Here is a 68,473-nt window from a genome sequence, read left to right as displayed (position 1 = left end):
GGACCAGCCAGGGATGCAAGAAGTCCCCTGCCGTGCCTCTCTCAACAAAGTGAAGATTAGAGACAATGAAGACCAACAAAGCTGTTGCAAGGCTAGTAGCTATGCCAGCACCCCCTCAGTCACTGTCTGTTGAGTCCTATTCATACTCTCTCCAAACATCACATGTCCTCCTACAGGTCTTGCCTCAGCAAAACACCATGTGAGTCTGTATCAGCAAAACACCACATGAGTCTGTATCACCTGACATATCCAGAAACTTCCACTTCACTGCAGTGGTCACCAGTTCACCTGACCCATCACAGGACTGGATGTAGCTGAGCCGGAAGTTCCAGTTAACACAGAAGAAATGTCTAGCAACAGGGATCACATATTCTGCTGTGTAGATCGCATGGGCTCAGAGAGAGAGGGTGCCTGTATTTCCACAGACCCACGCATCTGGGTAGAAAGGAGCTGATGGTGCTTGGTGTATTTATGGTTGCTTTTTCTGGCCATCCATTTCTCAGACATTGGCTGCCCACCAGTGACCTTGTGCATTTGCAATCACAACCTCGATGGTGTGGCTGATGCCAGCATCAACCAGAGACAGTTCATATACAGGATCCCCACTGCAACCCTGCTGACAGCAGATAGGTGGAAAGCAAGGCTACCACTAAAAAAAGCACATGCTAAAACAACAGTGTGCCCTCAAGAATACCCCACTCCTGTGTGTCCAATGTTCTGCCCCTGTGGCAGCCACCGTAGCTGTGAGCTTCTCACAGGGAATCTCAATCCGGACTTCTCAAACTCGATAGATTCTGTGTGGGTAACCAACAGCCCTGCTGCTTTATATAAAAGAAATGGTTTGTGTGTTAATCATGTATCAGTAAAACTGGCTTAAATCTCTTTATCCTGGTGATTTTGTTACTTAGGGGTTTCTCTAAGCAACAAGAAGTCCCTCTAGATTTCTTTTTGTGTAAATACTAGTGCATGTCCTTCATGCCCACTTTCGAACAGGCTCAAATGTTAAGTACTACATTGAAGAAGGCATGTGTTCGTCTGTCCGCTTTACCATTGCAAAGAAGCAGCATTGGACAGGATCGCTGACAAGATATTTGTAGATTTGTTTCTCTCCTATTTTCAAGTAAATGTGGGCTATCAACAAATACTTCTTCAAATATAAAAATCATGTGTCCTGGTCTGGAGGGATGGCTTGACAGATAACTGTAACGGGATATTTTTTCCCCTGAAAATTGGGAGGAGCTAAGGTAGGAGGAGTAAGGAGAGGAAGAGGAGAAGGAAGAGGAGGAGCTAGGCGAGAAAGGGTGAGAGAGAGCGGGGAACGTGGAAGCGGACGTGCGTCTGTCTCTAGCGGTCAAAGGCAGCTGATATATCTAGGTTGGGTATTGGGTTACACCTCTGATTGTGTGGGCATCTTGTTATTGAGCATTACCAAACATATAAAGCCTTTGGATAATCTAAGCATTAGAGTCTCATTCCTTCCGGGCCCACATGGATGGCCGGGTGGTCTGGGCTAAGCCCAGCCTTGTGAAGACACTGTGGAAGATCGGCAGAGCCATCTCCCACACTGGCGTCTCATGGGTGGCAGGGCTGGTGTCTCTGGCTGCCTGAGCTGGTGGTTTGGGTGGATGTGGACGGCCCGAGCTGAGCAGCGGCAGTACATGGCCGCTGCTCGTGGCCACAGGCTTAGGCTAGTCAGGAACATGGCGGCTGATTAAGAAAAGCAAGATTAAATGACACTGTTTTAAATATCTCCCGCAACAGATAACAGCACATGCTGCTCTTCCAGAGGACCAGAGTTCAGTTCCCAGCCCCGGTGTTAGGCAGCTCCCTTTAGCTTCAGAGGATCTGATGCCCTCTTATGGCCTCTATAAGCACTGTAATTACAGGCTGGAAGGTGTGTGTGTGTGTGTGTGTGTGTGTGTGTGTGTGTGTGTGTGTGTAAATAAATATTTTTTGAAAAATTACAATCTTTCAATCTGTCTATACACATTCTTATATTAATTTATTTTCTCTCCTTGACTCAATTTGTATTCCTAAAATAAACCCAGCTTGCTCCTTGAAGAAGCTATTTCCCATATTTTTGTTTGTTTTGTGTGCATGTGTGTGTATACATGTGTGTATGTGTGTGTGTGCATGTGTGTATATGCATGTATATGTATGTGTGTGTGCACACATTAAAAATAATTTTTATAAAATGACAATCTTTCAATCTGTCTATACACATTCTTATATTGATTTATTTTCTCTTCTTGGCTTAATTTTTATTCTTAAAATAAACCCAGCTTGCTCCTTGAGGAGCTATTTTCTAGTTTTGTGTGTGTGTGAGTGTGTGTGATTGTGTGTGTGTATACAGTTGCTGCCTGTTATCATCGCTTGGCCTGTGATACCTGGCCATTAGCAAATGTCTCCCTTCATATCATCTCTAACACTTGGGGATTGTGGTATCCTGGTTAGAATCTGATGCCTTCTTGAGATCAAGACTTCTTACCATTGGCTCCACCTTTCAAATGTTTTTAAAAATAATCATGATTTTCAGTCATCTTTGGAAATGACCTCACAAGTTTCCATGTGCATTCCCTGATCTTCCGGGACAATTATTTCTTTGAACCAAGAGAGATTTCAAACTTTTCATAATTTCTAAACACAAACATCTGTTCTTGACTTGTTAGCTTTCAAGTATCCAAAGAGAGAAAGCTGAGCGCACAGCTGTGGAGGAAGGACTTTAACCATCCCTTCTCAGGTACTGACTCTCAGTTCTCCTGCTCCACATGAAATGTTGTGGCGCCTTGGCAGGAGGATGTGTACTAAGCAAATTTATGCTTGATAATAATATCTGTGGGGACATCCTTTCAATGCTCTAAGCTGGTGTGTGCTAGTCACGCTGCTGGGTCAGTAAGCAAAGCCATGTGACTCCTGCCTTGCTCCAGAAAGAATATAGCAGCAGACCAGGTTCCTCCCTGACATGCCAGCTGAGGCAGGGCTGAGGTCTCTAGTGCTGTCACAGATCACAGCCTGCTTCCTTCATACACAATCTCTGAGCTCTTACTAAACACCTGTACATCATCTGTCTGCCATCTGCCTTCCCCTTCGTCATATCAATTTTGAATTTGAGCAGTTGCCTCCCTTGCTTCTTCCTAGCCTGAACATCTAGCCCTGTCCCAGCTGCTGCAGGTGTGCTAAGGAATGAAGTGGGGAGAGATCAACATACTCACCTATTTCTTCTGCTGCCTAACAAACGGTGTTCACATCAAGAAAGCATCCAAACGCGTATGTTATGATAATAACCGCAAATGGGATCTCGGATCCACAGCAGGAACTGCCATAAAGACATGGGTATGTTTTTCTCATTTTGTAACATTTCTTTTAGATGTTTCTGATTATAGATGAGGAAATCGGAGACAGTGAGACTCTGGATCTCGCCAAGGTCACAGAGCCCAGACTGAGATCCAGAGACACTTCCCTTTGTCACATTTTGATAGTCTTTCCAGGAGGGTAAATTAAAGCTGAATAAATAAGAATACAAAAAGGAGGGTGGTCACAAAGTCAGTGACAAGGTCGTTTTACACAACAGATTGGGGGCCAGTTCTAATTGGGTTTGTAGGGAATGCTATGTGTACACCCTCAATAGCCTCTAAGAACAAAACCCAGGGCCAGAAAGTCTGTCTGCTTAAAAGAGACAATGCAATCGGCCATCATGTGTTCAGCAGACCATATTCTAGATCATTCTAGATCATTCTAGATCATGCGCTAAAGCTGTCTATGGGCCACAGTGATCAAGGGATGGCTTCATCCAGTGAAACGTCTGCCTTGGAAAGTGAGCTCCATAAGCAGAGAAATCCTGTGTTATTTTAGGATTGACAAGGAAAGCTAATGGCCCCAGAAGCAGTGACTCTTGCCCTTTGCCACCCATTCCAGCTGGTCTCCTGTACTGTGAAATGATGAATTTGTTTGAACCCACCCACTTTGTGACAACAACAACAGAAGCATAAAGCACTCCATAACTTTATCTGCAACCAAAGTTCTAACATCTGCACGTATGGCAACCTCTGCTCGATCCTCTGAGGGATAACTTTGTGTTTTAAGTTTTCACTGCTGTGCTTAGGAGACCTGTAAAACGAGAATGCCTCTAACATGTAAACCCTACCTGTAAGCCCCACTTGCCCAAGGACTTCCTGGAATGATGAGGACTGTTTATAAAAGATAACAAATCATGTATTTTCACTTCAGTAAACAAGGTTGGTTGCACTTAATCACACCGAGATCCACAGCAAAACAGTAGGACCGAGCTCAGGGAGTCTCATGGGAGAGTTGGGGAAAGAATTGAACCTGGAGAGGATAGGGACTCCACAGGGAGAGCAACAGAGTCAACTAACCTGGCCGTTTGGGGCCTCCCAGAGACTGAACCACTGACCAAAGAGCATACAAGGGCTGGACCTAGGCCTCCCATACATGTAACAGATGTGCAGCTTGGTCTTCATGTGCTCCCCCAACAACTGGAGTGGGAGCTTACCCTGACTCTGTTGCCTGCCTGTGGATCCTGCTCCTGTAACTGGGCTGGCTTGTCTGGGCTCAGTGGGAGAGGATGTATCAAATCCTGTAGTGACTTGAGGTGCCATGGTGGGTTGGTTCCTGGGAGAAACTTCCCCCTTCACAGAGGGGGAAGGGGAGGCAGAATAGGGGAAGAGGCTGTGTGAGGGGGGAGCTGGGAGGAGATGGAGACTGAGATCAGAATGTAAAGTGAATAAATAAATAAATAAAATAAAATATTTTTAAAAAGAAAAAAAAAGATGTAAACCTTATCTTAAAATTTATAAGGCCATTGAATGAATTATGTATACTTTCTATACCCTCAAGATTTGTAAACTTTAGTGGATATGATTTTTTAAAAACTGTAATATCTGTGGTAACAAAGTTAACTTAAAACTCATAACACAGGGTCTTAGTAGCTAAAAATATATACATAAGTAATCTTAAAGGAACCACATGGCATGACACCATCTTGGGATGTAAGCAGCAGGTGGTATGCCACCATCTTAGCTTCTGTCCTTTGTCAGGAGGGAGGCAGCCAAGCGGCTGGTAACCACCTTTGCTAGGGTTAGAGAAGATGAATGTCATGTGACTTCACTGCTATTTTGATTAAAGGTGACTACATGGTATAATATAAACCATCCAAGGAGTCAGCAACAAGTCTCCAAGATATTTTGGATCAGGATGGATTTTTGTATGATAATTCCTATCCTAAAACCAAAATCATGAAAAGGTTTATGGAAGATAGAATTCTAAAAGCAATGCTTGTTTGATAAGTCATTAAAGCTGAACTTCCATGTATTCATATTTAAAGATGTGCCTCAAGCGTCACCTAGGAGGGATTGGTTTTAGAGGCATGTTTGAAAGGGATGCAGAGAGAAGCTAAGACTTGCACTATGTGGCAAGCCAGAGCTCCTAAAAAGCCCAGCTGCAACAGAGACCCTAGAAGTTTTGAAGATGCCAGTGCCATGTGACAGTCACCAAAACCCACCAGCTGCAGTAGAATATAGCTGGGGCCTAGAGGATAGACTGTGTGTGTCTGCTGAGGTCAGGGCCAGAGAGGTGACCTAAGCCCCTTGAGGGGGAGCCCAGGGGGTTATAACTGAATCCCATCACTGAGTTGTTTGACTGTTGAAGTTTCATTTTTACCTAGTCCAGATTGTGGTTGTGCTCTGTTTCTTCCCTCTTGAAGTTAAAAAAGGTACTTTATTTATTTTTGACATTGCAGGACATTGCCCACAGTTGAGAGATTTTAAACTTCTTTAAAAGAAAGTTTTGAAGTTTTACAGAAATTTAAAAAAAAAAAAACCTGGATTTTTTAAGGAATGACTTCTAAAAATATTTGAATGTATAAGGCTATAGGGCATTTTAAGTTTATAAAATGTTTTACAGTATATGTTTATTAAGATATGTGGATGGATAGATAGATAGATAGATAGATAGATAGATAGATAGTGAATGAGTTAGGGCCGCAGCTGTGAGCACCAAACACTGAACACCAGACATGGGGATATTCCTCTCTTTTGATGCAGCCATTTATTGATACCTGTTAGCTGGTTCTTCTATAATGTGGATTTCAGTTCAGATTGCATACAGTGTCATGCTAATATAGTTAAAACTTTTATCTCTTTTGTAAACTAAAAAATCATTTAAGCTTCTGGGAGTTGTAAGACTGGGATCCAGTTCTCAAAGGTCAAATGGACTCCAGGTAAGAACATTCTAAGTCTCCCCTCTACCCCCCTCCACCCCCACCCCCACCTATTCCTGAAGGTGTGATCTCTCTCTTTCCCCTGGCCTTGAGACTTCTTTCCTTCCCCCAACTACCAGAAGAATGAAGATTCCAAATGTAAGATTTCCCTTTAGGCTCTTAAACTTTAACTTCTGCCCCTAGTCTATATCTATCTCCGGAGATTTCTACTTGGCTGGCATACACTGTCCAGGAATCATCTCTAGACTACAAACTGCTCCAGACAGCTGAGAGCCCTGGACTTCCTAAAAGCTGATGTGAACCAGTTCAGCTGATGTGATTGCACTCTGTCTCTTTAGCTGGGTCAGCTAACCACATGCTTCTGATGAATGCCCCATTGCCTGAATTCCTCCTAGACTTTGACTAGCATTCCAGCTTTCCTGAGCCCTGACCGTGATGTCCTAATTTCAGTGGGAAGTAATTACAGATGAGAGTATATCATCCCCTATCCTCACAGGCTGGACTGTTAATCAGAAGGAAACTCCCTGGCCTGGGGGACAAAATGGCCGCCTATAGTACCCATTGGCATACAAGTGTGGGTGTCTACTAAAGCCAAACAGACTCAGACCTTTTAACAGGTAGATTCATCAACTGAAGTTCTACAGTATGAGAGGTCACTTGACCTGATGTATACAGAACAAGGAGGTTATTCGATGGCTTTAAGAGAAAATTGTTGTTTCTATACAGAGCCACTTGGGAATCGTTAGAGATAATATGATTGTATTCAAAAAGCATGGCAGGAAAAAAGGGACCCGAGAAGAAATAAAAGACCAGTTCCCACTCTCATAGTATCCCTGATGTTGGCCATCACAGGGCTGTTGGCCGTTCTGTCCTGCTAATTACTGTTGCCCTTGCACCATTAATGCCTTAAGCAGGTAAATGAATTTCCATATGGGCACCATTAAGCTTATGGGTATTAGATCCCAACATAAATAGGTACCACAGAGTCAAGGATTTGATTCAGAATGCATCTCAAGGTGGGGAATTCGAGGTGTAAAGTTATGTCTTAGGTTTAAAATTACTGTGCTTAAGAGATCATTAAGATAAAAGTACTTCTAACCTGTAAGTTCCACTTGCCCAAGGACAGATAACTTTTCTGGAATGATGGGGTTTTTTACATAAGATAACAAGTCATATATTTTTGCTTCAGTAAATAAGGTTGGTTGCCCAATTGCACAGGATATACTTAATCACACATAGGCGGGAGGTACACAGGCAGGAAGTCTGTCAGGATGGATGTATGCTTGCCCCCAATTGGACAAAGGTAAGAAATACATAACCTTGTGGGGTTTGCCTTTGTAAGCACCAGACTAATGTAATCCATGGCCAGTCGACGGGAATCTTGGGTATGGACAATATTTAATAAAAATAAAAACTTGCTTCAAGTTTGGCTCAAGAAGTTGTGGCAGTGGTTTTAGTCTTCCCTGGTGGTTTTAGCACTTCAAACAGGGGCCAAACACATATAATGGAAACTTACAGTCCTTACACGAAGCTAGGTCAAGCTCCAGCTTTGGCTTGATTGGCATGGGATAACAAGTTAGCAACCATAAAACATGAGTACCACAAGGCCAGCAGCATGTCTGCAGAGATGATAGGTTTGTAATACTCTTTTTTTACGAGAGAGAGAGAGAGAGAGAGAGAGAGAGAGAGAGAGAGAGAGAGAGAGAGCTCTTACTGAACCTGCTTGGGTCATTTTAACATAAACCATTTGTCTGATAGACAGTGTTAGAAAACCTTTGTCTTGTGTCTTCTTTGCCTACCCAGACCCATCACCCCCCAGCCCTATCTTGATATCTACTGACCTCTAGGAAAACCCTGGCTCCTTCAGTGAAAGCCACCACAATCCTGGCCAAAACAGTTAACCTTGTGTTGCCTTCATTCCATCTTCTATAAAATGGAAATGACAAGTATGAGCAAGCTACAAAGTTGCTGTAGCGGGTTACACGAGACAATTGATGTAAGGTAAACTACCAGGAGGCACCCAGGAAGCCCCCACCATGAGTTATTATTTTCATTAATCATCTTTATCATGCTATTCAAATCAATGGCCTGCATGGCTGTCCCTCCCTCCATGATAGTTCTCCATCAGTCAACCTTATCATAAAAACACCTCCAAATAACCTCATGTGCCCTGGGTATATGCAGAGCCTTTCTGCTGTTATTCTCTAAGTGACACAGTGCAATTACTTACATAGCACTTGATCTTTGAAAGTATCCAGAGGATGAAAGTGGTTATATACAAATACTGTACCATTTGTGTGAAAGACTTGAGCGGATACAGACACTGGAACCCTTGTTGCGGTGAGTATAATATGCTACCTAAAAGAATAAGCAAATCCTAGAGCAGAGAGAGTGGAGCCATAGGAAAAGCTAACCTTAATGATTACACCAGAGTTCCTGAACACACCTGGGGTTTCGGAGACAATGGATATATTCTCTTCATGCAAGGAGTTTAGGGCCTGTGGGCATCATAGATCCTTCCTTCCATACTACAGTGGGGCAGAATTAATGCTTCACACATAGAAGCAGCACCTGGCAGGGCCAGAAACCCACTTAGGGAAAAAGAAGAAAGAGACTTGGGATGGTGAGGTTGTACATCAGGATGACTGAGATGACACAATTCAGGAAGTACCAGCTTGCTGGTGGTTTGAGTAGGAACGGCCCCCGTAGACTTCTGCGTTTGCATGCTTGGCCCATAGGGAGTGACACTATTTAGAGGTGTGGCCTTGGAGAAAGTATGTCACAGCAGGCACTGGCTTTGTAGTCTCAGATGTTCAAGCTAGGTCTAGCGTGGCTCACTTGCTTTTCCTCTGTCTGTGGATCCAGATGTAGAGCTCTCGGCTCCTTCTCCAGCACCATGTCTGTCTGCGTGCCACCATGTTTTCTGCACTTTGACAATGATGAACTGAACCTCTGAACTGTAAGCCAGCCCCAACTGAATGTTCTCCTTTATAAGAGTTGTTGTGGTCATGGTGTCTGTTCACAGAAATAAAATCCTAATGATAACACCAGGGAACGAGGGTATACAGGAAGCCAGTGGTATACTTAATAGAGGGCTGATACTGAACACAATTCAAGAAGTAGGGGGGAGCCAGGGCGGGAGGCAGAGTGAGACAGACCAACAGCCCTCTTAATGGGCACCTTCAGCCAAGCCAGCAGCAGGCAGTGTTCACCCCGCAAGTCCTCTGTCCCAACCCCCTCTGCACTGAACAATACCCAGGGCTTCAGGATCCCTGGGTCAAGAGCAGTAGGCGATTGCTTATTCACACGTTCATAGCAAAATGAACAAAAACGTGGTTCAGGCAGAATCAAGATATGGGGTCTTGGTTGTTGATGTTTTCTGTTTGGTTGGTTTTGTTTGTGTGTTTGTTGTTGATGGAATTAGTTACAGCCTGTCTCCTTTATCCCCATATTCCTGGTAACTCCAGGGCTAGGATGGGGGGGGGGGGGGCGGGAGCCACAAAAGTCCCCGTTATAAATCCTAGGGCCCATCCCCAACAGTCACGGCTCAGATACGAATCGTTTTTCATTTGGTCTCAAGTCATTTTTTAAAGGCCTGTTTTTCATTAGGAAGGTAACTTGAGAGTCCCTGGGGGGAAGGAGGGGGTGCACGCCAGGCAGAAGAGAGTTGATTTCCCTTCTGACTCAGGCTTGCTCTTTCCCTGGCTCTCCTTGGTCTAAGTGCGGCCAAGCCTTTTGCAATTTATTGAGACAAAAGAAGGGGGGGGGGAGGGAGAAAGAGGGAGGGGAGGGAGAAATCACACATAAATCTTAGATTCCACGGCAATTTTACCGATGTATTTGTGTGTTTGCTTGCATATTTTCATAAAACAGGCACATTCAAAAGGCACTAGTTTTTTTTTTTTTTTTTTTTTTGGCCACACGGGTGTCTGTCACGGGTTGAATATGTCCCAGGTGTGGCTCCTTCAGCATTCCGTGTACACATGGTTCTCATTACAGCATCCCCAAGGGCTTGGAAGCATTCGCTTGTACCTCCCCCACACAGCCACAACTGAGAACTGGCAGATGCCAACTGGAAGGGCAGTGTTAGAAAACCAGTGCTGGAGATTGAAGCCTGCACAGGCTTGGAACCTACAAGCCATCTCCTACCCCACTGGGCCACTTGGGCTTTCTCTAAAAGCCCAGCCCTGGATCTACTGATGAGTGGACACAGAAATCTAGGGCACAAGAGAAAAAAGGCCCATGGAGGCCACATTATATGTATCTTCTGGTGGCCACATCATTGTCTGTTTGCAGGTCCATGCATAAACACACACTGCTGTGATGAGATTATTTGGACTTTAGAATGCTTTCATTTGACAGTCTCTTCACTAAAGGGCTATTTATAGCAAGCACAGGGTTGAGGTTAGAGAGAGAGAGATCAGTGCTTAAGAGTGCTTTCTGCTCTGCCAGAGGACTTGGGTTTGGGTGTCAGCACCCAAATCTCACAACTTGTGCCCCAGGGGACCCAGCACCCTCTTCTGGCATGCAGGTACTTGTGCACCTGCACAAACCCACACACACAAATGCACAAGCACACACATAATTAGAAGTAAAAAATAGACACTAGTGATTCTCTTTCCTACGGTGATAGTAAGAGGAAGAGACACAGCCTGGAGACTGAGCGAGCAGGCAGCCATGAGAAAGAACCTTAATGAAAGATGCTGTGGGGCGACCTGGGGAAGTTTCTTTACCTCCTGCTATTATGGCTTCCACATCTGGAAAACTAAAGATTAAACCACAGGATCCCTTGGCAGCCTCCACCATCGAAATACTGAGATTCTCCTTATTGAACATGGGTCCCTAAAAAGAGAAAAGTAAAACTCTGACCCTTATCCAAATACAGCATCCAAAGTCCAAATATTTCAGACTACATGACAGTGTTGGTACTGGGATATTTTAGGGGATTGGAGCTGATTGATTTCAGATCTTCCGATCAGGGCTGTTCGGCTTTAGCATCGCAGTTACTACAAAGAGAAGCTGCATTTGTCATCAAGAAAGGTACTTAGGGTGGGAGTCGCCATTAGGTGGGAATGTTTTAACCAGGTGCAGCACAAGGAAGACAGAATGGAACTGTTTTCCTTTTGGGCCCTTCTCAAAGACTCAGTCATGATAAAGCAATCTTACAAAACACAAGCTTGTGTCGACTGTGGACTTTGAGACCAGGCCTAGCAGTAGACGCAAGGCTGAGGAGGAAGATCTTTGCATCTGTGATCAGAGGCCTGGCCCAGCTGTCCCCTGCGCCATCACATCTCCTGAGAACTTCACAAGAGGCTTCCGGTAGAGCCACCAGCTCCAGGGGAACCCTTAGTGACTCCCATAACCCTCAGCATCCTCTATCAGTGATATCTTCAAAGACAAGAAAGTGGCTACGACGTGGGGCTGGCGTGGACATCTGTAGTGGGAGATTTTCCCCGAAAGTTGGGAGGAGCTAAGGTGGGAGGTGTAAGGAGAGGAAGAGGAGGAGTAAGGAGAGGAAGAGAAGAAGGAAGAGGAGGAGCTAAGGGGGAGAGATGTTGGAGCCATGAATGACCACAAATGTATCAAATGTATTGAGAGCAGTCCTGGGTAACAACTTATATCTAGGTTAGTTATTTGGGTAACACCTCTATTTTGTGAGCATCTTATTATTGAGCATTACCAAACATATAAAGCCTTTGGTTAATCTAAGCATTAGAGTCTCATTTCTACTATGTACCGCATGGATGGCAGGATGGTTTGGGCTCAGCCCAGCCTTGTGGAGACAGCATGGAAGACTGGCAGGGGAAGCAGCATCTCCCACGCTGGCATCTCGTGAGTGCCAGGGCTGGTGTTCTGGCCCATCTGAGCCGGAGGCCTGAGCCGAGGCAGCAAGGAGAACACACCGCTGCTTGTGACCTCAGGCCTAACCTAGTCGGGAACATGGCGGCTCCATAACACAAGACAGATCGGGTGCCGCTGTTTTAAATATTACTTCAACAGACATCCAATCATGTCAGCTCATAAACAAGCCCATTATCTGAATTTTTTTCTGAACAAGTATGAATAATATATTCACAGTATACAATGTGATGTTTTGGCTTATGTACACATTGTGGTATGATTAAATCAAGACAACTAACATATCATTGTGCTATATACTTACAATGAGAACATTTTAAATCTATGTACCAATTTCCATGTATATTAAAAATTATTAGCAGCCGTTGTCACTGTGTGGTACAGTAGACCATTAGAATGTATTACTAAGAGAGGGACTTCCGGTCTGGGCCCGAGCACTGAGCGGGATCACCAGCGGCAGCTCTGCACCCAACCTCACAAAACCTAGATGAAGTGGGGCTACCAGGAGCTCGAACCCGGGCAGTATCTATGGTAAGGATAATTGCATAATTTTCCCCTTTCTCTCATTCCTCCCACTTTTCCCAACTGCCCATACTTTTTAAATACATCTTATTATTTAATCATTGTTTATATATGTATACGTGTATAAGTATATATGTTTATACAAATATTGATAAATAAAGTGTTTTAAAAAAAATTATTAGCAGCCGTTGTCACTGTGTGGTACAGTAGACCATTAGAATGTATTACTAATAGAAACATTATACCCTTTAACACACACCACACCCATCCCTAGCCTAGCCTGAAGTAACCACTTTGCTTCTGTTTGCTTCTCTGGGCTTGATAACGTTAGATAAATCCACAAGAGTCACACAAGGAAGTGTCTGCTCATGCCTATTGTATTAGTTATGTCTCTGTTGCCATAGTAACACACCACCACCAAGGCAACTGATAGAAGGAGAGTTTGGCTGATAGTTGCAGAGGAATAAGAGTGTGTCACAGCAGGGAGAACTGGAAACAAATGGCAGTCATGGAAGCAGAAGCAGGAAGCTGAGGCTCACGTCTTGAACAGCAAGCAAACAGAAGAGCAGACTGGAACACCATAAGTCTTTAAACTCTCCAAACCTGCCTCCAGTGACAACTTCTTCTAGCAAGGCTGTCTTAGGGTTTGACTGCTGGGAACAGACACCATGACCAAGGCAACTCTTATAAGGACAACATTTAATTGGGGTTGGTTTACAGGTTCAGAGGTTCAGTCCATTGTCATCAAGGTGGGAACATGGCAGCATCCAGTCAGGCATGGTGTAGGAGGAGCTGAGAGTTCTACATCTTCATCTGAAGGCATCTAGGAGAAGACTGGCTTCCAGGCAGCTAGGATGAGGGTCTTAAAGCCCACAGCCACAATGATACACCTACTCCAACAAGGCCACACCCACTCCATCAAGGCCACGCCTACTCCAACAGGGCCACACCTTCTAACAGTGCCACTCCCTTGGCCAACCATATACAAAAAGGCCATCAGAAAGGCCATACCTCCGAAACCTTCCTACATAGTGCCACCAACTGCAGATCATGTGTTCGAGCATCAGACAGAGCTCACAGTGGATAGCCTCACTCAAGCCACATCTGTCCTAGTTCACTAAGCCTCTAAGGCTCGAACGTGCAGTAACAAATGGCAGGATTCCCTCTTTTCGAGGCTGGGTATTTCCAGGGTATGCATGGTTCATTTTTCCTTGATAGGTTGATGCACACTTAGGCTGGTCCATGTCTTAGCTGTTGCGGACAGTGTTGACATGAATTCAAAGTATAAATGTTTCAGCACATGGATTTCATTTCCTCTGAGAACCGAGTTTAATCTTCTCTGGGGTGGCTTGATTCACGCAGAAGGCTAGAGAAGATGACAAGGACCTAGAAGACACCAGGTTATATGTCGCAGTGAAGTTATAAAAAAGCAACTCTTGGGCCTCAGGTGCCTTGAGGGTAGGCAGTGTGGAGATGGGATCCAATAACTGGATATGATGCTGGAGTCCCAGTTCCAGTAAAACCCAGATTGCTAACTTCAGAGTCTACCTACTTCCCACTAGGAGATGGAACAAGCCCTCCATCAAAGCTTCTGGGGCACATGGAGCTACTAAAAAAGACTGAGGGGGAAGAACTCTGACCCAGCTGTGTTCACTCCTCCAAGTCTGTGTTGTATTCCTGTTAGACCCTCAGCTTGCTTTCCTGCTGGTTGGTTTATTTCCACCTGGGGACTTGGATTCTTGTCTAGTGCCTGTGCTTAGCTCTCCCATTCCCATCATATCACAGAACTAAAAATGTGCTAAAGAGTCCTTGTCATCTCTTGAGCTGGAGCCTTGCCTCCAGCTTCCAGTCCCTGTCAGTCATATAACAAATCCTATTTGGTCTAGCCAGGGTGGAATCGTCTCACACTGTGCCAACTCCAGGATTACTATTTTTAGTCAGTTGCTAAACACATTGGACATTATGAGTAGAGACGTGGGACCACTTCAAACACTGTTTCCATCAGGTATACCCCAATGAAGGTGTAACAGGGTATTGGTAAATGTTTCACACTCTGAGGAAGCCCTTGGCCAACCATCAGATTCAAAGCAACCATCGGGATGAACACACACAGGCACAGTCACACACACACACCAGGACAGACCAACTTCTGACTCCAGCTTCTGACTCCAAATTTTAATACCATATCAGCTCTGCCTCTGAGTTAGAAAGAGTCTCATCTTCAAGTAGCTCAGACAAGTCAAGAGTTTAGAACTTTCCAGGCAGATTCATGTTCTGCGACTTCACAATCACTGGAAGAAGTGAAGAAAAAGAAAAAAGAAGAAGAGGAGGAGGAATATCAAAATAAGCTAAAAACTTAGGATAAGGGGCTAGAGATATGGCTTAGGTGTTAAAAAACATTAGAACTAGGTTCAGTTCCCAGCACCTACATAGTAACTGACAGCCATCTGTAATTTCAGCTCCAGGGGACCCAATGGCCTGGCTTCCTTCAACACACGGTGTTAGTCTTCAGATTGAGAAATTAACAATGCACATTTATAAGGTCATAGCTTGAAAATGAAATACAAGTTTTAAATTGAACAACAATTTGCAACAGATACTCTTTTTCAATCCTGTAGCCTGATACTTTGATACGACTTCACTTTGATACAAACTGGAGAGTTCTGTGGGAGGGTGTTTGAGACTTAGAGTGGCCCCTGACCTCATCTGAGGCAGAGTTTACAATCTTTTGTGCTCACCGCTTTATAAACAATACCATCCCCATAAGGCTGTAGACACATAAACACACCACAAGCTCAGTGACACAGATCTATAACAGAAACAATACAACATGTCTCCATACCATTTCCCTCCCTCCTGTGATCGTCAGAGCCCAGGAAATGAAGCTCATTTGAGCTGCTAAGTGAACCAAGGAGACCCACCCATGTTTCCTTTCTTATTATTTTTGTAATGCTGGGGATAGAATCTAGAGCCTCAACATGCTAGGTGAGCCCTCTACCACTGAGCTACACCCTTACTCTTCTCCCTCCGTTTCCAAATCCCTCTGGGCAGTTTGTTGAAGGCAACATGTTAAAAACTGAATTAAGAAGCTTAACTCAGGCTGGAGAGGTAGCTCAGAGGTTAAGAGCACAGGCTGCTCTTCCAGAGGTCATGAGTTCAATTCCCAGCAACCACACGGTAGCTCACAACCATCTGTAATGAGATCTGGTGCCCTAAGAAAAAGCTTAACTCAAAGCAAAGCTAACCAATACGGCTGGCCGCCCTTCCACTCAGCTTCCTCGTAACATGCTTGAACATCACAGAAAGAGAAGTCCTTGGTTACTTTATTTTTCATTTTTTTAAAAAATATTTTTATTATTTTAATTATGTGTGTGGTAGTTGGGGAGAGGCATGTATACACATTAATGTGTCATATCCCTCTGGAGCTGGGGTTATAGGCAGTTAGAAGCCACCTGACCTGGGTGCTGGGAATCAAACTCAGGTTCTCGGGAAGAGCAATATGTGTTCTTAACTACTCGGCCATCTCTGCAGCCCTCTGTTTTTGTGATTTTGTTTTAGGGTTTGTTTTTGTCTTGTCCAGCTCAGTGGGAGACCGATACTGACTCTCTCAGCTTGGCAGCAGTGCTCAGCAGGGCTATGTGGATGGGGTCTCTAACATGTATGTCTTTAGGGGAGCTGAGCCCCCTGCCGCTACCAAAGTTGAAGAATTCTTGATCATTTTCCCAGCCTCCGAGCAGCAGACATGGCCACATGACTTACAAGTGGTCAGTCATCAGACCTCACCCCACCCAGTACTTTAGATCACAGGAGAGGGATACACAGACCAAAGTTCCATTATAGTTACTTAAAGTGATTTCAGAGAGACATATAGACCAAGGGACAGAGGTTCACAATCACAGAGACCAGTGGCGCAATGGGAACATGAACCCTCTGGAGCCTTGGTCTTCATCCTTTGCATGGTTACCTGTCTTTGTGTAAACCTTTCCAGTTTCAGTGAAGTAGTGTCTGCTTCTATTGTTGCAGCAAAGAATGCATAAGAGCATCCATAGTTCCAAGTGTGCTTTTGCAGACATCAAGAATGGCCATGTGCAGAAAATATGAGCTGAAGCCATAGGAATCCCCTCTGAGCAGCAGTTCTAAAAACCACCCTGTAGTCACTCTGCTATCCTAGTTTGGACAGCCAGATGTCAGCTAAGATGCTGTATAAAGAGCAGAGAGGAAAAATATCATCAGTGCTCTGGGCTGCACAGTCTCTGTTCCAGACGCCTGATTCTACTCTTGTAGACAAAGTCATGAGTCATCAAGCCTGCCTGTCAATAAAACTTTATTGACAAAAACAGATGCCCTGACACATTTGGCCAATTGTTTCCCGCCCCTTCAGAAAAAGATAGCTCTATACACCACAGTCCTGCCTTCAGGGGATAATGACAGAAACACCGCACTTTAAAAACCAGCATGTGTCGTGAGAGACATTAAACAATTTCTTTTTTGAATTAAAAAAATTATTTTATGATTATTTGTATTTTGCTTGCTGCATGTCTATGTGCCATATGTGTGTGCTGCCTATGGGGCCAGAATCTCTGAAGCTGGAGTTAATTAAATACGGTTGTGAGTTATCACGTGGGTTCTGAAAACAGAACTGTGGTCCTCTGGAAGGGCAGCCAGTGCTCTTAACTGCTGAGCCGTCCCTAAAGCTCTAAAACCTTGTGTTTCTGAGCCGTTAAACTTTGGAGTTGCTTGTTACTGCATCATAACTCATTCCGTGCAGACTATAAGCAGATGATCCCAATGTAAGTACACCAAAGTTGATTTCGTATGATTCAATAAGGTTGGATAAACAAAATGAGGCTAAAACTCTTTATATCTCAGTGTCAAAGAAAAACAACAAATTCTATCCGTGACTCGGTGTTCAATCAAGAACTGGTAACCACAAGCTCCCCCAGGCCACCAGTACTCCCAAGACTGAATTAGAAGGGAAAAGATCTCTAAACCTTTCTCCTTGCCTTGGATGCTGGGCTCTAGAGTGCACAGCTCACTGTCTGGGTCCCAAGCTTTCCACATGAAACCCAAAACAACCATGGAACCAAGAGGTATCTCCCCTATTTTTGAGAGCACCGAAACCCACAGGAGGTTCCAGAACAAAAAAGGGTGAACTGCAAGTTCCCTGTGAAATCGATCCTGCCTGTGACCTGGGTAGATGGAGCGAGGACATGGCTCTTAGGAAAGCTGGGGTAATTTTCCAAGCTTTGGGACACAGCTGGCCAGAGCCAGCAGAAAATGCCGGGGGCTGAAATGTGAGTGTTGGACTCTCTCTGCCCTGCACCCCTACTGAAGCCCAGACTGAAGCCCAGAGCTGAGCCGTTCCGTTCTGTCAGTCTTGGCCTTGGGAGTAGATTCCTTCTTGATCCTTGACTGTTTCCAAATTATTCTCCCATCTCAGATTTAGATATGAATATACGAGATACAAAATATAAGAAAATGAGCCCAAAAGCAGAAAATGGGGGCCTGGAGTTTCTTTTTTGACTCCCGTGCCCACAGCATGCGGAAACCTCTGAGACAGCCACACAGAAACCCGGCTCAGCCCAGAGCCTGGTGCGAGCGGGATCCGTAGATGTGAAATTCCAGTTTAATCCCCTAGCCAGAGGCTTAATCCCTGAGCTCTGAATCAGGCCTTGGCAGAGAGCAATCTTTCCGCTCTCTTGTAAATTTCCATCCCTCCAGCCCTGGAACCAATCAGCACGGCAGCCTCCAGGGCTCCCTGGCTGGAGCCACACAGCCTGGCCGGAGGAGCTGCGGTGGAGCGAGCAGTCAGACCCCAAAGGTCAGGGCACCTAAAGTTCAGCTACTCTGAAATTCTGTCCTGGTCACCTGCCACAGGGCTGAGATCCCACCGCCATCCTCATCCTTGTGATTGTGGCTAAGGTTGACAAATGATACACTGGAAAAGGAGCTCACTGGAAACCACAGGCCCTTCTTGGACAAAGCTGCTCATGTCCATTCGCCCACACCCCCAATACCATTCTGTTGTAACCACAGCCGGGCTGGCTCACTTCTGAAGTGTCCCTAAGATCTTTTGTGTCACAGGTGGAGTCGCTATAGTGGAAACCTGGAGACCCTCCAAGCTTAAGATGTTAACAAACTGGTCCCTTCACGTAAAGCTGGGGTGAAGGGGGGCTGGGTTCACACCTTGCCCACCCAAATATGACCCTACGTCACAGCTCTAGAAATATGGTCAGCCTGCTCCCCAGCCCCCCAGATAGCCAAGGGGAACAAGACTCTAAAGATGATGAGAGATATGTCTGTGTGTGGTGTGGGGGTTATGACCACATTTATATGAGCATGGAAACGTATGTGTGGTGTGTGTACACATATGGTCTGTGATGCACATGCTTGTGTGTATACACACTGTGTAGTATGTGTCTATATCTTTGTGTCTATATGTACATGGCAGCTTATATACTGTGAAAAATCAAAAACTGAAAAACATAAACGGACATTTACAGATTTAAGCAAAAACACTTCAAAGAAACACTCCAGAAATACAATACGCAACAGCCGGACTCAGAGCACCAGGGAATAAAAGAAACTCTATCATTGCCATCACTGATATTGCCTCTAGAGTTGCCAAATGTCCCCATACACATCACCCATCTCTTCCCTCTGAGCCACATATGGTTTGAGGATATGAACCCCCGTTGAAGGAACACACGCTGAAAGAGATACCCATGGTGGCCCTGTGCTGGGAACTAGTCATTCTCCTGAGTGCGACAAAAGACATATCGACCTACCTTGCTTTTGCCCTGGAAGTGGGTGTGGCTGTTGACATGGGGCAACCCTAGACAGTAGCTGATGGTTAACCCAGCAGCATGTTGTGGATGGAGGCAGAGGAAGGGGCATACGGTCTATCACACCACCCCAAGTCTCAATAAGCTCTGAACACAGCGTGTCCTCCGTATTCATTACATCTAATTGTGAAGCAATATTCGAGATTTAAAGAAATAATTAAAACACAGCAAATGTCTGTTGTGGGCAGACTGATGTAGATCCAGTGCACTTGGGCTGTGTGCACTTGGGGTGAGTCTAGAATTCTGTGAGGCTGACATCACTTCCTGTTTCTAAAAGACCACTCAGACTCAGGCCGAGCAGCTTGCATGAGGGACACACAGCTGATAGGATGAGAAGTCCAACGCAGAGCAGTCAGATCAGCTCTGCTCAGCACGCAGCATAGCCACACAGAGACACCCTAGGGACAAGTGCAGCATGGTCTCAAGTGTCTCAGAAAAAAGGAAGATAAAGCTGGACACTTTTGCTTTTCTCTTATCGCACAGTCTGTCTTCAGTAACAGTGGAATTCTAATTATTTACATAAACTATATGGACCATGGTACAACAAATGGGTTTGTACTGACTATGTTTACGAAAAAAGGAAGCAAACAAGGATGTAAGAGTCAATTATCAAAATCCAACAACAGGAAAGAAGGTCCTAAAAGACGTCATTTCCACAAGTTTCTCCTGTTGCTTACATTGTACGTCTGCGCGCATGTGCAGGCAGGTGCGCGCATGCGCAGGCAGGTGCGCACATGCGCAGGCATGTGTGCATATGGCTGTGCGTGCCTGCGTGCGCTAATGTGTTTGTGTGTGTGTGTGTGTGTGTGTGTGTGTGTGTGTGTGTGTGTGTGTGTGTGTGTGTGTATGTGTGTGTGTGTGTGTGTGCGCGCGCGCTCAAAAGACCACACACAGGTGTCCTCTATCATGCTTTACCTTATCCAATGAACCCAGAGCTCTCTGATTTGTCTAGACAGAAACCCCCAGCAGTCCCGTCTTCCTCTCTTCACTGCAGGATCAAAGGCATATACTACTCCCCTGGCTTTTTTACATGGGTGTTGAGCATCCTGACTCAGGTTCCCAGGTTTGCAAAGCGAGCACCTTACCAGCCATCTTAGCCGTCTTCCCCACCCACCGATCCACATATATTTTCTTACAAATCTGTTTTTATTATTTTAAATTATGTGTGCAGGTGCCTGCAGAGGCCAGAGGTGATGGATCCCAGAGATTATGGGTAATAGTCAGCTACCGGACGTGGATACTAGAAACTGAAACTCGGGTCCTCTTCAAGAGTAGAAAGTGCTCTTAATTGCTAAGCCACCTCTCTGGCCTCGGTTCTTGTTGCTTAAAAAGCCTGTTGTGGAAAAAAAAAAAGCGCAATTCTGAATACTTGTATTCTTGTATTTGAGGACTCGTTGATTTGGAGTCTAAGTGATGCAGTAACTCCCTTATACGAGAACTAAAAACTCCTGAACAAAACTTTCAAGTTTACGTCTTTTGTAGCACATTTATTTCTTACATATGACCCTCAGTATTAGCTGTCACATGTTGCATAAGGGAACGGTCCCCCTCATTCCTTACATCTGGGGAGAACAGCGGCACAAACCTAGCCTGCAGAAGGCCACGCTGGCACCGGATGTGACCCACAAACATGAGAACGGAGACAGAAAGGAAAGGGCAGCCTGTGCCCTCTGCCTCTCTCCACACTGGCTCAGCGTGTGTGCGTCTTTCTTGTCCCCAGTTGGCAAGAAGGAAGATCTCAGACAAACAAGAGACTGAAAGAAGGGGACTGACCCCTCTTTTCTTAGCAGCATATTGCTAAGCACAGTGTACAGTGCACACCCAGCTAGAGACCATGCATGAGCCTCCTCGCCACGGGCCTCCTTGACAACACCGACCTGCTGTGCTCATTATCTCTGCGCTCTGTGGCTTGGTGGGTCAGAACCCTGTTCTTGGATGAGACCCAGGATAGGAAGGAAGAGGAAACAAAAATGGGGGGGGGTTGTTTTTTGTTTTCGTTTTTTTGTTGGTGGTGTTGGGTTTTTTTGTTGTTGGTGGGTTTTTTTTGTTTGTTTTTTGTTTTTTTTTTTTTCATGAAGTGGCCTGGTTACACACAGTGACAATCCCTAAGCCACCCCACAAGTGCTCCCCACAACCAAAGCTGGAACAAGTTTGCAAAACCACAGAAGGTCACAGTGCTGTCTGACTCCAGCTCCCCTCAGCCCCGTGTAGGCGACAGGTGTGAGTTCTGTACCCTCCACGGGGTGGATCCCGGCTCACCATCTGTGAGCTGTGTGACTTCAGATACTTCCCTCCTTCGAGTCTGCATTCTGGGGATCCTGCTCCATAGACTGGGTGACCAGACGTGAAGCTGCTAATGTCTTAACTCACACAAGTTTCTCCGAGCCTCTTAGCTCCTCCCCTGCTCAGACCGTCCACTGTACTCACTGGGGCCAGCATGGTTGTGCTTCTGTTTCTCGAACAGATCTGTCCCCTCTGAAAGATCTGAGGGCCTCTGAAGTTACTGACTCCTCACTAGCCATTGTTCCCTGTTTGCCCCTGTAAAACTGATCTCTGCAGAGCCCTCCATGGACCGTCAGAGCTCCTACCTCAAGTATCTCCAGAATGATTGATAGTTCCTGAGTCACTTGATTCTTTTTATTTTTTTTTTTAAACCCATTCACACTCAGTATCTCTGACCTAGAAGTGACTGTTATCTCACTTTGCAGGGACTTTTCGAGTTTTAGCACACAGACCCTATTCCAGCACAGTCCAGAAAAAAAAGCTTAGTAGTGTAATAGTCCTGCAAACTGGGCAGTGGCTGCTTCGTTTACTCCCATATCACTGCAAAAGTGAAAGCAGGAACCTAGAACCTTTGTGGACAGAAGAAGGGAGAATGTGATGGTTTGTATATGCATAGCCCAGGAAGTGGCACTATTAAGAGGTGTGACCCTGTTGGAGTAGGTGTGTCACTGTGGGTGCAGGCTTTAAGACCCTCATTCTAGCTGCCTGGAAGTCAGTATTCTGCTGGCAGCCTTCAGATAAAGATGTAGAACTCTCAGCTCTTTCTATATTGTGCCTGCCTGGATGCTGCCAGGCTCCCACCTTGATGATGATAATGGACTGAACCTCTGAACCTGTAAGCCAGCCCCAATTAAATGTTGTCCTTTATAAGATTTGCTTTGGTCATGGTGTCTGATCACAGCAGTAAAATCCTAACTAAGACAGAGACAGAGAGACACACACAGAGAGAGAGAGGGAGAGAGAGAGAGAGAGAGAGAGAGAGAGAGAGAGAGAGAGAGAACAGGAAAGGAGAAAGAGAAAGTAGGAGAAAATATGGCAAAAGGAGAGGAAGGGAAAGGAAGGAAGGAAAAGAGGTGAGGAGGGAGGGATAAAGGGAAGGAAGAAAGGAGAAGAGAAAGGGAGGGAAAATAAAAGGATAAATGGAGAAATTTTTTTATTTTTATTTTATATTATATTCATTTAATTGGTAAATAAATTAACATACTTTCCTGTTCAAAGTTGCAAGTAAGCCCAACAGTCACAAGAGACTTACAATACCTCTCATGTCTAAGCTACAGAACACAAACTCGGAAGTTTCCAAGGGGAATGTTTGAACCAGAAGTAGTTTTGCAGCTCTTCCCATCTTCTCCGCGGGGAGATACAGGCCCCTGAGCATGGGTCTGAGCCCAGTCAACCTGGTCTACAGGAGGGATGACATTCCCTGCTATAGTGAACTGTAGTGACACACCCTGAGATGTGAATTGTAAGCAGTGCCTGGTGTTGTTCCTTAGAAAGCCATCTGTTGCCATCTGATCTTAGCAGGACACTTGAAAGGTCTAGACTCGGTGTGAGGAACTGAACTTTTATTAAAGAGGTTTCTATTGTTTAGAAAGACGAGATTCCATCCCATCCAACTTCCTAAGCGTTCATATTTCCAAACGTATTGCTTATCTTTGATTTCTTTTAAATAAATTCAGCTTTACCACTTCTTAAGATACATTTATTCCATAGATGGAACCAAAGTAAAAGTAACATGGATGGATAAACTCCTCTACAGGCAAAACTCCTGGGTGGCCACGAGCAAGAAAGGTCTCCAGGGAAGCCCAGGGGGCGCTGGGAAGCCAGAGACACATGGAGTGATTTGTCCTCATTTGGAGCTTCCAAGGAGTTGTTGTTTGGGCCCCTGGTTAGCCAGCCCCGCTGACAGGAGTGCCTCACTCACACAACGAATTTCCAGTGGTGATGCAAAGAAAGTCATCCAGATTCTGTGGATTCAAGGGCATAAAGTTACCTCATTAAAAAAAAAAATTAATGTGCTGAGAAGGACAGACTCTCTGCCTTTTAAGCTATTTTTAATGTATATTCAGGTAGTATTTCAAACCTGTAGAGGAGCTCAGACACTTTCTGGTTTGAACTCAGCACAACTCAGAAAACGATTCTTCTATGTGTTACCTTGCAGTTTACAAAGGATGCATTGAGTATGCTTTGAGGTTGAAACTAAAAGTGAATTTCAGAAGCTCAGGGCAAAAATGAAAGAAAAAAACGCTGTAGATCTTGTATCTGGGAAGATATCATTACCCAGAATGCCTAGAGAATGGATCAGAACTACAGCAACCATAGCCAAGCTAAAAGCCAGAGTGCCTCCCACAGTCTGTACAAATGGACAGCATAAAAGATGATCATGTCACAAATGACCAGAAGAGTAAAAATTCCTCATGAAATACACCCATGGGTCATTAGGATGACAAAAAGCTCATAGCTGGTGGGGATGTGGAGAAACCAGGAGGAATGTAAAATATTCAGTCACTACTGAAAATAGTATGGCCCTTCCTTGAGCAATTAAAATGTTCATTTGTACTCTTTGGTAAACCTCCAGCCAAAGAGTTCACATGGAGGGACCCATGGCTCCAGCTGCATATGTAGCAGAGGATGGCCTTATCTGATATCAGTGAGAGGGAAGGCCCTTGGCCCTGTGGCAACTCGGTGCCCCAGCATAGGGAGATGCTAGGGTGGCGAGGTGGGAGTGGGAGGGAGCACCCTCATAAAGGCAGGGAGAGGGGGGAAGGGATACGGGTTTGCAGAAGGGAAACCAGGAAGGGGGACAATATTTGAAATGTAAATTAAAAATTACCAGTAAAAATAAGTAAATAAATAAATGTTAATTTGTATATTTGCATACATGACAGAGTAATTCTCCTCTGGACATTTACCTAAAGGAACTGAAGATGTATCCTCAAACGATGCTGCACAGCCTTCTTCACAGAAGCACTATTTACAACACCTAAAAGAGAAAAGCCACTGATATTCATCAGCATTGGATAAGTGTATTTAAAAATGCAGCACACACATACAATAGAATATTATTCAGCATCAAAAGTGAAGAAAATCATGATACAATGTGAATAGACCTTGAAGACATTAAGTGAAATAAGCCAGTCAAAAGATTAAAAAATTTAAAAAATCTTATCGGATACATCAGACTAAGGAATTTGACTGATGCCAAATTCCTCCTCCAGTAACTGCCACAGCTTGGTGTTTGTGATAAAACACTGACCAAAAGCATCTTGTAAAGGAAAAGGTCTGTTGGCTAACGCATCCCAACCACAGCCCATCATGGAAGTAACACGGGGCAGGAACCTGGAGGAAGGACCTGAAGCAAAACCAAGGAGGAATACGGCTACCCTTGAGCCCCATGGCCTTTCCAGATGGCTTTCTATATAACCTGGAACCACCTGCACAGGAGTGGCTCCACCCATGACAGGCTGGGTCTTCCCACATCAATCATGAATTAACAGAACACCCAAAGACTTGCCCGCAGGCCGGTCTGACGAAAGCATCTTCTCACTTGACGCTCTCGTTCCCAGATGACCCTAGCTCCTGTCAGAGTGACAAAGAGAATGAATTATCAGAGTTCACTCTGTGGGTAAATAAACTGATGATACTGATGATGATGGTGATGATGGTGATGATGGTGATGAAAGTAAAGTCAGCTGACTTCCCCAGCCATCCGGGACTACGTGGGGAACTGGAACTTTGGCTCAGCTACCTGTCCTATTGTATATGTATAGTTTCCACATCAGATCATACCCTGTATATACAGTTTGTTTCTTAAATTATACTGTCAAGAGATGATTTGGAAAAGACAATAGAATTTAAAAAGAAGACCCTCAGACCAATGTATACTCCCTTTTTATTTTTTTTAGAATATACACCCAATGCAAATTACACAGTGAAGCTAGCTGAGGGGTGTAATTTGTTACACAAATAAACAAACACTATTGGGTTCCGTCTGTGGCTACTGTAGTTATAATGAAAAAATCTAAAAACAACTGTAATGCTTCTAACCATAAAATTATAAGGCAAGAAAGTGGATTTAGATAACTGCGCGAGCTGTAATTGTGTGTTTGTAAACTCGCAGACAAGGCTTTCACACTAATTTAGCCCTGGCTCGTTGCACACCCAAAGCACAGACTTCCACTCTGCCCTTCCTTATGCCACATGGGTCTAAGACCCCAGGCGTTAGGAAATTCCATCCTCGCAAGAGAGTGTGTGCTGGGTGTGGTGAGCAGGAAAGGGAGAAAAGCTGTCTGTGGCAGGCAGCTAGAGACACAGGCTCTGCTGGAGACAGGCTGCACAGCATCCTAGAGACACAGGCTGTGCTGGAGACAGACTCCACAGCATCCTAGAGACACAGGCTCTGCTGGAGACAGACTCCACAGCATCCTAGAGACACAGGCTCTGCTGGAGACAGACTCCACAGCATCCTCAGTGCTGTAAGGACCAGAGTTGCCGAGCTGTCATCCTTCATGGGTTCAGAGAAGGCATGTCATTTCTCAAGGTCACACAGGTTAGAACTCAGAATCCTAACCGCCTGGGGCCAAATGTTCTCGCTCTTCACCTCTGCAAACTCATGGGGACTGTGACAGCAGTCCACTGGGAGTCTGTAGACTGGGGTAGAGAGAAACAGCCATATCTGGTTAAGTGATCCAGTCCCTTGACACCTGCTCTGCTTCCTGTTCCCAACGCTATGCTGTTTTTGCGCTCATCACTACCGCTGTAGTCAAACAAAGGCAGTGGGAGGAGCTTGTTTTCCTCACAGTTTCCAGGGGGTTGACCAGGAACTTGGTCAGAAGACCATGGAGTCAGGAGCTCGTGGGACAGGAGGAAGGAAGCAGAGAACAAGGAACAGACTGGGAGTCAGGTATAATCTGGGAGAGTATAAATCTTCTTCCCTTAGGCCTCATCTCTGGAACTTTCCAGAACCTCTCAAAATGGAGCCACTCGCTGAGTACTGAGCATGCAGGACTTATATCTATGGGGAGCATTTCAGAGTTAGACCACAACAGCCTCAAACCGAGCATCTGTGGAGACAGGCATTATCCTGCCTGGGCGGAGCTAAAGCCTCTAGAAATGAGGAGGGAAATAGAAAAAGACTGGATGAGAAAATACACAGCGCAAGGGACGAGAAGAGAATGAGCCAATGGTTAGGAACCTTCTAGAGAGGACAGAGAAGGATGCAAATATGGTCACAATCTGCTGGATAGACTGCACCCACGTGAAAGCACCGAGCTGCGCACTTTTTATTACCGTTTTGAGAAAATACAGGTTTAGTTAGTACCTTGCGCATCGTACAGCAGGCTCGCCAGTCACAGGTGAACCGCCGACCAGATTATACATGTTAAATGGGTAAATTGCATGGTGTGGTGATTACATCTCAATAAAGCTCTTACCCAAAAGGAAATGAAAAGCAGATTTTAAGCAATAAGTCGAGACCTTGCTTTTTCTGGCACTCATTTTCTCCAGCCCTAAGGACCACACAAAGGATACTTTCGGGATTCGGTGACCCAGCTCCTCCACACTTCTTTCTAATCCTTACCTTACCTGCTCTCTGGAACCGCCCAAGAGCCCAGGTTGAGTCCAGTTGATCCCGGGTAGGCCACCACAGCCACCCAGCAGAGTCAGGCACGACTGGCTCTCATTCCCAAAACTGGATTTGCAAGTCCACAAATAGTTGGCATCTCTGTTCCATGCTCACAGACCCAGGTCCTGAAGCTAGGAGACAAGAACACACACCTAGAAGTCAAACTGTTAAATGGCTTCTACAGTCAGAATTCAAATCTGAGAAAGCCGCGTGCCACAGTGAAGGGAGCATGGTCTGAAGACTGGTACTTAAGTGACCTAGCAGGCCAATAGGATAGAAGCATTTGGGATAGCCTTTCTGTTCTCTGAACCAAGCCATGGAGATACTGTGAGCATATCATTTTTGAACAGGGGGTGAGTGAAAGATCCGAGTCATGACATCAAATGTTGTGTTTTATAAAAAGATATAAAGGAGAAGAATATGTTTGGTGGATGTTTACTCAGGTGTGAGGGAGGGGTGCCTCTGTGGGCCCACGCTGAGGCATCCCTTCCCTCTGAGAGACCAGCCACAAGACGGTATAGTATAGAATAGAGATTATTCAGGGCATGGAAAGAGGAGTTGAGGGGGTAGTGGAGACAGAGATAGGCCGGGGTTGGGGGGGAGGGGAGAGGTAAGATGTAGATGCTGGCTATGAGCATGTGGAGAGAGGGGGGGAAGGGACGAGAGGACAGAGCAGGAGCAAGAAGGCAAGAGCAAGAGAGAGTGGAAGGGTGCGAGCAGCCCCTTTTATAGTGAGTCAGGCACACCCGGCCTTTGCCAGGTAACTGTGGAGCAGAGCTTAGACAAAATGCTAACAGCTTGTGCCCATACTTCCGGAATCCTGAGTGGCCCTGCAGAAAGAAAAATATGACAAACATGTGCAGAACATCTTAGAACAGGGAAGGCAGATGTTGAAAATGATGTAAACTGAAAATACAGCCGCCATCTGTGGAAGGATGCACCTGAATGGACACACAGGGGTGCACTAGCTGGGAAGGCAAAGGCTCTGTGAGCAGGGCATAGCAGGAGGCGCAGCAGCGTGGGTACAGACTCAGAGCTGGTCCTTCAGATTTCAGACATCAGGCCTCTCTGGCAGCTAAGGAGTGAAGTCGCTTTTCTCTGCTTGCGGAGCAGATTTAAGGCGCTGACCATCAAGGCTGCTGAAAGGGAAAAGCAAATTATTTCCATGCAAGCTGAAACAAAAGCAGTATGGAGCTTCAGAACCCAAGCCCCATAAAACAGGACGTGGCCAGATTAGTAAGCCTTGGGGAATCACTGAGGGGTGAGTCCACCGCAGAAGAATGCAGGCAGCAGCCCCAGGCACCTCTAAAGCCAAAGGAAACAAAACCTTGGGGTTAATTTGTGCAGACAGGGAAGAAAGGCCATGGGACAAATCTATCAGAGGCTCTCAGGCCCTGGTGGTTTAGGGACAGCAGCTGAGAATGAAATGTCACCTTTTGCTTTTGCTCTCAGGATAAATGGAGGAATGAGGTGATCCTCATGTCAGCTCCAGGGTTAGATCTCAGGAGGAGTAAAGTCCACCAGCAATGGCCGCTCGGCTGCCAGCACCCAGCTTGTTTGCTGCTGGTGGTGCTTGGTTGCGCAAACCTTAGGTTTTCATGCACCAGTTGAAGAAAACTAATGACTGACCACAACTCATGTTTCAACAACATATCATGCTTCAGCAGGTCAGTGAGTGTGGGTCAAGAGTGGCCAATGGTTCTCAGAAACAGACAAGACCAGGTGTCCCCTAGGGCCAAGACAGGAACAACGGGATAATCCAAGTAGATGTGGGAGCCTCACGGACTTCTGTAGCTCTATACCCATAACCTCTCAGAAGTCAGAACCAGGTAAAAACAGGTTACTTAATACGTACAGCACAAATAGAGAGCTAAGATAATGGTGTGTGTGCGAGGGGGGGGATGCCAAAGAGTAGGTCGACAGAATATTTTAAGCGCAAGGAATAGACCATTAGGCTTCCCTGTCTTGCTACAGATTTCCAGTGCTGTTCATACTGACATCTAAGCCTCTTCTCCCACTCTCCCTCTCTCTCCCTCCCTCATCACCTCCCTCTGTCCTTCCCTCCTTCCCTGTCTCCTGTCTTCCCTCCCTTCCCCCTCCCTTCCCTCCCTCTCTTCCTCCATCCCTCTCTCCTGCCTTCTCTCCCTTCCTCCCTCTCCCTCCTCTCCCTCTCTCCCTCTCCCACTCCATCCCTCCTTTCCTTTCTTCATCGATTCTGAGGCTGCCTTACTCTCTACACTGCTGTCTTCAGTTCTAGCACCTTTGTGAGATACTTATATACTGACATCTAAGCCTCTTCTTATGTAATGTAAAGGTTGGACACCCAATCATTTTTATGGAATAATTGTATTAATTCTTTGACATGTATATGATGGATTCTGATATTTGTACCCACTTCTCTTATTCTGCCTCTTGTCCCCATTCTTCTTACCAAGAAGTTTCCCTCCTACATTCATTCTCCTTTTAAAAACTTTTTAAAGATCTACTGTATGAATATGGATGTTGTGCCTGCATGTACTATGCATCATGTTTATGCAGTGTCTGTGGAAGCCAGAAGAGGGCGCTGGGTGCCTTGGAACTGGAGTTACAGATACTTGTGAGCTATCATGTGAGTGCTGGCCATCAAGCATGATCCCCTGGAAGAGCAACCAGTGCTCTTAACTGAAGAGCCATCTTTGTTACACCCTTTGAAAAATAGCCTATTAAATTTCATTGGAGTTGCTTGCATGGACTTGCCTATAGGGTTATTGACTGGAATATAAACAATTTAACCAATGCTTATATCACTGAAGAGAAATGGCTCCCTCTCCCCCAGCAATAACTCCTCAGATAGAGGTGGGCCAACATGAGTCCCTCCACTACCCACGCTGGAAGGTTAACAGGCTCAGCCTTCTGCAGGTGACAGAGCCGCTGTGAATTCAAGGGCCATGTTGTATCTGGAGGTCAGCCTCAGAGCCCTCCTGTCTCCCAGCTCTTATGTTCTTTCTGAAGTATTTCCTTTACAAGAGTTGCACTTGCTTCTTGTCATATGGCATTTCTCCTCTGTTAGCAGTGAGCACAGGCTGACCATGCCTGAGCTCTTCCATGAAACAAGTAACCAAGTTTGCCCATTTGCTGCCAAGCCGTTCTGCTAACCCAGACTTGCATCTGGGCATGTACCTTGACTACAAGGACAACTTGGGACCCCATTTGAAGGTTCCTTCAGATGAGCACTTTTCAAGCTCTCTCTAACTCTCGTGCCCATAAAATGAGACGGAAGGCTCCTACCATGTGATTCCTGCTGTCAAGCAAAGGAGGACCGGCCTCACCAGATGTGGCCCGTGACCTCTGTCCAGCCTCCAGAGTTGTGAGCCAGACAAGCTTCCAACCTGAGAGTTACTCAGCCTGTGATACTCTGCCATGACAGAACAGCCAGACAAGGACCACGCCTTTTACTTCTCAAACTCTTTGCCTTCCCACCACGGAAAAGACTGAAGCTGCTTTATAACAAACACACTCCCACAAACAGTGTTGACCCATTTATGAGGCCAGACCCTTGATCTCCACATATCCTTTAAGGTCCCACCTCGGGACACAGTTGGGTTGGGAAGTGTCTACACATGGACTTTTGGGGACTTTCATGTTCCTACCCCAGCCCGGGACCATGACTAATTATGTATAAGTGACTGGAGTGGGCAGAGGCTTACAGTCACCTGTGACCGTCTTCTGGCACAGTCTACTTGCTGATTTCACCACCAGAAGTGGGGATTCAGAGAGTGTCTCTTTTAGTCTTGCGGGGAAACACCTATATTGAATATATTTTTCCACTCTGTAAACACTCCTCCAAATGGAATCTTTAAATCTCAGCGCTCAGGAGACAAAGGCACAGAGAGGGGGAGGGATTTCTGTGAGTTTAAGGTTAGCCTGGTCTACATAATGAGTTAAAGGGTAGCCAAAGCTAAATGGTGAGACTCCATCTCACATTTATTATTAGTATTAGTATTAGTATTAGTATTAGTATTAGTATTAGTATTAGTATTAGTATTATTACTATACTATTTATTGATCTCAAAGAATGTTCAATTAAAGAATCTTCCACTGGATCTTCAGTTGCAAAATCATGGTAATAACGACACGGGTAGTAATGCACACCTGTAACTGCACCACTTGGGAGTTGAAGGCAAGAAAATCATGATTTTGGGGGCAGACTGGCCTGGAAGGTAAGTTCAAGGCCAGCCTAACTTACATAGAAAAATTTTGTCTCAAAACATAAGGGGTAGGGATGTAGTTCGTGGGTAGAGCACTTACTTAGCACACACAAGGCCCTGGGTTTGATTCCTAGCACCACAAGAACAGATAGGAGAGGAGAGAAGAGCGGAAAGGAGAAGAGGGAAGGGCAGAGAATCAGTAATGTGCAGTCCTAGCGCCCTGTCAGAAGAGTGCTACAGAGCAGAGGAAAGTCATGTCCAACTTCTCTTCCAATGAGGAAGAGAGGCTCAGAGTAAAGGTCCACTGAGGCAGAGAGGTGAAGGGACTGTTTCCTCCCAGAAGTGGAGTCTGAGTTGGGTCTACAATACTCTCTAAATATTTGAAAGGCTTCGATGAATTCAATCAGTGAATTACCATCGAACAAACCTAATTACCACCATTCTAGGCACAGAAACTAAGTCAATTCCAACACCAAGGCAATGGTACTAAGACAAGGAACCAATGCCCTACACAGGGGACCAGGACTTCACACTTTTGATTATGTGGGAAAGTGTGTTCAGAAAGAACAGGTACAGAGCAGAATTGACATGGTAGGAGCAATACTTGCACACTACCCCGAAGGTGAGATAGAAGTCCAAGAGTCAGCAGACCCTAGGAACTAATCTTGTCTAAGACTATCACTGAATGTTATGGAGTCATGTGAGCTTTAGTGCATACTATGTCCTGGGATGGAGTTCCTAGGCTGATTGCTTTTGACAAAGAGAAGATGTACCTCATCCATGGATACATTCAAGACAGGATGCCTCAGTACATAGCCCCTCAGGGTCTACCGTGGTCATTGCTGGTCACTGAACAGAGAACAGCAGTCAGGGGATGGACAGCTGGGACATCCAACAGGACACTGCCACTTCTCAAGTATCCCAAGACAGTGAAAATGGCACCTGGAAGCCTCTCTGATGAGTCTGGCCGCAGGAGAAAAGAAGAGCCAGTCTAACCAAGAGTACCTTCAGAAGGGCATGCTGCTGTGCCCATTAATCTAAACTGGACTGCCGACTTGGAACTAACAAGACATCTCCACTGCTCTCCTCCCTGGCTTGTGAATTAGGTCAGGAAGGGAACCCTTCTCCAGCACAAGGTTCAATGATTATGGCTGTGTGCTATGATTTCCTTGTGTGTCCTTAGCAGCCCAAATGCAGGGGTAAAATCAGCCAGAAAAAATCACAATGGCATCTTTCTTTGTCCTCAAGTAGACAAACGATGGACGTTTTGAAAGCCATTTCATAGTCCTGACCCTGGGAAGATTTTTTTTTTTCACTGTGTATGCCTTGCGGTCTGTTTGAACATAAAGTCAGTTTACACTCCGGGGGATGCATTTCTCCTCAGCTGTTTCTACATAGCTTCCAGGATGTGCAAACCACCATGGCTCCCCAACATGGCTGCTTTCGTTCCTCTCATAAACAAACTCAGCAGCAATCATGGTGCTGTGGTCACCGTGGGTCTCAGTGTTGCTCAAGCACCCAGTTAGCCACTTGTTCTGTAGGGTCTGATTATAACATTTCATCTCAGATCTGGTGAGCAAGCAGACACTCATCTGCTGGTCTCCTGCCTGCAGGCTTTCCCTTCATCCCCGTAAGCATATGACAGAAGGGGATAAACCCAGGGTTAGAATGGAAAGATCAGTAATAGCCTGGGATCGTCCATAATGTAAAAGTGAGTTATTTGAACACATGTCTGTGTCTAAGATTATATGCTGGGAGTCTTTCCTGAATAACTTTAGTGGACCTCAATTGCAGCCATGGTCGCCCTCAAAAGAGGGAAGCAAAGAGAAATTTGACAAAGTCAGAAGTGAGACGGCAGTAGGACCAAGGATACAGAACGCAGTATGTGCAGGAGCTGCAAATCACAGGATGGGAGTTACTGAGAGCTAGAAGCAAGGGGTGCATTCACTTCCAGCTCTTTCAGGAAGGACTGATGTCTTCCCAATACCCTGGCTTTGAACTTCTGTTTTCCAAAAACCGTAAGAGAATAAAGTTATAGTGTCTTACGGTATTTTTGGTTGTTACAGAAGACAATGGGAACTCATATGCTAGATCAGACTATTAGTGTACCAACTTCCCACAGTCACTGTGACAGAACCAGGCCCATGCATCTCAGCATGAGAATCTCTGCAATATTGCAGAGAAAGGTCTCACCTGGGGAATCTTAGACGCTCTTGTGCTGTTTCCACCTCTTCAGATCGCACAAGAAGAAAGTAAAAGCTCATGGTGGACATTGAAACATGAATTCCAGTGTTCCAGGGTAGGCTGCCTGCACTGTGCTCTACTTTCTCACCTAAGCAATAGACCCCACGGGATGTCCCCTAGCCCTTAACAGCCACAAGGACTTGATCTGTTTTAACTGCATGTACTGACTGGTTTTGTGTGTCAACTTGACACAAGCTGGAGTTATCACAAAGGACACTCCATTAGGGAAATGCCTCCATGAGCTCCAGCTGTAAGGCAATTTCTCAATTATTGATCAATGGTGAGAGGGCCCATTGTGGGTATTTCCATCCCTGGGCTGGTAGTCCTGGGTTCTATAAGAAAGCAAGCCAGTAAGTAACATCCCTCCACGGCCTCTGCATCAGCTCCTGCTTCTTGACCTGCTTGAGTTATAGTCCTGACTTCCTTTGGTAATGAACAGCAATGTGGAAGTGTAAGCTGAGTAAACCCTTTTCTCCTCCACTTAATTCTTGGTCATGATGTTTTGTGCAGGAATAGAAACCCTGACTAAGACACTGGGGTAACTTAGTTTATTTTTCTGGACATCAATTTCATCTCTGCAAATAGATTTCATAAAACATCTGCATTATTCAGAAGAGAAAGGGGAGACAGGAAGTCCTTTCCACTCTGGTCTGCATCAAAAGTTCTGTAATAGATTCTTTCTACCCAGATAAAATCTCTTCCTAACTTTTCAGTATCTTGTCACCTTAATGACTGAGACATGGCTGTTTCCTCTCAGAAATAAATTCTATAGAAAGTGCTGGAGGGAGCTGGAAAGAGAAGGCCACAGTCAAGAGCAGTGGGAGATGGCTCGGTTGTTAAGAGCATCTGACACTCCTGCAGAGGACCCAAGTTAAGTTCTCAGTGCCCACATATCTCTACAACCTAGAGCCACAGTTCCTGAGGATCTGACACCCTCTTCTGGCACCTGATGGTACAGCATACACACAGTGCACATTCATGAATACAAGGTAAAACACTCAGACACGTAAAATAAAATAGATCTTTAAAATATAAAAAATGAAGAGAGCTGGCGGTCAGAGAACCTTTTGTTATAACCTGCACAGCCTTAATTTAATCACAGCATTTCATTTTAAAGGAAACTTTCAACTCCAGAAAACTGCACTCTAGATTAAAATGTAGGTACCATGCATGATTCAATTATACAAAAATATTTTAATAGATTTAAATGAGAAATGTCATCAGTTTTTCAAAATTTAAGTAAGTTAAGGAAAAAAGAGAAATCTTTTTCATATATATATGAAACTATAAAAGAGTATATATATGTGTGTGTGTGTGTGTATGTGTATGTATGTATTTCAATCTATATTTTGCATTCCATGCAACTCTATAAAAGGAAAAAGTGTTATTTGAGGGTCATAAATATACTTCATAGCTTCAGGCATTTAAAAAATATCATTAATATAAGCCAGGTTGAAACAAAATGGAAGTTTCTAGAGTCTAAATTAAATTGGTTGCTGTCCAAGACTTTTTGCATTAAGAGATGCCAGGAAATAAAAGGGATCATTAATCATTTTCTGCAGGTATTTGGAGCCTCTATAAACCCAAGGATGAAAGCAGTTAGGGACCAGTGTACAGGGACTCAGTACAACTGGAAGAGCCAAATACAGGGGTCAGGGAGAGGCATGGAGTTCCAAAAAAAAAAAAAAAAAAAAAACAAAACTAGCCAAGAGCCTGGGACAGTCCCTGATTGGGAGAGCAGTAACTCTCTGGGCTTGTGGATCATTATCTATAAAACAAGAAAGTCAAACTAAAGTTGTTCCAAGTCCAGATGCTCAAGAATGACACAAAGGCCAAAGAGAGCAGTGAAAAGAAGTGAACAAGCAGACAGAAGAACACTGAGAGAGTTATCATGTCTGAGGAACAGAATGTGAAGGGCTCACAGACAACAGGCTCGGACCTAGGAACATCTCGCGGCTGTAGAGTGAAGGCCACGGCCTGTGCTGCATAAGAGATGGTGAATGTTAGAATTAATCCATTCTGGTCTTCTGAAAAGAAATCTGCAGTCTGCACTGGAACAGGAGTTCTTTCTAAGGCAATGGTCATCGAGTCATAGCTGACTGTGGTTCTCCCCAGAGGGCAGGAACCCTCTCATTCTAGCCTGCCGTCCCCCACTCCCTCCATTGTCCATCCTGGACTCAGAAGCACATCTCCTCCCACCTCCTATGACCTCCATACACTCACCATTTTTCTCAGGCACACACAAGACTCACCCTCTGCCGACGCCATCACCCGTCCCTGGGAGGAATCGCATGTTAACAATCCACAACACTCTCCTCTCCTCCTCTCCTCCTCTTCTCCCATGCTCCTCTCATTAGTCTACCTTCTCCTCTGAGTGTTAACACCTGCGACTTCCACCTTCTGACCAGCTGTAAGAAAGCAGGGCTCAGTTGGGTTTTGCTTTGTCCTGGAATACTCAAATCTTAGCGTGGGGACTTAACTTTATATTCACATATCCATGTCTCTAAACTATCCCAAGAAATTGTTTTTCAGCCGTGCTGTTATGGGTAACGAGGGAAGAGTTCTTTCAAAGGTGATCTCATCTAACTATAAACCAGGCTCCTTTCAATTAATCATGTCAGAAACCTGGCAAGGAAGCCGTCCCTGAGATGTACTCCCTCTGAGCGATGGGAGCTTGCTGCTGCCCTGACTCTTTATACTCCCTCATTCCAAACAGAATGTTTTAATTTGTAGAAAATAATGAACCTCAAGAGAAAAAGGGGAAGGGGAAAGCGGCCACAGGGGCCAGGGAATTTAAGTTCATGTCTGGTTACCATTTAGGGCCTGGAGGGAAACAGCAAGAGCCATGGATCTGGCTATTGCGACTGTTCTTTGTTCTTTTTTTTTTTTTTTTTAAGAAAATTCCATAAAACACTGTCCTGGGGCTTAGAGCAAAACTGTTTTCTGTATTATTAAGAATCTAAAGCCAGTGTTTCTTCAACCTTCTGTAAACTTACAGTAAAACATTTGTTATTAGAAGAGAAAAGATGAACTCAGGGTTGAGAGATTTCATGATGAAAGAATTTTCATGAAGGGAGGGAGACCACAATACTGATCCTCCATAAGGGATGTCTCGGCACCAGGAGGGATGGAGGAGGCATCTCAGTGTTGACCAGGAAGGAGGGAAGTGCACAAACAGGCTTTTGGGGCACAACTCACACATGTTATGCAAAGGAAAGTCCAGAGGTACAGAGAAGGTGAAAGGTCATTCATATGGACCATGGGAAGAGTCGGGCAAAGTTTATCCAACAGAACATTCAGGGGAGTGGAGACTCAAGAGAGGCTGCCGGAGATAAGAGAAAAATGTAAACACAACCTCCAGCACCCTGTGTTCCAGAACAGGAGAAAACAGCCATTAATTCTTCAGGAATGTGATGCTTTGGAAGCTGAGAGGGTGGGTCTATTCCAGAACTTACTCTCCTTTATGTTGTGGAACCAGAAAATCAAACGATGAAGGGGGATGGCGAGCTGTCCAATAGCTCCCTATATGCCCCGCCCACTGCCTCCCTAGAGGAATCTGCCTGGGCTGCGGTCAGCCAGGCTAACCTGGGCAAATTGGCCCTGCCTCTCTGGTCTCTCACTTCTCATGTATAGAGGGGGTGTTTCCAGCCCCATTTTAGGTCCAGGAGGCCCCTAACATCTGGACCACATGCATGTGGAAAGGCACAGATTGTGGGACCCCACCCCAACCCCCACTGTTTTCTAGACCAGCTGTGCTGCATTGCCAGGGGCTCAGCTTCTTCGAAGCTCGATTTTCTCCTTGTGAAAACGCTGGAAACAGTGAGGAATCGCCTCCGTCGTTGAGAGACGCTCAAAGGCGCACACGGACTTACACAGTTGGGTTTCCAGCACAGTCCAAAGGATTCCCACTGAAAACAGTGCCAGTAACCACTGCGGCATCTACTAACAGCAAGGACTGAAAAATAGTGATACAGAGTTACTGCAACCCAAACATACTCAGCAAAGATGAGGTGCTATAACAATTCCTCTTTATAATTGTCAACCTTGACTCCGGAGACTTGATGAAAACCAGTGTAAAGTGAGCAACTGACTTTCCTCAGAGGTAAAGCGTCTATACCCACCCACCTCTTCACCCAAAGTCTTGTTTCTAAATATTCTACAAGTCACAATCCACAAAGTTTATAGACTGAGCAGTTTCAAAGATGGTGCCATTTTGAATCTGCACAGCTCAACAAGTTCACAGGGGAGGAACTGAGGAAAGACACGCCGGATCGGCTCAGGATCCAAGTGTGTTCTCCTGCAGCTAATAACTCATTAGCTTTACGTATGTGAAAGCACTTAGTCTCACATCTGTAGAACATATGAAAACTGTGGTGGGGTGCATGTCACAGGGAAGCGAGCTCCGTTTCACTTCAGGTCTTAGGGTCTCATTGCAGCATGCTGGTTCCCGGAAAAGAACAGCCACCTTTTCCAGATAGACTTGGCTCTAGCTGCCAAACACAGCCCAGCTCCTGCAGATTCCTAGTTGGCTATCACATCTGGTTTCAGATGGAAATCATCGACCTCACCAGGCTGCTAAGATTTCAGTTTGGTTTCTTAAGTGAAACCCTGAAATGAACTTCAGACTCACGCCTTACAGCTATTGCAGGTGAACTAAATGGACCAAGCACTTGGCCCTCACACGCAGCTGTAAGGCACTGAGCACAGTTCACAGGACCAAGACCTGACCCCACAGCACTGACTGGGTATACTGAATATGCTGGGATCATAATCTGTTAGGTAAAGAAACAGAAGACTGGGGGCTAGAGAGAGTAAGAAGTTAAGGGCATGCTGTTCTTCCAGAGGACTCAGGTTTGATTCCCAGCACTCACATGGCAGCCTGTAACCATCTGTAACTCCAGTTCCAGGGGATACAAATACAATGCCTTCTCCCTCCAGCCTCTGTGGACACCAGGCACACAAATGGTGCACAGACAGACATGAAGATGGAATACTCATACACACAAAACTTTAATTTTCATAGAAGAGAAGGAAGAACATACAAATACAGGAAACTGTCCTTGTGGTGCCAGGTGACTGGCTGTGCCTCTCCTTGGTAAGCTAGGTTGTAAACTTTTCTATTCCAATCTGAGCCCTTGTTCATTTTAGAATTCCAAAATGAGATGGATTCAGAATTACCCTCCAGTCCAGATTAGCCAGCTATCAGAACCCCGTGCTTGGCCCTATATGTACCAGCCCCCTCCCGAGTGAATACCACCCTTTACCTTACAAATAAGGACCTAAACAAAGTGATTTTTCCCCTCAGACTGAACTGAACATTAAAGAATGCTTGTTGTTAAGCTAAATCTCATTGATGCCTTAAAGAAATAAAGAAGTAGGCCATAGCCTGTCTGCAGAAGTCAAGTTCACCAAGTATAAGTTCTGGGAGAGAGGAGCCATCTTGCTGAGCATTTCTCAGCAAAGTAGTCTGGAAGTGGAGCGTTTTATTAGCAGGAATTGAGGTTGGTACAGTGTAACAGACAAGATAAACTGCAATGGCTTAAAATGAATCAATGGAGTGAGGAGACTCAGAAGGCTGGTGTGACATTTCTATAATGTATCAGGACCCAGAATCCTGTTCTTAGCTTTCAAACTTAAGATGTTTACATTGTAGCCTCTGGAACAGTCAAAATGGCTCTCCAGGCAAGAAGAGGATAAAGGGTCAGGACAATGTGGGGTGGGCCACAGAAAACAACTGCTCACAAGTCTCCCACCAAAGGCCCTACCTAGACATTTTCTAAAGTCTCTGTGACTGGAACTGCCATATGCGACTGCTCTAGCCATAAGAGGAACTGTGGGCTGTGGATGCTTGAGATAGCCATGAAGACATGCTAGACAATGTGGTGGGATGGGAGATAAAGCATACAATGTAGAATGATTATAGAATGTAGAAAGAGTGTAGAACACAGAAAAGGTATAGAATGTAGATTGGGTGTAGAATATAGAATGAATGTAGAACAGAGTGGGTGTAAAATATAGAATGAGTATAGAATGGGTATAGAATAAAGAATGGGTATAGAATATAGAGTAAGTATAGAATATTAAATGAGTCCTGCCATGCCTGACAGACACCTTAAGGATTTGAAACTGGACAATGTCTGAGCCTTTCTTAGCCACATGTGGTCACTGTTTTAAGATTTTTTTTTAAAAATTTAAATTTTTTTATGTGCATGGCTGTATGCCTGCATGTCTGTGTGTCGTGTACATGCAGGGTCTGTTAGGCCAGAAGAGGGTGTTAGATCTCTAGAATGGAGGTACAGATGATTGTGAGCTGCTGTGTGGGTGTTGGAACCCAAACCCCGGTCCTCTGGAAGAGCAGCCAATATATTCTTGACTGTTCATCCTTCTCTCTAGTTACCTTCATTTGGTGGGAGCAGGAATACATGATAGCACCCTAGCAAATCTTGGTCTATTCTTGTAATTACAGAGAAAACACAGGTGTCTAGGAGAAGGGTGGAGAGAAATCTATATCCTGAGGAGTGTGAGGACACACAGATTGTCGGCTACAGCAGCACCCTTCCAATGGACTCATCAGCCATGCTGTGCAGCCTGGGAAATTCAAAAGGTACACAACATTCGTTGTAGAAGTACAACGAATTAGTTGTAGAAACACAATTTAAAAATCACCTGAAACTGCATATTGCTTCTGTGTTATTGGTTGTTTGTACATGCTAATGTAAGCAATCATAGGCAGAAGGGGAGTGGAGGAAACGGGGGAAAAAACTTACTGTAAACTTAAACCAGACAGACGGAGGTAAACTGATTTAAAGCATCTCCCATGCAGATCTGCGCACTCAAGTGTTAGTAACAGTCATGGCCAGTGCCACACTCGGTCTTCGTGAGCATCAAAATTTGATCTTCTGATCAAACTTCAGTTTCCTCTCTCACATTTGCCTTATTTTTAGAACTTCTTCCTCTAACTTCTCTGACAGTTCTCCTGCAAGTATGTCCCTTGTTTTCAAGAGTTTTGATCTACCTGAGAAGATTAAAAAGTGCCTTTCTGGGGCTGGAGAGATGGTTCAACGGTTGAGAGCACTGGCTGCTCTTCCAGAAGCTGTGAGTTTCAATTTCCAGCACCTGCACGGTGGCTCTGTAATGGGGCCCGATGCCCTCTTCTGGTGTGTCAGGGGCACATACTTATACACACAAAATCAGTAAATCATTTTTTTAAAGTACCTTTATGCCTTTGGATCACACCCAGTCTGCAGTGCAGCTTTGCTCAGGGTAGCCACTGAGGTGTGTTAGCTATGCCCCTGTTAGGATCAAGGGTGGTAAGTATTCCCCTTGCTGCAAGCTCCCGGTTCAGAGGCAGCTGAGAGACACAGAGTTGTATAGATAAAGCTAAAGCATGGGATGTTTGGGCAGGTATGTTGCAAATAGGGGTTTGCAACCTCCCACCTTCTTTTAGATTTAGACAAACAAGACCACAGGTCCCACTGGTGCAGCTCAGCTGGCATATAGTAAATAGACCCTTTGTGGAGAGAAAGACCTAGAACATAGTGACTCCAGAGAGTCAAATTTACACACCTTGTGTTCTAAGCCATCATAAGATAAATCAGCTTTCACCTCCCCGGAGGAGATCATACCAGCTTAAAAACAAGGATTCTTCTTCACGTCCCAGAATTAGGAGCTCCGTCTTCTCTGAAAGGAATGGGGCATCTTCCCATTTAAATTCCACAGATGCCTGGCTCTTCTCTCCCCCTGGATGCTAATCTACTGTCCTGAGAGGGCCGTTTATATTTATTACGTGCCAAACCCAACACCAAGCACATAATTCATGATAACCCCCCTCATAAATTCTGTGATGGGATTTATATATCCCAGATGGGTAGGCGTTTTGATCTTTAGAGCAGCACAGATTTTTATAATTCACACAGTGCCCTGCAATGCACTCAGCACTGTTCCTGGAGCTTCCTGTGGAGCCCCTGTGTGCTGGGAGATTAGAGCAGAGACAGTGGATGACTGGGAAGCTTGAGGAATCTGTTCTTAAAATGTTCATAAATGGTTTTGAATGTGTGTGATTTATTCCTTAAGCATGGCCTGAATGGGGTCTGAAGAGCATGTATTGCTTGCTCTTCCAGAGGATCCAAGTTCTACTACCAGTGCCCATATCAGGCAGCTCACAACTACTTGTAACTCCAGCTCTGGTGTGAAATGGTTAGGGGCAATTCTCCTGACCTTTGTGGGCACCTGCACACATGTGCACACCTCTGCAACACACACACACACACACACACATATACACACACACACACATACATGCATGCACACATGCGCATGCATACACCCATGCGCACCATACTCACACACACACACATGCACGCGAGCGCGCACACACACACACATATGCACACACGAGCACGCGCACACACACTTTAAAATAAAAATAAAGAATGTCTGTGCCACTTTGTCCCCCGCACATTATGCTAGCAGGACAGACTTTAGGTCAAAGGCTTCATGCTTGAGCTGATGGGAAAAGAAGTTAATTTAAAAATAAAGAGTTCTAACCCTTAAAAAATTGTTTTCTCTGACTCTTTTCGAGTGCTTGAAGTCTAAACAGTTAGGAGAGATCTGTCTGTAAGATGCCTGGGAGTGACAGGCTGTGTTGTGTTCCACCACCCACGGTCTGAAAGGAACCAGAGTTCTTCGTGTCTGTCCAGAAGAGAGATCCATCCAGTCCACTGCTTTAAACCACGATGCACAGCTAGAGATCTTGACAAGGTAGAGGTGCTCACAGTTATCAGCTTATAAGGAGTGTTTTTAGTGGTTTTAGTGGCCTGGGTAAATGAAATTAGTTGCTGGGGTAAACAGGTCTAAATCTTGGGGCTAAACTTAGCACAATACACATTTCTTTATAGCCCTGGGCCTCAGGCCAACTGGGTTAGAGGATGGTTTTCCCCTTGTTTAGGATCCATCTATGCTCCCGTCTTCCTCTGGGTCTTCTGAATACTTCATGCTTACTCAGAGTATGGGAAAAAAGAGTAAGGATGGTGTTAAAATGCTTGGTGGAGTTTAGTTTTCAAAGGAAACTAAAATAAACAAAGTTTGATGTGGCAGAACACCAGTTAGCCTGATTTTGATAACTACATATGTGTTTTAATATGATGCTTCACCCCACAAACATGTGTTAATATGAGGCTTAACCCCAAAACACATGTGATAGCTAAATTTAGCTAATTTATTTTTAGTTTACAAAACATTGGAGGGGGAAAGGAGACCAAGAATCCTACTTTCCACAAAAGCAAGGCCTAGAATTAGGAGACACTCCACTTCTATCTGGAGCTCAGTCGCAAGTACCCTTGAGGGATGGGGCAGGCAGCACAGGCCTGGAGTCTCATGGACTAAAACCATCTTTTGCTACAGGTGTTAAATATAGCCAGGATGGAAAGAATCCAGTCACAGGAGAGCATAGATTATATCATTCAGTTCTTAACAAAGTGTCCAAGACAAGTTAATCTATGATGATAGAGGTTCAATTGCTGCTGTTTAGAGCTTGAAGAAGTTGGGAAGGGTGATGAGGAGACTACACAGTAGAAGTGCAACATAGTTACTGTTGTGCATCACAGTAGAAATGCAAATAATGCAACTGCATTATTTGAATTTTGAATGTTTAATTTCTTGTTTTAAAAAATCTGAATATGCTTCAGCTTAGAGCCAACTATATACCTGCATTGTCACAGACTTTCAAAATCAATGCCCGTCTTTTTTTTTTTTTTTTTTTTTTCCTTTCCTAGACAGCATCTTGCTATGTAGCCCTGGCTGGCCTAGAGGTCACTATATAGACCAGGTTGTACTACACAGTAGAAGTGCAACATAGTTATGGTTGTAAATCATGTATGCCAATAAACTAAAACCACTGAACTCTGCAGTGCCAGTGGGTTATATGGGACACCTAAATGAACATCTATTTTTAATAACATTTTTTAATGGCAAGATCAAATTCAAAGGTATGAAGTGTCCTTTTGCAGTGGTTTCTCTTCAACACTGACTCATAAGTAGAGGTCTTGAGTTTCAGGATAGGAAGCATCAAACTTAAGGGAGGTTTGCAATATATCTGAACCTAGGTTTCTTATTCCATAAAGTGGGGATAATTTATTGAAATCCATAGTTGATTAAATTGATCAACATATTAAATTTTGACTGGACATGGTAGCACATACCTTTAATCTCAGCACTCAGGAGACAAAGGCAGGCAGATATCTCTGTAAATTGAAGGCCAGCCTGGTCTATATAGTGACCTCTAGGCCAGCCAGGGCTACACAGTAAGACGCTATCTAGGGAAAAAAAAAAAAAAAAAAAAAAAAGATGGGCATTGATTTTGAAAGTCTGTGACAATGCAGGTATATAGTTGTCTCTAAACTGAAGCATATTCAGATTTTTTTAAACAAGAAATTAAACATTCAAAATTCAAATAAGGTAGTGAACAACATCACTGGTTACCAGAGAAATGCAAAGCAAAGCCTCCTGAGCTAATGTACACATCCAACACAGGGACTGAAAATCAAAGCTGGGTCTATTAAGTGTTAGCAACACTGCAGAACACTCTAACGCACTAATCCTCTTTAAAACTTGTTCAAAAATGGACTTAGCCTTTGATTAACTTGAGTCTACACTCCTGCAACAGAATAACACTACTTGACATATTGCAAGAGAAATTAATGCATTACCTTACTCACAAAAAAACTCTGTATGTAAATAACCACTTTATTTACAATAAGGGAAAAATTGGCAACAGCCCAAGTCCCTTACTAGGAAAATGGGTAAATTGTGGTATATCCATGTGAAGTGGAATAATATTGAACAATTTTTAAAAATAGACTGCAGATAGATAGAATCAGTGTTAAGATCGAGTACTGCTCTCACAGAGAACCCAGGTTCAATTCCCAGCACCCATATCAGTCAGCTCACAACTGCCTATAACTCCAGCTCCAGGAGATCTTGTGCCCTCTTCTGGCTTCTACAGGTAGCTGCACTAATGTGCACATAGCACTTCCTAACACACACACACACACACACACACACAATTAATTTTTATCTTAAAATGATAGACTATGAATATACATATGACATGAGTTTCAAAATATCCTGAATGAACCAAAGTATAAACAAAGAAGATCTATGCATGCTTTGTCTTGTGCTGAGTTCTTAAACATTAAAGACTAATTAATATACAGTGATAGAGAGCAGGTCAGCCACAGCCTGGAGTTGAAAGATTTGGGGTAGTAGCTCACTTGAAGGATGAAGTCATAGAATTGTCTAAGGAATGGATCAGGGCATACACATGTCAAAAGTAATTCACCTGCTAAATACTCACACTTTGTGCAAATGGTTGGATATAATCAAGTACTATTGACATAAAAATCAAAGAGAGGGGACTGACAGGAGAACAGACCCTGTTGAACCCTTTGTCTTGGAGACAAAAGCTGGGATACACGTGTGTTAACTATCTGCATCCTCTCCACTGCCATGATGCCAAGTCCCGGAGAGGCAGGACACTGGGCAATTATCCCCAGTCTGTGTCCTCTAAAGACAAATCCACCAATAATGACCATGTCTAGAGTCCATTGCATAGGTCAAAATATTCCATATTAGATAGAAAAAAAAAAGGAAAGTTAAGTGAATTGCCTGTAATGGAGACATGCCTTAGATCACATCCTTCTGGAGTTGCACAGAGCTTATGAAAACAGGAAATAAAACACATGCATACCATCACAGGGAAGAGGATCCAAGACAGACGAAAACGCAAACGGAGCTGTGAGAGAAAAAATGTGGGATTCAGGCTTTTTTAAAGCTCCAGAACTGGACTGGCCAAAGCTTGGGAGGGGGGACATTAGAGTCTTGGCCAGGAATGGCCTTCAAAGGCAAGGAAAACAGACAAGTGAAGCAATATATGGAGATTAGTAGGAAAGTGCCAAGTCTGTCTGGAGATTAACTTAGAAGCAGAGGCCGGACGATGGGAGCCTAAGACAGTAGGGTTTCTAAACACAAACATCCATAAACCAAGGCAGATGACAGAGCCCAGTTAAACAACTGCAGTGGGTTTTATTCCCTCCATTCAGATCCCAGCACCTCCACAGCAGCCCACAACCTTCTCTGGTCTCTGTGGGCACTGGACATACACATGGTGCACAGACAGACACTCAGACAGTAAAATAAAGAATCAATAGTTCCTGTTTGTGAGTCTTACTTGTTCTAGCACGAATTCACAACGCTGCCGGTTGTGACTGCAACTGTATCCATTCTCTTAAATATTTTGACCTTCGTGTGTTTCAGATCTGCATCACTGGGAGCAGAGGGACTCACCTTGGTTACTTCTGAAGGGACTCTTTTTAGCATCTTTTCTCTTGTGCTTTCTCTCCTTGCTGCATCTCATGTTCCGTGACTGACTGTAAGATCTCTGTTCTTTTTATCTTTGACATCCTTGGGTTGTTTCAGGCTCACTCCTGTGAACCTGTATACAGCCAGAGGTGGTGGTGATGGGTTTGTGATTGTTTGGCTCAGCTTTTCATTTTATTCTGGGCTCATGAGTGGTGCTAACCTCCCCTAATTCCTCACAGACAGCAGCTCCCAGGTTACACCCAGGATCTCACCAAGACTTGGAGCTACTTTCAGCATCTTACTCTGTTTCTGACCACTTCCTTCCATGGGACTCATCTTGACTCACCCTGCATGCCCCAGTCCCTCCAGGAAACTAAACACATATGTTCAGCTGTTACTTCTTTATTTGCTTAGTAGGCCCTAAAGGTCTTCAGTCTCATGACTCTGAATACATGCTCATCTCTCTCACCCACTGGCCTGCCCTTCTATGATGCCACTGGACAAATCTTGCCCTTATTTAACCCACTTGCACCTGAGCCACTACAGGGCTTGGTGGGGGGGGGGGGACGACCCTGCACCAACAGTGACTTCAGTAAGGGTCCTCCAAATGAACTTGGCTTTGAGTTTTCCACCCCACATTTTCCTGACACTCCAGCCTTGTGCTAGCCCATAATATTCCAGGGGCTTACCTATGTTTCTAGAAGCCCTCCTCTTTTATGACAACAGTTGTTTTCTCAGCAGCTTTTCCTATCCCTTCAAGGAGCAGAAGTTAGATACAGTCATGTTCCAGTGGTCTCTTGGGCCACTCCTCCATCTAACATACATGGTTAAAATCAGTTGTACACAGAACAAGCCAAATGGATGTTCTTTTTTCCCTATCTTTTGTCAAAGAGGCTCTGGCCATCGCTACACATTCAGTCAAGACTGTACCAGATAATATGGGCTGGCTGGGGGATTGGCTTCATCCACTGAGGCCCTTTGGGAACAGAATTAAAGAAAAGCCAGTCTAGGAAAAATCACCATCAAGGAACTCACAGCTATTCCCCTGTGAGCCAGTGTCCTATTATAGACAAAAGCGTACCACGGCCCCCAGGAGGAAGAGGGAAGTAAGCCGGCCTTCACAGAGAAACTGCAGGAAAACACATCACCAGCCCTCACTGAGCCCGTCTCCTTCTGATCATCAGTCCCTGGAAGAAACATTAAATTGGAAAGGGCTTATCCCTTTCCTGGGTTTCACTGCCCCCAAACAGATCTGCTAAACAGATTTCCTGCATGTGTTATTGCAAGCCTAATGGAATTTTTAAGTTGAAACCCTGGTCCATTTTCAGTCCTTTCCTTATAAAATGTCATGTCTATCAGAGCCTGATAGACAGGGAGGGGTATGAAAACTCCAAGTATTTTGACAGCTGAGGCACAGAAAGCAACAAATAATAATCCAGTGATGGCCAGTGTTCTGCAAGGTGGTTTCTAATTGGACCTAATTGATCTGAGAACTGAGTAGGATGAAGGCTTTTCACATCAGCCTTTGCGATGCACGGTTCAGGACAGCAAGCCCCAGACTCCCTCCATTTTAGCAGCAAGAAGTAAAGTCCTTCTATTTCCCAGTGGTCACCCTCTGAAAAGCAGCTTCTACCTCCCTTCGATACATGGAGCTGGGCTGCTGTCAGGGGATCTCCAGAGCTGCCAACCTCTGAGTGGCTGAGATTGGGAAGGTGGACCTGGTGATAGAAATGCTGCAGAAATGCACAACAACGTGAGATGAAGGCTTCATGAGGGACCTCGTGGTCTAGTTCCCATACAGGAGAGGCACAGGCTGGGCAGCCCTACTACTCAAGAATATAAAACAGGAAAAAAAAAGTCTTCCCAAATCTAAATGTGTGAGTGTTATGATATCAAAGAACTTTCCTTGTCTGAGAACATTTTCAATGTGGGATGTTGAACTGGTAAAATCTATGCGATACCTCCAAATCTGAAAACTCTAAAATCTGAAACATTTCAACTGAAGGGCTCTCAGCTAACATGCTGCTCTCAGCTTTGACTTGCATGTATCCCTGTTCCATTTCTTGTTACCCATGTGTGTTTGGGAGAGACACCTCATCTCTCTGAGGTTCAGTAAAATAAACCGGAGAGATGACTTAGCAGCTAAGAACATACACTGCTCTTGCAGAGAAGCCAAGTTCAGTCCCCAGTACTCACATCAGGCTGCCCTCAACTGCCCGTAACTATGGTTCTGGGGGATCTTACGGCCTCTTCTGGCATCTGTAGGTATTTGTACTCGGGTGTATATACCCACACACAGACATACATACATGCACATAGTTAAAAAACAATAAATGTAAATTTTTTAAAAAATAGAGACAGCATTGGGTTGTTGAATGAGATACAGATAAAAAACTGAAGCACTTGGTAAGTGAAAATAAAACAGACCATCATTAAGAAAGCACTCATGCTGACAGGGTGGCCTTGTCCAAGGCTTTGCCCACCTTTTCTTGCAACAGCAGTTGGGGAGTGGGGAGGTGTGCACACAGTAGGTATTAAGGAAATACTCATTAACTTGATTTCGTTTTGCTGTTCACTCAATCCCAATTAAGCTTCTGTTGCCACCTCAAGTCGACATGGATCTCAGTAGCTCACAAAGACCAGGCTAATCCAAAGCTCATTCGGGTACAGGAGATTAGTGCAGGAAGGGTCAGGATGGGGCAGTCATGCAGGACTGGGGTAATGAAGAGTGGGGTCTCAGGCTTTTCGGTAAGGGTAGGCACCATTCTGCATATCGGCTTCAGCTGTAGGAGAATGCCTAGAACCTTCTCATGTAGACTTCAGGCTTCTCCTGGAAGGCCTAAGGGTTCCTAAGATTATCCCAGAGGCTAGAATTCAACTTCTGCTCACCCCAGTGGATGGCCAAGCACCTGCATCATCCTCCCAGCCCCCACCCACTTGGGAACAAAAGGAACAGCTTGGGGACCGATGTTCATGTATTGTAACTGAGGCTGGCAGATGTATGGTACACTAGCTCTCACAGTCATCCCATTATCCCAGCATCTTCAATTTCAATAGCGCACACTGTCACTCAGAGGCGAGGAGGAACCCACGTGACTCGCCGAGGTTTTTGTGTCTCTTGTTTTGTTGTTTTGTTTTGTTTTTATTCTTTTCCCCTCATCTGGCCAGTTGAGTTTCACATGCACGGAAAACTAGAGCACCCATTTCTCACTAACCTCTGATTGTGGAAGGCTAGGCAATCTGTGGAGCCATTTATCTCTGCACGGAGCTGTGTGTTTCATCGCAGAGGTGTACTGTGATTTGTGTGAAAGTCAAATGGAAAGCTACTGCTCAGGTTTCCGTCAACTCCCCCTCAGTGTCCTAAGAAACATCCAAAACTTCAGACCAAGAGAGGCCTGTCCTGGCTGGTGGCAGGACATAGCTGCAGGAGATCAGATCACTGTCTGGCTCAAGGCCTAGGTTATCTCCCCGGGTTTAGAATTCTATCTTACTTTCTTTTTCCATTGCTATAACAAAATACTGGAGACTAGGAAATCAGTAAAGAATGGAAGTTTATTTGTATCATGGATCTGGAGATCAGAAGACATAAGATGCGACCATCTGTTAGCTCTGGTGGGGACATGGGAGGTGTCGTGGGGCACGATAGAGCAAGCGTGTTAGCTCAGGCAGTTAGATTATCTCCTGCTATCATGGGAGTCCTTCCTGGGCCTCATCTAATTCCTCTTCCCAAAGGCCCCAGTTTCTAGTCTCTGCATTTCTGATTTTCCCTTCCCAGCCACCACAGGTGTTGGGAGCCAAGTCCTAGCAGAAAGCGGCTATCATCTTTGCAGCCATCTTGGACAAGATGACTTGTTTTTCAACAGCCTACGCTCTGATAAACATCTTGTTTTTCTCACATATCTTGTTTTGTTGTTTAGTGCCCCCAGCTGCAAGGCACATGTGGTAAAGTGTCTTCTGCTGTGTTCCCCTGCTTGTGCTTATATATACCCAGGATTTCCTTTCAATAAAGGGGACTTGATCAGACTCTCTGTCTTGTCTCCATTCTTTCCGTCTCTTGCCCCTCCATCCCCACTCTCTCCCTTGCAGACCCTGTTGACTGACCCACGGACTGGGCCACCTGGTGCTCAAACGTTTGGCAGCATGGATCCAGAGCATCTAGCACCCAAATATGAGGCAGTGTGGGTCACACAGGGTAACTATGTTGCTATATCACAACACAGGAAAGCCTCTGCAACTATATCAAAGCTTTTCTCTTTCATTACCGTGAGTATTTGTTACAGTAACAGACAGCTAACACAGTCATGTTCCTCTTCCTGAATAAAAAGTGTAGCTCAGCATCAATGGAACGGCCATCAGTTCAAGGTCAAATGGCACTTATCGACCTTCAACCTCATATTCCTTAGAATTAGGGAAGCTGGTAAAAGAGAGTGGTGGGTGGAGCTAACCTCTGACTTTCAAAAGACACCAGAATAGATGTAAATGTTCCTATTTTTATGAGAACTGCTGGCATAGAGTAGCTGAGTCGTCAGTAACTATCCTGCTCTCCCCTTATTTACTGATTGATTGATTTATACCCCTCTTTTGAGATCTATCTATGGGGACATCAGAAGAAGAGAGAGCCTGGTGCCAGTGCTGTGAACTCACCTAGACTCAGACAGAGCAGAGTCTCTGTTTCTTGTTCCGTTATCATGAAATCAAGGGCCCAAGGTGGCCTGTGCAAGGCTTGATGGTGTGAACCAACACTAGCTTTCAGAGGGGAGGTTTCCTGTGTGTCACATGTGTAAGAGATTTTGATGGTAAAAATGAATGAGGTATATATAGTTCCAATATCCATGTCATGCTATAGCTCAAAACCAATTTTTCATAATCTGTCAATGTTTGGACATTTTTTCCTAGTCTTTTTTTTTTTTTTTTTTTTTTTACTTTTTTGAAGACAGTGATTATAACCACCCTCAATTTTGGCCTTCATTCTCTTTCTTAAACACTGGAAGTCTTGGTACCAAGAAGAGCTGCTGTCCTGAGGTGGGCTCTGCCCTGACCTGGCTGGCTTTTCCTCTCACGCCAACATTTCCTTGGGAGGGAGCTCGTGATTAATGTGGCCCAGCCCAGTAATTTGCAGCATACTAGCCAGCTCCCCTCAGCTCCAGCCATAAATCTAATGAGGTCAAGGACTTAGGGCAGCCAACAAACCACTCTTTGAAAGAGCTGGGGGTGTCCAGGCAAGATCTCTCGGAATATTATGGACTAGACTGTTGGCTCAGCTTTTTTTTTTTGTTGCTGTCAGTCAACCAGAGATTCATATCCCAAAAGTGGTTTCTGAGAAAGTACTGGGCACATGCCTCAGAATGCCTGTTCCCCATCCTCAGACAGAGTTACTTGTGAAGTTTAATATCCCTTAAACCCCAAGGCTGCAGACTCCTCCATCAGCCTGGGAAACAAGATACGAAAAGTTCAAATTCTTAGTCTGTTGCTTACCAGCTGTGTGACCCTGGGCAATTCCCGTAGTCCCTCTCCAGGTCATCAGAATGAGAAGAGAGTCAGCAAGTACACTACAGAGTACACACAAATACCTGAGAGAATGTTCCACACTGGGGAGCACACACAAATATCTGAGGAAATATGTTAGTTTTGACCTAATGGTTTGTCTGTTTCACAAGCTTCCCTGCATTTTGTTTTGTTTTGTTTTGAGACAGGGTTTCTCTGTATAAAGCTGGCTGTCCTGGAACTCACTCTGTAAACCAGGCTGGCTTTGAAATCACAGAGACCTACCTGCCTCTGCCTTGCAAGTACTGGGATTAAAGGTCCATCACCACTCAGCCCCAGTATTTGTTTTTAATCTCAGAATTTCTTTACATTTTTAAAAACTATTATCCTCAAAGCTTCTGTTCATTAAGAGCCATGCCGATTGGTACTTACAATTTTGTGGCCAAAACTGAAGGCAAAACTGTCTAAAGCACACCCCATCGGCTAGCTGGCATGATCATAATTGCCTCTCAGAGACCCCGCCGCACATGCTGGAAAAGAACCACAAGTTTCTCGTGTCAGTGTTGGCCACACAGACCTCTGCTCAAACACTAGGCATGTGATCTGTATGTCTCTGCACAAGCATCAGTGTATTTTACAGTGCCCAGCTCCGACCGTGATATTAGCTTATCATCAATTGAAGAACTGTGTCTTTGTTTAATGAACTACTTTGTTTTCAGCTGTTTGTCATGTTGTAAGTATATTAGTATATTGTTTCTCCTCGGGTCTCTCTTAGCAGAAGCAGACGACCTCTGATGATAATAATAGCAATCATAACAATAAGAATAATACTTGGTGTTTTATACTAGGCAGCAACTTAAGAGTCGCTGTGCCAAGATATTAAAAACAAGTTGCCTAACTCAAGTGTAACAGTCTTCCCACAATGTATTCAGTGCTACTTCAAAATTAACAAAGCAATTGCTGGGGAGGAGACTCCTTGTAACATGCTCCACAATGTATGCTTCCCAACTCACAATATTCATTCTATAATCATTATGTCTTTTATCTTTTAAGATTCTTTTGTTTTATGTTATTTTCGTTTTGTGTACCTGTGTGTTTGCCTGCACATATGTATGTGCACTGTGTGTGTCTACCTGGTACCCATGAAGTCCAGAAGAGGACATCAGATCATCTAAGCCTGGAGTTTCAGAGATTATGAGTCTCCACATGGGTGCTAGAAACCAAACCCTGGTCCTCTGCCTGAGCAGCCAGTGCTCTAGACTCCCAAACTATCACTCTGTCTCCTCACGGTATCATTTATTAATTAAGATATCTGAAGAAACTGGCAACATGTCCCCCAAATGCACATAAAGTAACAAGATTCTGAATAATTAAAACTGTTACAAAAAAAAACAAGATCATAAATCAGAGAGATAATAGTTCTAAATTTCAAAACTTTCTATTCAGCTACTGTAATCAAGGCTGGGTGGTACCTGGATGGCTACGAGCACTGGCTCTTCTCACAGAGGATTAGGATTTTATTCTCTGCACACACGGTAGCTCAGAACTGTCAGTAACTCTAGTTCAAGAGGATCCAACGCCCTCTTCCTGCCCTTTCAGGTACTGCACCCACATGGTGTGCAAACATACATGCAGGCACAACACACACACATAAAATTCAAACAAATAAGTCTTTTTTAAATAAAAGACTGGGGGCACTGACATGAAGACAGATACACTGGTGGATGGAATGGACCAAGAGTCTGTGTATAAACAAAACTTCCAGTACCAAGCATGCAGAAGAACAGTCTCCTGACAGAGAACAGGGGGAACACACATTCCAAATATTTGGGTACTCACTTCACAACATACACAAAAGTGAGCTGAAAATAAATCTAAGACCCCAAATCAGACTATGAAACCAGCCCAGCATGGTGGAGCATATCTTTAGAAGCAGAGACAGGCGGATCTCTGTGAGTTTGGGGTCAGTCTGGTCTACAAAGCAAGTTCCAGGATAGCCAGGGCTATACAGAGAAATCCTGTCTCAAAGAAACCAAACAAACAACAACAAAAAAAACCCACATGCACACCCAAAACAAAAACAAATAAGCAACCCCCCAAACCAAAACAGAAAACAAAAACAAGAACAACAGCAACAGACTATATAAGGAGTTCACATGACTCAACAGTATAAACAACTCAGACAAATAGCCAGGGGTGGGTGGGTAGGGTCGGTGTCTCACCTAGGTATGCTTGTTTGCTCATTAGTTTAGATAGGCTTACTGTGTAGCTTTTGTTGGCTTTGAACTCACTATGTAGACCAGGCTGGCCTTGAACTTATATAGATCTACTTGCTTCTGGCTCCTGAGTGCTGGGATTATAAGTAAGGGCTGCTGTATCTGACAAGCCAGTTTTAAAATGAGTAAAGGAGCTGAGTGAATATTTCTCTAAAGAAGACCTGCAGATGGCCTATAACCCATAAAAACATGCTCAACACAGCCAGACAGAGAGAGATGCAAATCAAACCATAGAGGAACCACCTCAAGCTCACTCAACACCAAAAATAAGAAAGACAAGGGCCTGTGAGCATGACCAGAGATCTTGTCCGCCATCTTCAGAGACTTTAAATTTCACCCAACAATTTTGGAAAACAATCCATCAGGCAATTATTCAAAATTATCACAGGGCTAAGCAATGCCACTCTTCAGGGTGTGGTAAAACACATGTTCATACAAGCACCTGTACAAATCCCCAAATATCCGGCAACTGATCAATGAGTAAGTGGACTGTACCATACAGTTGAATATGACTAAGCAAAAGGAATAAAAGGCTGATTCATACAACAGAGATCTGGTCAAAAATGGCCACACATTACATACGAGTCCATAAGAACTAGCTGTGGAAAAAGATTAGTAGTTGACAGGAGCTGAAAACAGACAGTCTTAAAGGATTTCTTTTAAGGTGATGAAATATTCAGAATTGGACAGCAGTGATGGCGCCCCAACCCTGTGAGCAGATCACAAACACTGAACTATTCACTTTAAGCAGGCCAATGTTACTGTGTAAGATCTATCTCACACATATCTAAACACACTGCATTACCAGATCCTGTTTTTTTTTTTTTTTTTTTTTTTTTGGTTTTTCGAGACAGGGTTTCTCTGTGTAGTCCTAGCTGTCCTGGAACTCACTCTGTAGACCAGGCTGGCCTCGAACTCAGAAATCTGCCTGCCTCTGCCTCCCAAGTGCTGGGATTAAAGGCGTGTGCCACCACTGCCCAGCTCCAGATCCTGTTCTTGAGTTGGATTTCATGGAACTGCCTTTCTCCTGCTTTTCAGACCTTCCTATCTATCCCAGACAATGAACCTGGAAGCCAAACAAGTTATCTTTATGAAGTTGAAGTAGCCTGCGTTGCCGAGGGCTGAAGGAAAGACAGCTTAAACCCTGGGCAGAACATATATATCATGGATTAAAAGCTAGAAAGGGCCTGTAAACCGAGCCAGTCATGATGAAAGACCTTGGCTTCTCACTGGGGTGTTTTCAGAGCAGCCGTGCTCCCTAGGTGAGAAAAACAGACCTGTTTTTAACACAGAGAATTTAATCGTTTTGAGCAGAGCTGGGTCCCCACGTTCCTGCCTTCTTAGCTTTCTGTGGTCTCCCTGATGTGTTTATTAAAAGATAAAGCGAAAAGGAATATGTTCTATGGGGGTGTGGTGAGGTATGGGGGAAGGGGATGTCTCTGCCGGCCCATGCCGAGGCATCCTTTCCCCTGAGGGACCAGCCACATGAAGGTAATATAGAATAGAGTCTATTCAGGGCATGAGGAGGGGAGTTAAGAGGGTAGTAGAGGCAGAGAGAGAGAGAGAAAGAGAGAGAGAGAGAGAGAGAGAGAGAGAGAGAGAGAGAGAGAGAGAGAGAGAGAGAGAGAGAGAGAGTGGCTGTTCATGGATTCCTGGAGAGAGGGCTAACTGTGGGGCGGAGCATACCTGGCTATTACCAGGTAACTGTAGGGTGGAGTTTGAACAGAAGGCTAACAATTCCCATCCGGATCCCCCACCCCCACCCCCCAATCAGCTAGGATTGTGTGAGTGGTAGAGGACAAGATGGTGGGAACAGTTGAAAATGTTGAAGCCTTTCCTGGCGCAGACAAAGGCTGCCAGCCCAGCAGTTCCATGGGCCTCAGGACAGCAGAGAAGAGTCTGGACCTGCCCTAATTCCTGGATTCCTCAGTTACCAGCTGTCCTCCTTCTGGCTCCCCACTGAGAACAGCACCCCAGCCTAGCGGTCTGGGAGCCGAACTGTCCCTGACACGTTGTTGCAGTCACAAATAAAGACAAACAAGGCAACTTAAGCGGGAGCCAAGAGACGAGAAGCATTAAGGAGACACAGGCACCCACCACCCAGCGCTTCAAGGCTGTCTCACAGCTGAGGGGTTGATACTCGCTGCCTTCCCAGAACATTCTTGGCTCATGAAGCATAGTTCAGATTCTTCCAACAGGTTGCCCTGGAGCCGCTCGCCCTTAAAGGGGCCTTTCTCAGGAGCAGCCATGAGGCAGCTGCAAAGGCACACGCGCAAGTGAGCACGGGGACTTCTCCTTAGTTCTTAACCTCAAGTTGCCACGTGTTCACTAACCCTATTAGCCTCAAGAATTACCAACCAAAGTGATTCGAGAAATAAGAGAGACGGAGAGAGGCCCGAGTCCCAGCCCAGCCTCTACACCGCCCAACTTCCTCCATTCCTCTGGGGAAGCACATCTCATCCTACTGAGGAATCTCGATAGTCTGACAAAATCTGAGCCTTTCAAAATGAAATATTTTATTCTCCACAAAAAGGTCATTCAGTAAACTAAAGCCAGAGAAAGGAAATGGGGAGGAAAAGAATCATGGGTCTTAATGAAGATTAGAGAGATGTAAAATAAATAAATAAATAAATAAATAAATAAATCCTCCCAAAGCTACTTTGCTGGATTATATGCAAATAATCGGAAACACATTTCACAGAATCAGCCACCCTTGAACTGCACTTAGAGTCCTAAGTTAATGGAATGATACTCGGCAAAAGTTAAACTGAAAACAGCAAACATGTCTGGGGTTCTTCCAGACCTCAAAACGGCTTTTTAAAAAAATGCTTAAGATTTCATTCTTCCAAAAATATCTGTAGGATAATTTCCCCTGCCAACGGTGACTAAACCAGGAGCCCTCCCCGTATTTCAATCTGGATTCAGTTACTGGGAAACTCCCCTCCAGCCATATTTAAGGCAGGCATTTGCCTACCAGTTCAATGGATCTCTCTTTAAAGACGTGTTCTGTGAAGTGGTACTAAATATAAGTCCATTCAAAAGGTCACTAAGTGTCTCTTCCAGGAAAGAGAAGAGAAAATGACGTCGGAATTAAAACAAAAAACAAACAAACAAACAAAAACCTTCTGTCAGTATTGGACTCCCCCACAGTCCTTGTGAATTCTCTGGACTCCACCCTGACCAGTATATGCCTGAACACGCATCCCACCTGTCAGCTGCTGCAGTACCTCCTGCTACAGCGAACTATTTCATACGTGGTGAATAAATTGTGGAAAATCTGAAGGCACATCCAAAAATTCTTAAAGGAGCAGGTGGTTTGTCCTGTGTGTTAACATTGTGCGTAATAAAATGCTAAGCATTCTAACAGGACTCAGTGCTGCACACCAGCGTCTTGGTATCCAGACCCCAGGTATTGTGTTATTTTGTTTGATGTCTACACAGATTAGCTAAACAAAATTACTGGCCTCTTACCAAGGCCAAAAATGAATGTGTGTTATGTTCCCTTTGCCTTTTTCTGCCCAGGGAATAGCTAAAGCCCTGGAGAAGACAAGGCAGGACAGATAAGTAGTTCTGTCATCTGTGTGCAAGCCTCCCTCCTGAGTTGGGAGTGCTCCATCTGGGCACTGATGACCTTTAAATGGACTCTGCCAGAAAGGCACTGGTGAGGTTTTCCATGGGTTCAAGTTTGGTCTACATCAGCCAATAATTGAGAACCCTGCCTGGTTGTCAAATGTTGCCTGTAGCTCCTCTTTGGACAACAGGGCGAAGTAGATCTGGAGTCATCCAAGAATAGTGAATTTGATGAAAGGACACCACAAACAGGCCCCAACAGCCAACCTAACCCTTGACCCTCAGACCCCACCCACCCCTGATGTTTCAATGCACCACAACTACAGCAAACTCTAAAGGACAGGCTGCATTCACTTCTGTGAGTGTTTGATGGTTCCGGCTTGCAGCACATTTTATTACAGTTTCACACTAACCACAAGGGGGCGGGAGGGAACACTTGAAAATGGCAGGGATAGAGTTGTACCATGAAGTCTGACGTTCACTCTTCAGAGATAAGCATTCCTAGAGGCCCATCTTTAATACAAAATCTGGCAGGGCAGTTTTGCTGACTGGCTCCCAACAGCAAACCTATCTCCATGCTCAAGTCACCCTTGGGAACCTTGGGCTAAAGCCCAGGACCGTATCTGCCAGCACTGTGACCTGACCTTGCTCTGAGAGTCAGTGCTGAGGCGTGTGAACACACACCTTTGCAGCTGGTGTGCTGAGGTTTCAGGAACACAAAGCAACCTGCATATGATTCCCCGGGTACCAAGGAGACCACTGTATCTTCCAAAGTCCACTGTAAATGAATCCACCTCGAATGCTTTTCTACATTGTGGCTCTGACACTGCTCCTGTGAGGAGATGGGGGTCTTCACTGCATCCCTTTGAATATAAACAGGCTTGAAAGTTATGTGTAATCAACAGAAGGTAGAGAGGTTGGGCTGTATGGCCTCAAAGGCTGGGTCATGGCAGGGTGACTTCACTTGCTAGGATACAGAAAGCTAGAGCCAGCACAGGAGACGCCTGACAATTTGCATACACTCAAGCCTACAAACCTAGTATCTAAATATGTGTCACATACCACACCAATGAGTGATTGAGCTTCTCAGTGCAAAGATAAACTGTCCTTGTCCTTACAGCATCCTTGCCTAATCCATGGCTCACAGGAACCTCAAGCATCACACAGTGGTTGACCTTAGCTCTTGAGTGTTAGTGTGGGATGACACATAGCAGTGAAGACCAGAAGATAACAACAAGATGGCATCGTGGCTAATAGCATGTGCCACCAAACCCGACTGCTGAGTTTGATCCTTCAGAGCTTATGTGGCAGACATAACTATTGTCCAGGAGTTGTCCTCTCATCTATACATACACACTGTGGTGTGTACCTGTGTGTGCGCCAAAATGCGCGTAGTTTAAAACTTAAATAACCGAATAAATAAAAGCAATTCTAAGAATAACATTAAAGTAACTCTTTAGTGATCCATGTAATTTGAAGGCTCTGAAACTCAAACATTGTTATAGTCAGCTGACCTCACCCTATCTGTCCAGCCCTCCTCACTGTCCTCTCATGGCGATCCTTGTTTTTAGATGCCCTGAGTTTCTACCTGACCCCACACCCTTGCTGCACCACACCTTGGTGACTTTATGGTGTTTGTTGTTGTTGTTGTTGTTCCAGTTGAAAGGCTTCCTTTCCCACCTGGAGAATGGGCACACAGCCTGACACGAAAGGCTGTCTGATCATCCCCACCCTGCTGTGAGTGCTCCCTGACATGAAAGGCTGTCTGATCATCCCCACCCTGATGTGAGTGCTCCCACTGTGCACATTCCATACTATGGGATCCCGGCCCTACAGACGTCCCTTGCCAGCCCTTCTCCTTCAGGAGAGCTAAGCTTCTGGTGGTCAGAGTGTGTGTGCTTCCACTTCCTCAAGGTCTGGTCTAGAAGCCTGTAGGGGGACGCTGGATTCCTGTGGGTGTCTGTGAAAGGCAAGTGCCGTTCCCTTGTTGTGCACTTCTGCCTCTTCTAGGTGTTGATTTCTAGGTGCTTCATCCCACATAACGTACAGAGTGCAGCCGAGAGAAGCTGCTCTTCCTGGTCGTTGCTTCCCCACCTCACAACCAAGGTTACTCGGACCCTGAAGGTCACAAGACTGACAAACAACAGGGCTAGGGAAAAAACAAATACAAAAACAAAAAACAAAAAAACAAAAAAACAAAAAAACAAAAAAACAAAACAAAACAAAAAACCCAGCAGTATACCCACAAACCAGCACTCTCTGTGGCACGAGGTGCCCCACTGAAAACTAATCATCTCACGCACATGTACCCACCTGTGTATAGTTTTTGTTAGTCAACACAGGTTGCACTGATTATGGGAAAACAACTCCCAGATCTTTGTGCCATGAAATGTCCCCCAGAGGCGAGAAGCACCATGCAAGGCAACATCCTCTGGGAGAGCTCAGATAGCAAGCAATTGCTCTGCACTAAGTTACGTTCCTACGGCTGTCAAAGCAGGGATGGGAGACTGGACACTTGTCCACCATCAATGAGCAGACTCAACTCTAGGCCATGGTGTGTGTTTCATTGTGTTTTACGGGTCAAAGCAAACCACGACCACACCTAACTTCAAGGGGACAGGGATGGCCACTCTTCTAGACATTGGAGTAGAGTGGACCTGAACCAGTCAGTCAATGGTGGCGAGTAGATCAGGGCTGAGTCTCCAAGCAGACACAACTGAGGTTGCTGTTCCCTTAATGTGCACTAATACAAGGAAACATCAAGGGGGTGATTGCAGTGGGTTTCCAGGCTTCAGCCACCACTTAATTCTGACAGTAACAGCGAGTTGTGTTCCTGTAACCACGAGGAAAACCACAGCCAGCATTTACAGAGTGCTTTGCAATTTGCATGACATTTTCATTTATATCTTCTCTCTATGAAACGTGAAAAACGTCCAAAAGGAGGTTTTGAAATATCCACTTCCCTCAGCTTTGCAATGTGGGATTAAATGAAATGGTGGAACCTGTCTGTCCAGTATAGACAGATGTGAGATCTATAACAAAGAGAGCTTGCTGTAAAGAATGGTCCTCTTGCTTTTGTTTTTTTGTTTGTTTTGTTTTGTTTTGTTTGTTTTGTTTTTTGAGACAGGATTTCTCTGTATAGCCCTGGCTGTCCTGGCTGTCTCACTCTGTAGACCAGGCTGGTCTCAAACTCAGAAATCCACCTGCCTCTGCCTCCCAAGTGCTGGGATTAAAGGTGTACACCACCACTGCCCAGCCAAGAATGACCCTCTTTAGATCTGGTATCAAAGAGACTTCATGGGAGAACAGCAGGAGCCCACACTTCGGGGTGAGTCTTGTATCTCTTAAGGATTGTGTGTAGGCATTGCTCACCTGTTATAGTCTGTGCTCTCTCTACTGACTCAGTTGCTTTCTTTTTCTATAACAAAATACTTGAATATATATACATATATATGTATATATATGGATTATGTATATTATATATAACATATTATATGTAATAATAAATTTTATATATAATCAGAAGCAATTTATATTATATATATGTGTGTATGTGATATATATATGTATATATATTAATATTTTATATAAAGATATTTGTTTCTTGCAGTCCTGGAGAATGGGATGTCCAAGAAAAGGTTGGCATTTCCTCTGCTTCTTGGAGTCTTATTGCCAGAGCTATATACGGCAGATGAAGTCACTTGGCAAAGCAGAATCAGCATTCCAAGATCAGCTCACTCTTACAATACATCCACTCCCTTGATAACCTAGTAATCTAATAATTCACAAATGGAACATTCTCACAATCCAACCAGCTCCCAAAGTGGGGCACGGGGGATCCAATGTCCAACACACGAAACCCAATATCCAAGACATCTCAGACCAGAGCAGGCAGGCAGATTCTTGGCTTGATGGTGTGTTTTAACTCATAAAAAAGTTGAAAATGACGGCCTGCCTGTAAGCTGAATCTAGCTCACAATGTGCTTAGTTTGGAACATATTTTAGTAGACGAGTTGCCACTGGCATGCAAGAAATGAGAATAACACAGGAAAATTATGGTTCATAATACTTCTTTCAAAGATGGCTAACCTGGGGTCTCCATCCTGCAGAGCACACAGGACCATGGCTCTGCATATGCTGCTCTGCAGGGTGTAGTTCCCTGCCATCTCTGTCACTTCTAGTGGCTTCACCCTGGGTCCATTCTGTGGATATTTACTTATCCACAGGCTTTTGCATTCATAGCAACTGAGACAGGATGACTAGAGTCCTGACTACTGAGGAATAGGGAGACAGCTCAGTCAGTAACAAGCTTGCTTGGCAAGAATGAGGACCTGAGTTCACATCCCAGTGCCCATGGACAAAGCTGTGGGTGATGCCTGAACCTGTGACCCCAGCACTGGAGAAACAGATACAAGTGGATCCCCGGAATTCACAGGCCACCCCACCTCATAAGATAGGTAAGCTCTTACTGAGTAAGAATAACAGAGAAAACACTTGATACCGACCTCTGGCCTCCACAGTCAGGTGAGGACATGTACCTAGACATGCATGTGCACACAGGCATAACACTCACACACACATACACAACACACACACACACACACACACACACGAGTGTACACTTGAGATTTCCCTTCATCCGGTTGTCACTACAGCTTCTCTCAACCTGTACTCATCTGTCCACTCCCACAGGGTGTAACCCCTCACTCCTGTAAGTCAGGCCAGCTCTCAGTGAGCTGACTGACTGCCTTATAGTTCTCCACAGGGACTGAGAAAATGACCAGCCCCTTCTTTCCCCTCATCTTCTCTCCCCAGCTATAGTCACCCAATGTCCTAGCTGATGGATTCTCTACTCTTATCCTGTTTTAAATCCGACCCATCAGCTGGACTTGAACATAAATTCTGTGAAACCAAGAATCCATGCCTACTTTCTTACCAATGCAACTCAACAGTTTATAAAATCCCTGGCACACAGTAGGTGCTCAGTCAATCTCAGTAAATGACTGACTGACTGTCTCCACTTTGACTAGCATGAGAATTTAGTTTAGCAAAACTTAGTCTGTTTTTATCTTATGTAAATTCTGCAAGTGAGATATTGCCTTTATCACAATAATGATATTTAAGCATCTTAGCTGGCTACCATCAACACGGCGTTTTCCTGAGGCTGGAGAGCTGGCTCCAGAGTTAAGAGCAGTCGATGCTCCTGCAGATGACATGGCAGCTTACAGTTATCCATAACTCCGATTCTGGAAAATCTGATCCTTGGGCCTCTTTTGGCATCAGGCATGCACTTGCCGCAAATACACACATGCAGGCAAAAGACTCATACATATAAAATAAACATAGATAAACCTCTGAAAATACAGAAGATATTTTCACATACATTGTGTTTCTGGAGTATCACAATGAGCTCTTGTGGGTGAAGAGCCTGGTAGTATGAATAATGATACTGGCTACATCACATCTTCATCTCTCTGACATGTAAGATGCTACCTTGCATTGCAGGTTCACGGACTTACAGATCTGGAAGTAGGGAGATGGTTTATAAATGCAATCACAGAGTCCTTGCAAGAGAAAGTGAGTGGCTTGATGCAAATGGAGAAGAGAAGAATGTGGCCAAAGCCTGAGGTGAGAATATAGGCACACACTAAGATGTCAGCAGCTCCCACAAGCAAGGATGGGTTCTGTCCTGGAGCTCCAGAGAGAGAGAGTAGCCCTGCCAGAACCACAGTTCAGCCCAGAAAAGAGCAGTCCTCTAGAACCATGAGAGAATAAATTTCCCTTTGAAAGGTGAAGCCACGTTTGTGGTCTTTTGTTCCAGGAGTCAGATTAGACAGCCACTGTGACTCTCAAAAGGTCTCCTTTCACTAGGTGTGAAGGAGATGAGCTTCCCCAACAGCGCAAAGGTGGAGCATGTGAAGCTCAGACCAAAAGCAGGGGCAGCCAATGAATGCCTGGGCCCAGGCTCTGTCCCTTCACCCAAGCACATCCAGGAAGAAATGACAACAAAATGTTCTCCAGAAGATTCTGGGAAGTGACTCCCCATGACTAACAATGGAAAGGATAAACCAGAAACTGAGGTAAATTGTGTCTGAATTGAGAAGGTAGGTGTTATGGTTTGTATATGCTCAGCCCAGGGAGTGGCACTAGGTGTGGCCTTGTTGGGGTGGGTGTGGCCTTGTTGGGGTGGGTGTGTCACTGTGGGTGTGGGCTTTAAGACCCTCATCCTAGCTGCCTAGAAGTCAGTATTCTGCTAGCAGCCTTCAGATGAAGATGTAGAACTCTCAGCTCCTCCTGCACCATGCCTGCCTGGATGCTACCATGCTCCTGCCTTGATGATAATGGACTGAACCTCTGAACCTGTACAAGCCAGACCCAGTTAAACATTGTCCTTTATAAGACTTGTCTTGATCATGGTGTCTGTTCATAGCAGTCAAACCCTAAGACAGTAGGGAATGATGCTGTAGGCTGTCCTTCCCTGAGGAGACTCTCAGGGAAGCTCCTCCATGAGCCATTTTAAGAGCCCTGCTATTAAGGTCGTTCTAGAGTCAGAAGGCCCTTTACATGGTGAATCTTAGCATCTGTACCATGCTGGAGAGTTTCTCTGTTCCCAAGCACTGAGTCACAGCAGCCGTCTCATACAACGGGCCTGAGCCAGCCCATGTCACCATTCACTTAAGGACACGGCACACAGTTCTGGGAGTACTGAAACCCAGTCCCCACCAGAATTCTTCCTGCACAGACCCATACCAACTACTCCAGCAAACGTGAACTACAAGCAGAACCATCATGGACCCTCCTAGGCCACTGTAAAGATGAGGCGTTTTCAGTAGCATCTGCGTGAGTTTCCCTGTGGGTTATACACCCTGACGATTAGGTGGTTATTCTCCATTCTGGCACTAAAAAATTATGATTAAAAGAAACCAGTGCTTTGTAAATGGGAACTGGGCCCTCTGTAATTTTGTTTGCTCGGAGGCCAGATAATAAAAAGGCAAATGGACAGGTGTTTCTGACGATGCTGGTGGATAACTAGATAAGTGTGGTCAACTCTCAAGAACTCAACTCTTCAGTTTATGCAACTTAACTGCAGAGAGAACAAGATGTGCTTACTTTTTCAAGCTCTTTATTAAATATTTAAAAAGCTTATTATAGTACCTCTCCCACCTGGGCCGTGATTAACGGCTCCTTGTTAGTTAACAATGAGTCCATTGTTTTTGCCCTAATAATTACGATGAAATTACAAAAAAATGTTTAGAGCTACGTCCATACTGAAACTGAGCCAGGAAAGGTGGCTAGCTTCCCCAAGGTCGCAGAAGACTGCCATCCTTGCTGGTGAGGCACTCACACATGAAATAAGATGAATAAATAAAAAAGAATCATCTTGTATCTTGCTGCTGCAACTCGAGTGGGAGCACCTGGGGTGTGAGCTCGGAACAGGAATCCCCGAGTTTTGAGAAAATGGCTTACAAGCCAGACATGGGGGAAATCGCCAGCTTTGATAAGGCCAAGCTGAAGAAAACCGAGACACTCTGCTGACCAAATAAACTATTGAACAGGAAAAGAGGAGTGACATCTCCTAAAAGCCTAGGAAGATTTCCCCACCCCATCATCTCCAAGACCCCCTCGTGATGTGGAGAGAGAGACACCTGCAAGATGCATGCAAGCCACAAGCTGCACTGTGAATCCAGGCGCTTGGCGCTGATGCCACCAGCCCGTGGGTCTCTGAAGGGTAACCCCCACCCCCCATTGCTACCACTAATCGGACTGCCAAATTTCACTGATTTTCCCTGGGATATTATAGAAAATTATTTGTATGATTAATGAAAATAAAACACACCTCGTGGCAAAAAAAAAAAATCATCTTAAAGAATGCTCACAAGACTCATGGCATTGGTGCTGCATGCTCTTCAGAGAAACAACATAGACACACAGAAAGAGTTGTTCTAAGGACCAAACTCACTTGATGGCAAATGCTTGATGAAGACAAAGCTAATAGAGAGGCTGTCAGAAGCCTAGGAAAGAGCAGCTGCAGGGCAAAGGCCAACTGTGCACAGAATTTCTTTGTCCTTGGCAGAGAACAAGAGGGGTCAGTCTTTGCCTTATTAAAATGTTTCAGAGTGGCTCAGCAGTTAAGAACTCGTCACGCTCCTCCAGAGGACCAGAGTACGACCTCCAGCACCCACACCAAGCAGTTCATAACCACCTGTAACACAGCTGCAGATCCAAGAACCTTCAAGGGCACATCTTGCATGCGCATGCACGTACACACCCAAAGACACACACACACACACACACACACACACACACACACACACATATATATATATATATATATATATATATATATATATAACTGAAATTAGGAGGAGGGTTAGTGTAACCAGGAGCCTGCATGGCACTCATCAGACGGACGCCGTGTCTATAAAATGATACTTGTGGTCTCAATAGTGCTTCTGTGAAGAGGTGATAAATGAAAGCATGTATCCCCAGGGAGGACAGCATACCCCTCCTCAAGGACAACACACAGTCCACATACTGATGACAATACACAGCACACAGCCAGAGGACGGCACAAAGTGTGTGTTTACCATGACAACATGAACTACAAGCATCCTTTGGGGCACTGCAGTCCAGCTGGAATCATTTTCAGGCTATCTGCATGAGTCTCCTTAGACATGAAAGTACACAGTTCTCTAGTGCTCTAATTTGGCGGGGCGTGGGGGGGCTTGTATGTGTGCCACACACACGTGTGTGTGTGTGTGTGTGTGTGTGTGTGTGTGTGTACATTGTGGAATGGTGCAGTTGGACTAACAGTTGCATCATCACACTTGGGCATCACGCTGCTTCATGTGATGCTGGGTCCACTGAGAATCGAGGAGCAGAAGGACATAAGCCATCTGGGTGCGGTAGCACTCACTATAATCTCAGCATTCAAGAGGCAGAGGCAAGAGGGACAGAAGCCCATTGTTATCCTCAGCCACACAGTAGGTCAAAGGCTAGCCTGAGGTACCTGAGACTAAAGAAAAAACAAGCAAACAAACATGGATTGATGACAGGCTTCCCGATATCTCCATGTATCAAGCTTCCTAAGGGAAAAAAAACGTGTGGGGGTATTTCTACCCTTAAATTACAGGCTACGCAGTTACCGCGTGTCTATGTCGTGTGGCACACGCATTGCCTTTCTCATCTGTGTAAGTAATGCCTCCGTCAGCAAATCACAGGGTGATGAGATCATTCTGCCACGTGGTCTCAGAGGGGTCTCTGCCGGAGGGTGTGACGGATCAAAACAGCCCATAGGATGACTGAAGGAAGAGAGAGGAAGAAGAGGGAGGAAGAGGAGGAGGACGGGAAGGAGGAGTAAAAGGAGGAGAGAGAGGGGAAAGAAGAGAGGGAAAGCAGAGAGGGAGAGAGGGGGGAGGAAGGATCTGTCTGTGCCTCCTAGGACCCTCTCCTTTCCCCTATGTTCCATCCCAGCCTGTGGGGTGGTGCTGCAATGGATTAAGGCAGGCCTGCTTCCTTAAACCTCCCTGTAAGCACCCAGAAGCACATTTTATCAACTTCCCAGGTACATCTCAGTCCTAGTTAATTGACAATCAAGATTAACCAGCTACACAGAGAGAATGTGTCCCATGAAGCTGACGGGTGGCTATCATCCACATATTAGATTCCTAGACTCACCCAGAGTACAGAGGCAGAGACACAGTGTGGTCCGTATAACTAGGAGTTTGTTCTCTCAACCCCTAGTCCCAACTTCTTACCCAGGCCTGGGCTTTGAGACAAATCCCTTGAGTGTCCACCAAGGATGATCACAGTCACAAGGGTGGAGAGACCACGGAGGAATGGGAAGGAGGGGCTTCGGGGCTACCGAGGCCCTGGTCAGAGGGAAACATGGGTGAGTCTTAAGGCAGAGCCACACACTTCTGCCCAGTTCCCTGTCCTCTTCCTAAGCCACAGTGCACTTCTTAAGAGAGCGCCTTCACTACAGTGCCCCTTACCAAGCAGAGGGGGGATTCATGTGCTTGATTTGGTTTTTGGAGTCTGGTTTGGGTTTTGTTTTTTTCCTCCAGCTGTGTGTGTGGCTACCCGTTTGTGTGAGCACATGTGTTCGGATACGCATGCTAGGGCGTGTACTTGTGGAATCTAACCTCTAGCACCATTCTTCAGGGTTTATCCACTTTGCTGTTTGTCTGTATGTATTTTGAATCAGTTCTCACATTGGCCTGAAGCTTACAATATCTGTTGGTCTTTTTGGCCAGCGAGCACCAGGAATCTACCTCCCAACTCTATACCAACTCATACCATTTTTTTGTGTGGATTCTGGGACTCAAACTCAGACAGATCCATATACATATCCAGATATCTAGATATCTAGATAGATAGATAGATAGAAAAATTCTCTCTCTCTCTCTCTCTCTCTCTCTCTCTCTCTCTCTCTCTCTCTCTCTCTGTCCTTGAACTCAGGCCTATACTTTCACCCCTGACCTAGTGAGGGTCATGACCTCCAAGTCTCACCCCACAGTGGCCTGGTCTGACTGGTATATATAGATCCTGCTCAGGGCGGTTTTATCACCCCCTCCTAGGCCTCAAGCTTCTGGAACTTACTGGCAAATGTGGTTCTTCTTTGATTCTTGGGACTGTGTGCCAGCCCTTTGCCTTCTGGAGACTGGCTGTCATCTATGTGTGGCCTGCAGACTACCAGGCTCCTCTGTGCCCCGCCTGCACTTCCACCTGGCTGCTCAGCCCCCTCTTGAGCTAAGTTGAACTTGGGGAAAGCAAGCTACTTTCCTTATACCGCTCAGCATTGGCCCTCGTTCCAGACAGTCTGTTTTTCTGAACTTTCCTTCCAAGGAAGTGTGGGAGAAGATTCTGGAAGGTAGCTGCGTAAATACCAGATAGCTGTAACACACTTCAGCCGGCGAAGCCAGGACCCGTCCAGATGTGTCTTGATTAATTTGTTTTCTGAACAGATCACAAACACTGGCTTTCTTCTG

General features: G+C 45.0%; 1 long non-coding RNA gene and 1 pseudogene across 7 annotated transcripts; one reads left to right on the top strand and one right to left on the bottom strand.

Annotated features, from left to right (window-relative positions):
- Positions 1-23,427: 23,427 nt before the first annotated feature.
- Positions 23,428-56,153, bottom strand: LOC117713514 (uncharacterized). Of its 7 annotated transcripts, XR_013112012.1 has the most exons (4): positions 46,138-46,318; positions 36,048-36,203; positions 24,654-27,495; positions 23,428-23,708 (listed from the first exon to the last, which is right to left on the bottom strand). It is a non-coding gene; the product is annotated as an uncharacterized LOC117713514 (long non-coding RNA). The 7 variants fall into 7 exon arrangements; XR_013112014.1 differs by lacking the exons at positions 36,048-36,203; positions 46,138-46,318 and adding an exon at positions 56,010-56,153; XR_013112013.1 differs by lacking the exon at positions 36,048-36,203.
- An 8,787-nt stretch (positions 56,154-64,940) lies between these two features.
- On the top strand, positions 64,941-65,082 carry LOC117713513 (thymosin beta-10 pseudogene; annotated as a pseudogene).
- The last annotated feature ends 3,391 nt before the right edge of the window (positions 65,083-68,473 follow it).

This window comes from Arvicanthis niloticus, chromosome 8, assembly GCF_011762505.2.
Source record: "Arvicanthis niloticus isolate mArvNil1 chromosome 8, mArvNil1.pat.X, whole genome shotgun sequence".
Taxonomy (NCBI): Eukaryota; Metazoa; Chordata; class Mammalia; order Rodentia; family Muridae; genus Arvicanthis; species Arvicanthis niloticus.
Note: the sequence above shows the minus strand (reverse complement) of the source record. Positions and strands in the feature narration are given on the sequence as shown.